Source organism: Nelumbo lutea, chromosome 2 (assembly GCF_056320005.1).
Source record: "Nelumbo lutea isolate HS-2025 chromosome 2, American lotus-T2T, whole genome shotgun sequence".
In the NCBI taxonomy this organism is placed as follows: domain Eukaryota; kingdom Viridiplantae; phylum Streptophyta; class Magnoliopsida; order Proteales; family Nelumbonaceae; genus Nelumbo; species Nelumbo lutea.
This window is the reverse complement of record NC_142685.1, coordinates 35,359,225-35,431,313: the sequence shown is the minus strand read 5'-3', so window position 1 is coordinate 35,431,313 and position 72,089 is coordinate 35,359,225. Positions and strand designations below refer to the sequence as shown.

Below are 72,089 nucleotides of genomic sequence, written 5' to 3'. Positions count from 1 at the left end.
AAATAAAATTGAAAAATGAAAAAGACCATTTTTCTCTAACTCACCATTCAGGGGTGATTTAGTCATAAAATTGTTATTTATACTAACATGAATACCTCTGTTAAGAAACATTTACGACGTACAAATAAAAGGTGGGTTTTAAAAAATAACTTACTAACACGATGAATTTTAGACGTTTTGAAAAATTGTGGCGAGTGTAAAAAAAATACTGAAAAACCATTTTATACAATTTTTCTTTTTAAAAACTATGCTTTATTCTTATGGATGGATCGTTGAACAAAATCAACGATTTCTTTGAATATAATGAGTTAGAGATTGATCCAAAGTGGAATCATAATTTAATCTCCGGTTCACCTGTTCAAGAGGCTGTCAATGATTGGTTGAAAACGCCGTACTCGTACTTCCACTTCCACCCTGGGGAAACGCAGCCCATGAATCTACATGTGGGTCGGTAGGGCGGAGAGAGCCCAAACCCAAGGAGGAGGTTTCCTTCAACTCCCAAAAGGGCGAAGCCCCACGAAAGAGCCCAGATCGATGCAAACGATCCAAATCCAAGCTTAATCGACCGGGTCGATGCTAACGACCGAAGCTTAATCAGCTTTGCTTGGGTTCCCCTTCAGTTCCCTCTCAGACAGTCAGACTAGGGTCTCGTCGGGGCGATCTCCGGAGGTTTTCGTCAGACAAGGTTAGTTGTTCGCTCAATTGGACTTCACCTCTCTGGATTTCATCTTATATTTTCGAATTTGTTCGTTTCTATTCTTCGTTTCTGAGAATTCAGATTCCTCAAATAGCTTTGTCTTGCTTCATTTTAGTTCCTCTTCTCAGTTTACATTCATAATTTCTTACACAAGCTTGATATTATCCGAATCGTTGAACGTTTGCAGACCACATTGTTTTCATGATTCTTATCTAAGGTCCGGTTCTTTTGATTTTCAGATCAAGATTGTGTTAGCTTCTACTTTTGAATTCATTCTTACTCCGAGCCCTTTTATCCAAGATTATCCAGGAATTCAAGTCCATGTGGAAGGGATTTTTTTTTTTACTATTTGTGTAGCTATTCTTTATTATATTTTTATATATATAGTTCTTTTTCTTTTTGGCTCCCATTAAGCGCTGTTATGCTCTTATTTCAAAATTTCAATTATTGTTGTTTTAGATAATATTTCCTTTAATTCATTCGTAGTATCTCTGATTAATCACAAGACATTTGTACAGATTTGTTGAAAGATGTTCATAGGAACCTTATATGATTTGTTAAATTAATCTGCTTTGTTCGTCAGCATACTACAAGCAATGACAGCTTAAAATTCTAAGTAAAGAATGGGCGAGCTAATTTTAATTTTTAAATAAGATTGATAATATTGATACTTAAGTAAGAGCTAGGTACTCACAAAAATTTTTCAGATTTGTGGCATTTCAGCAGTGGTTACTAATGGAATCCTCTGTAGTTTGTACCATACTTTACCTTTGCAAAATCCAATTTTCTCACCTCCTATGTGGTGGTTGTTTATCCGATTGATGATATGGGATTTGTAGAGTATCTGCTCAGCTGTATTATTTACGGCAAAGGGAATCATGCACCACCTACTCATGCCTTCTCCGTCTTCTTTGTATTGTTTCCCAGTATAGCTCAAATAACATTTTGGTTTTTATCAGCAACTCAGTATAGACATGGGGCGTCTAAAGCTGCAGTCAGGAATCAAGGCGATTGATGAAGAGCCTGAAGAATGTAACTCTTCATCTAGCAGAGGTGCCTTAGCATGTATGGTGAATTCAGAAGTAGGTGCTGTGTTATCTGTCATGAGGAGAAATGTAAGGTGGGGTGGTCGTTATATGTTGGGTGATGATCAGCTTGAGCACTCTCTTATCCAGTCTTTGAAGGCATTAAGAAAGAAAATATTTTCATGGCACCATGAGTGGAATACAATGAATCCAGCTGTGTACCTCCAGCCATTCTTGGATGTCATTCGGTCTGATGAAACTGGTGCACCAATCACTGGTGTTGCTTTGTCATCTGTATACAAGATTCTTACTCTTGATGTGCTTGATCTAAATACCACGAATGTTAAAGATGCAATGCATTTGGTAGTTGATGCTGTGACAAGTTGCCGATTTGAGGTGACTGATCCTTCCTCAGAAGAAGTGGTACTGATGAAAATACTTCAGGTTCTCCTGGCTTGCATGAAAAGTAAGGCTTCAGTTGTGTTGAGTAATCAGCATGTCTGCACCATAGTAAATACTTGTTTCCGCATAGTTCATCAAGCAGGAAGTAAAGGTGAGTTGTTGCAGCGGATTGCACGACATACAATGCATGAACTTGTTCGTTGTATTTTCTCGCACCTGCCAGATATTGAGAACATAGAACACCTACTATCTAGAGGCATTTCTTCTGTGAAACAAGAGGTATTGATACATTAGTGAAATATTTCCTGTCTATTTGGATATCTGACTCATCAATTATTAATCTAGATTTAGGCCACCTTAAATGGGTTCTTAGCCCAAAATTCATGCTAAGTAAGAAATTTTGAAGCTCTGGTTTGGAGAGAAATAACTCTTCCTCAGAAAAAAAAAAAACCGCCTTTACAGGTCTGGATATACAATCATTACAGTGGTCTAAACATTTGATGGGCACAGACCGTATGTCTTTGAGGTGGCATCTGTCATGTAAATGAAGAGTGTATTTAATGAATGTTACATGTTGTGGTTCTTCATACCACATTTTTCAGAAGAAAAGGTTTATGAAATTGGCTCTTTTTATTTTTGGTTTTCCTTTAACAAGGAAGGAAAAGCTTTCTGAATGAAACTTAAAGTTGCTTTAAACTCTTACCTAAAAAGAAGTTGTTGGGTTGGTGGTAAAGACAAGAGATTTCATGTTGCTGTGCATCTCTCAAATTCCCTTCCACCATCCCAGGGGCACATACAGAAAAAGTAAAAATTGAAGGGTTGTTTGGAGTGCAAATAATCGTTCTGATAAGTTACTTTTGAGAACAGGAAAATAAGAACTGTATTTTCTGGCAGAAAATGCCTTATGTTGGCATGAAATACCTAACCAACAAAGGCATTGTAACAAGTCCACATGCCTACTTAGTTTTGATTTACATCTTAACATATGAGTGTGCCATTTCTTGCACAGGTGGGTGGGGCAGACAAGGATTACAAGGATTACAATTTTGGGGGTAAACAATTAGATAATGGAAATGGAAGTTCTGAATATGACAGCCAACTTCCTTCTGTTGGTTTTTCTTCAAATGCTTCAACTGGTTTGATGGGAAGCTTGATGGATGAAAACACAATTGGGGCCAGTAATGGGAAGGATACTGCTTCAAATGATCTCATGACAGAACCTTATGGGGTCCCTTGCATGGTGGAGATATTTCACTTTTTGTGTTCCCTGTTAAATATTGCTGAGCACATTGGAATGGGTCCAAGATCAAATTCCATGGCCTTTGATGAAGATGTGCCTCTTTTTGCTTTGGGATTGATAAATTCAGCTGTTGAATTGGGTGGGCCCTCTATCCGAAAACACCCTAAGTTATTGGCTTTGATGCAGGATGAATTATGCCGTAATCTCATGCAGTTTGGCTTATCAATGAGTCCTTTGATTCTTTCAATGGTATGTAGCATTGTTCTCAATCTGTATCTCCATTTGCGTAGCGAGCTAAAACTACAACTTGAGGCTTTCTTTTCCTGTGTGATTTTGAGGCTAGCACAAAACAGGCATGGGGCTTCATACCAACAGCAGGAAGTTGCCATGGAGGCTCTTGTTGACTTCTGTAGGCAGAAAGCATTTATGGCAGAGATGTATGCCAACCTGGATTGTGACATTACCTGTAGTAATGTTTTTGAAGACCTTGCTAACCTATTATCAAAAAGTGCATTTCCTGTAAATTGCCCTTTGTCTGCAATGCACATCCTTGCTCTGGATGGTTTGATTGCAGTGATTCAAGGAATGGCGGAGAGGATAGGCAATGGATCATCTGTTAATGAACATGCTTCATCAGATCTGGAGGAATATACACCATTCTGGACAGTGAAGTGTGACAACTATGAGGATTCCAATCATTGGGTTCCTTTTGTCCGTCGGAGAAAGTACATAAAGAGAAGATTGATGATGGGTGCCGATCACTTTAACCGGGACCCTAAGAAGGGGCTAGAGTTTCTTCAAGGAACTCATCTTTTGCCTGATAAACTCAACCCCCAAAGTGTTGCTTGCTTCTTCAGGTACACAGCTGGTTTAGATAAGAATCTTGTTGGGGATTTCCTAGGAAATCATGATGAATTTTGTGTTCAGGTGCTTCATGAATTTGCTGGGACTTTTGATTTCCAAGACATGAATTTGGATACTGCCTTGCGACTGTTTTTAGAAACTTTCAGGTTGCCTGGAGAGTCACAGAAAATACAGAGGGTTCTTGAGGCATTTTCTGAGAGATATTATGAACAATCACCCCAGATTTTAGCCAACAAGGATGCTGCTCTCTTGCTATCCTATTCACTTATAATGTTGAACACTGATCAGCACAATGTACAGGTTAAGAAGAAGATGACTGAAGAGGATTTCATCCGTAACAACCGACATATTAATGGAGGGAATGATCTTCCTCGAGAATTTCTGTCAGAGCTGTACCATTCAATCTGCAAGAATGAGATCCGGACAACCCCAGAACAAGGTGCAGGTTTCCCTGAGATGACACCGAGCCGCTGGGTTGATCTAATGCGCAAGTCCAGAAAAACTGCTCCATTCATTGTGTGTGACTCCAGAGCCTTCCTTGATCATGATATGTTTGCCATCATGTCAGGTCCAACAATTGCTGCTATCTCAGTAGTGTTTGATCATGCAGAGCATGAAGAGGTCTTCCAAACATGTGTGGATGGATTCTTAGCTGTTGCAAAGATTTCAGCATGTCATCATTTGGAAGATGTATTGGATGATCTAGTTGTGTCTCTCTGTAAGTTTACAACCCTCCTGAATCCATCTTCTGGTGAGGAACCTGTTGTAGCCTTTGGTGATGACATGAAAGCTAGGATGGCAACTGTAACAGTTTTTACCATAACAAATAGATATGGTGATTATATTCGCACAGGCTGGAGAAACATCTTGGACTGCATCTTGAGGCTGCACAAGCTTGGTCTTCTCCCTGCTCGTGTGGCCAATGATGCAGTTGATGATTCAGAGTTCTGTGCCGATCCTGGTCAAGGGAAACCTGTCACCAGTTCCTTGTCTGCATCTCAGATACCTTCAATGGGTACTCCTCGAAGATCCTCTGGACTGATGGGCCGGTTCAGCCAGCTCTTATCTCTAGACACAGAAGAGCCAAGGTCGAAGCCAACTGAACAGCAACTAGAGGCTCATCAACGTACTCTTCAGACAATCCAAAAATGCCATATAGACAGCATATTTACAGAGAGCAAATTCCTGCAAGCTGAATCTCTGTTGGATCTTGCTCGAGCTCTCATCTGGGCTGCAGGGAGACCTCACAAGGGAAACAGCTCTCCCGAGGATGAAGACACTGCAGTGTTCTGCTTGGAGTTGCTCATAGCAATTACCTTGAACAATCGTGACCGAATCACTCTCCTCTGGAAGTTTGTGTATGATCATATATCCAACATTGTTCAGACAACTGTGATGCCTTGTGCTCTGGTGGAGAAGGCTGTGTCTGGACTCCTGCGGATATGTCAGCGGTTGCTCCCATATAAAGAGAATTTGGTTGATGATCTCCTTACGTCACTGCAACTTGTTTTGAAGCTTGATGCACGGGTTGCTGATGCATATTGTGAACAGATCACACAGGAAGTAATGCGCCTTGTGAAAGCAAATGCTACTCACATCAGATCCCAGATGGGATGGCGGACCATTACATCCCTTCTTTCCATCACAGCTCGCCATCCAGAAGCATCAGAAGCAGGATTTGAAGCACTTACATTTGTCATGTATGATGGAGCCCATCTCATACCAACAAATTATGTTCTTTGTGTTGATGCATCAAGGCAGTTTGCTGAGTCTCGGGTTGGACAGGTAGACCGATCTCTCCGTGCATTGGATCTGATGGCAGGATCTCTCACCTGTCTCTTGCAGTGGTCTCAAAAGACCAAGGAGGCTGTGGGAGAGGCAGCTACCAAATTGTCTCATGATATAGGGGAGATGTGGCAGAGGCTAGTTCAGGGACTGAGAAAGGGGTGTTTGGATCCCAGAGAAGAGGTTCGGAACCATGCCATCTTGTCATTGCAGAGGTGCTTGACAGGGGCGGAGGGGTTATGCCTTTCACGTAGTTTGTGGTTGCAATGTTTTGATGTGGTCATCTTTACTATGCTTGATGACTTGCTAGAGATAGCAGAGGGGCATTCACCAAAGGACTATAGGAACATGGAAGGCACACTTGCCCTTGCTATGAAACTCTTAGCGAAGGTATTCTTACAGTTACTTCATTTGCTCTCACAGGAAAATACATTTTGCAAATTGTGGTTAGGGGTTCTTAACCATATGGAGAAATATGCCAAGGCCAAAGTTAGGGGGAAGAAGAGTGAGAAGCTTCAGGAACTAGTCCCTGAGCTCCTTAAGAACACCTTGCTTGTGATGAAGACAAGGGAAATTCTTGTGCAGAGGAGTGCTCTAGGTGGAGACAGCTTGTGGGAATTGACATGGTTAAATGTGAACAAGATTGCCCCTTCTTTGCAATCTGAAATTTTTCCTGGCCAAGAGCTGGAGCAGGTGCATCATAAGCATAATGACACCGCAAGCAGTACACCATCTGATCCATCAAGTGAGGCATTGGAAGCTTCGGAAAGTGCTAGGACAGTAGGATAACAACAGGTTTTGATGCGTTGGGCAACTTGAATTGGCCTTATAAATGTTGCCTCACGGAATTCCCAAAACCAAAAGAAAACTAAATTCTAGTCATAGGTTGTATTCTATATTTTTTGTTTTGAAATTTACATGTGAGAATTTGTCGTTGAAATACGTAAAGTTTACAGATGAATGGTAGATATAAGCGGTGTTTTGGAAACGAAATTGTTAGTTTGTAACAAGCACAATGGATACTAGAGTTTGAGTCAAAGGCGTAATAAAGCTACATACCTGAATAAAGTGAGGCACAACTTTTGAAAAAAGAAAAGAACAGAAAAACTTGGCTTCTTTTGGATAAGCTTTTGCTTTTTACATTTGTGCTGTGGAAAGAAAACAAAATTGAGAAATGTTTTGAGCGTTTGTTAACACTCAACATTTGCTTTTAGAAACAGTAATCTAAAGCCGAAACACTTTTGGGCTTTAGAAGGCACAAAGCCTAAAGCTTATCCAAACCATGGTTTTCAAAACTGGATTGAACCGGAAAAACCGGGAACCAGGCAGGTGACCGGCTCTAGTTTTACCCAAAGCCGGATTTTCTCTAAAAACCGTTGATTTTGGTCAGCAAACTTTTGACCCATGTGGTTAACTGTTCAAACAGTTCGAATGGTCTTGACTGGTTTTCATTTTTTTTATTTGTCAGAATGGGTCGACCGTTCAGTTTGAATGGTCGGAATGTTTAACCTTGTTCGACCTGATAACCAGACCCCTGACCGATTCGGTCTCTGAGTTGGTTTTAAAAACCATGATCCAAACATAACGTTAATGGCAAGAATGTGGTAGCTTTGTATGCAAACCCAACATAAGTTACACTGTTTAGACACTAGAGGCACCCTACGATACAGTAAATAATGTAATCATCATCAACAAATTCAAGGTTAATTCATCATCATATATTTTGAGTGACAAAATGGTCTCTGTCAAACATGTAATATATTCATCTTCTTTTGCTTGTTTCTTGTTCAAAATTGATATTTGGCCTGCACGAAAGCATGCAGCAGTGTTGCTAACATTTTTCATCTATAATTGTTTATATCTTCAAACCTTGTCATTCAACAAATGGTCTAAATCAATTCACTCTAATTTACGGGATTTCTAAATCAAATTCACGGGGTTTTTTTTATCGCAGAATTCAAATTTACGTGTAGCCTTGTATAATGTATATAAATGTGTAATTAAATTCAACACCACCCCGTGTACACGTCACCTAAAATTTGATCAAAATGCCCCCTCTCATATTTAATACACGGTTGCTTTCTTGCTCGAGACTTCTTCCCAAAATCTCTGTTCAAGCTTCCAGTTGAGTTGTTGCTATAGAAACCAGTTCCGTCATCAACACGGTTGCTTCTTCGAGGCTTCTTCCCAAAATCTCTGTCCAAGCACCACCTCTGCTGCTTCCTTCAAGCTAAGTCTTTGCTACGGAAACCAGTTCCATCTTCAAGGTCACCGGTGGTTGTTCGTGCCTCCATATATAACCAGTGGTCATGACTGAAAAAACATGTCTTTGGTATTTACCTAAGTACCTTGCACCTTCAATGCCTTCTATTGGAAGATAACCCAGTAAGTGAATAACCGATAAATCATTTTGTATTTAACCCGAGCTACAACCATCATCACGAATTCCTCTTCCCAATTCAAAATTTTGATTCTAAACAACTATTCAAATCAAATGTATGTAATAGCCTTGCTCCAGATTTAGATTTTCTAGTTTTCAGTTAATTTATTAATAACCTTATCAATAACAAGGGATTTAGTTCTTCAAGTTAAGAGTGTTTGAAACAAGAAAATTTCCGTTCTAAGCCAAGAAAGCTATGTAAAAAGTTTATTTGAACATGGGAATATGACGTACCATTTGTCAATGAGACAAAGTTGGCGTACCATTTGTCAATGAGACAAAGTTGACCACTTGAAGTATGATTTATGATCATGCATAAGCAAGTATACGCAGTCACAAAATACAACCCATCATCAACGCTACAGTCATTCATAAATAAGTATGTGCAGTCATACATACAAATTGATATAAGGAAAAGAAAAATCAATAACTTGAGAATGTTCCTAGACTACTCGATATGGATAGGTCTGATGGAGCAAAATAGAGGTTTTGTAGAACCTCTTCGCTCCACTGGGCAAGACAATCGGGAGTTTATTTGGTCGAAAGGCCTAGAGATGTCTCCTAGGCGACTGCTAACCCTTCACCCAGTCAAAGTGCTAGGAGTGGAATTGGGGCATTTGGTCACGTGTGTGGCACTAGGCTCTTCGGACGTAAATCGGCCATGGAACCACCGTAAAGTCGTAGGATGATGTCCCTCAATGCTACAGTGCAAAATGAGGGCGGTGCAGATCTATGGATAGGTTCGACGGAGCAAAATAGAGATTTCCCAGAACCTCTGTTTTGCTCCATCGGGCAAGACCGTTGAGAGCTTATTGGGCCGAAGTGCATGGGGATGTCTTTTAGGCGTGTGCCAACGTTACTGTAGGAGAGTTTGGACATTTGGTCACATGTGTCACGTTGGGTTCTCTGTGCGTGGATCGTTCGTGGGACCACCACAAATTCATAGGGTGATGTTCCTTTATGCTAAGATGCCAAACCTCTGTTTTGCTTGGTTGGGAAAGGCCGTCGAGAGTTTATTGAGCCAGAGGGCTGGGGATGATGTCCTTTAGGTGTGTACCGATGCTACCATGGGGGTTTGGCGTCCATATCACCTCTTTGCCCGATCTAAGTAGTGGGATAGTGGAATTTGGACATTTGGTCATGTGTGTTGTAATGGGCTCTCCGGGCGTGGATAGACCATGGACCACTACAAAATTGTAGGGTGATGTTCCTCGATACTAGAGTGCAAAACGTGGGAGCTTCAGACCTACGGATAGGTCTGAGAGAGCAAAATGGAGGTTTTTTCGAATCTCTATTTTTCTCCGTCAGGCAACATCGTTAGAACTTTATTGGGCTGGAGGGCCTGCGGCTGTCTTTTGGGCGAGCGCCAACTCTCCTATGAGGGTTTGGCAGCCATATCACCCCTCTACCTGGTCTAAGTGCTATTGTGATGGAATTGGGACATTAAGTCACGTTGTCGCGCTGTTCTCTCTGGGCGTGGATCAGCCATGGGACCACCAAGAAGTCGTAGGAAGATATCCCTCCATGCCACGATGCGAAATGGGGCGGTTAAGACCTACTGATAGGCCCGATGGAGCAAAACGAAGGTTTTGTAGGACCTCAGTTTCTCTTCGTCGGGCAAAACCGTGGGGAGTTGATTGGGACGGAGGGCATGGGGATGTCATTTTGGCATGTGCCGATGCCACCATAGGGGTTTGGCAGCCATATCATCCCTCCGTCTGGTCTAAGTGCTAGGGTGGTGGAATTTGGACATTTGATCAAGTGTGTTGCACTAGGCCACCCGGGCATGGATCAGCCATGGGACCACCGCAAGATCGTAGGTTGATGTTCCTTGATGCTACAATGCGAAGCGGGGGCGGCTCAGACCTATAGATAGCTCCAACAGAGGAAAATGGTGGTTCTACAAAACCTCCATTTCGCCCCGTTGGGCAAGGCCGTTAGGAGTTTATCGGGCTGGAGGGCCTGCAGATGTCCTTTTGGTGTATGCAGACCCTATTGTGGGGGTTTGGGCGGCCATATCAACCCTCTTTTTGGTCTAAGAGCAAGGGTGGTAGAATTTAGACATTTGGTTACATTTGTCGCGCTAGGCTCTCTGAGCATGGATCAGCCATGGGACCACCGCAAAGTCGTACGGTGATGTCCCTCGATAACACTGAGTGAACTGGGGACGGTTCAGACCTATGGATATGCCCGACAGAGCAAAATGGAGGTTCCGCAAAGATGTTGGGTGTTTATTGGGTTGGAGGGCATGGGGATGTCCTTTAGGCGTGTGCCGACGCAGTTTGGCAGCCTTATAACCCCTCCGCCTATTCTAAGTGAAAGGGTGGTGGAATTTGGACATTTGATCACGTTCTCGTGCTAGACTCTCCGAGCACGGGCAGAGCCAGGGGGTGGTTGAGGGGAAAAACGGGTGGAGCCTTCAAAATTCCTACAATACCCATTTAAACTCCACTTATATTTTAACCCCCTTACTCATGTTTCTTAACTTTTGGCCCCCCTATCCATGTTTTCTAGGTTTTGGTCCCCTTTAAGAAAAAATTCTAGCTCCACCCCTGTCTCCGGGTGTGGATAGAGGTGTAAAACGGGTCATGCCGGACCCATGGCCCAAGCCCGTGCAGGCCCATTCCGTGTTGTGCCATGCCGCGGGCTTGGTCCGAGTGGGCTTCAGGCAATACTGTGGGCTTGGGCAGTGTAGGGCCTTGGGCATGGGCCAAACCAGATTGTTTTTTTACTTACTTTTTGATTTTTTGACTTTTTTTTTTTTATTTCTTTGCTAAGTAAAACTAAAATATTGAACTTTCCTTTGGGAACTATTTGAAAAAATAAGAAATGAGAAATCTAACGAATAAATGAAAAAAAAAATACTTAACCAAATAAGAATGGAATAACAAATTGTAAGAAAAATAAGAATTTTATTTCATTTAAATTTGAATGATACAAATTATAAAGCATACAATGGTTGGATACTTGGATGAATGAAATATGAAAATTGGAAAATAGAATAAATTAATAAAATATAAAAAAATATCAATATAATTACAAATTAAAAATATAAAATTACATTGTTAAAAAAATAGCAAATAAATTAAATATCTGGATATGGCCTGTTGCCTTAATGAGGTTCTGTAATGGTCTTATAATTTGCTAAATAAGAAGTAAACAGAATAAGGTAGAAGTATTACTATATAAAATGACAGTAAGGTAGAAGTATTCACCTTCAAAGTGCACCAAGGATAGAAAGGAAAAACAATTTGTACATTTTTAAATATCTACAGTCTAACCTGTCCTTCAGCCAAAGCAGGGAAATCTTTTGCATTTTCTACCAGTGTCTTCCTGGTTATTAGAAGATAACAAAATTTTAAGTCAATTTTATGATTAAAAAGAAGAAAACGCCTACAATAATTATGAAGTACCAGTCACGCAATCCCTATCTAAAAACCCTTGCTCCAAGAGGTAGCGAATGACTGCAGGTGTTCCTCCAATCTGTAAAGACAAGTTTTTATTGGCTCATTAAGTAAAAGCTAAGAAAGTAAGAAAATAAACAGAAAACAGGAAAAATTTACATTTAATCTTAACAAATAAAGAATTGATTGTTAAGAATGTTGTGGTTAAAATGACATATGCCACAAAATGGACCATCTCACTTGATTGCTTGCTAGTATCAAAAGTGGGGCCCCTTGTAGATCACCTTGCATAGTACTTTTAGAGGTATTAGTTTAACACAGTTTCTTCAAGAATGTTTTGATACTTATGAAATGTTCCATAAAATTAGATAAACAGAAGTCACTAACCCAATGCGGATTTTGAATCTTCAAAACATGAAGGGCAAGCAGCATCAATGAAGATGTGCCTCTTCATAATATTTCTCCCAAATCATTAGTAGGCCACTATGCAAATACATATTCATGTCTAACAGATAACAAAATTAAACAATCCCACATAGCAAGAAACTAGTTGCATGTGCTCTCAACCATCTTTAGGAAATATTCTGAAACTCAGATGCTTATTGCAACCAGATTAAATCTTGTTGAAAACCAATTATTTAACTGAACAATTGTACCAGTGTTATGCTGATGTTCAGAACTAGAATTTTTAAGTTCCAGAGTTAATTTTTTTTTTTTGATAAATATGCATAAGTTCCAGAGTTATCAATGCATTTCCAAATTAAACCTAAAATGGTTGAAGAAAGAGGAGATAGTTGCATTTCAATAACTTGAGAAGCTAGTTTTATCATGAAATTTCAAGGTTTATCATACTCTAACAGCTAGTTTTTTCTTTCCCATCTGGTAAAGATCAAATATCATACATGAAAATTTAGATGCTTTAAATAAATGGTAGTTCTACATGGACTAGAATTGGTTAGTAAAGAAAAAGGATCCAATGGTGAAGTGGACTCTCATACAACTGTGGTCTGGTTAAAATAAAATTTTTGCCGTCAAAAAAAGGTGGAAACATTAGCCAATATTTCAGTCTCAAAAGCTTTTAAAGTGCATTTTACAGAGAAATAAAATGAAGTCCAGAATTTCTGTTTACTTTCTATACTAATAATTGTTTCAGTATATCTTTACTTTCTACATTTTTCACTTGGAGCTTATTTTCCTCCACACATGCATAAACCTTTTCCACAAAATTAGATGCAATGGCCATAATATCCTCAGTATATGAGAGGAATTCTTACCTTCGCCTTTCTTGAGCTTCAATAAAATTAGAGTAAACATTCAGCATGGCCCAAGCAACAGCCCTCTGAATCACAAAAGAGGCAGGTTATTAGCAAATTCTTTTATGCTGATAAGAGTAGATGACTAGATGCAATGATAAAGAGAGAACCACCCCACCTTCCCCTAAAAGGGAAAAGGAAAAAAAACAAACAATCAATTTCATTGTTCACCCTGCCAAGATTGGAAGCAGCTCTAGGTGCAGTGGATGACCCAACTCCAAAATATCCTTGAGGGTGATCAGCTCCTGATTTGGTGTCTAAGTATAGGGAACAAGGGAATTGCTGGATATTTAGCTGAAGCAAATTTGACTAGTCACCTTTCTTCATTGACACTTAGGGAGACAATGTTGCTGCTACTATACAGCAAAGGAGAAGAGAGTGGTTCCTCTAGATGGAGGCAGGGAGGAACAACTTTCCCTGAAATGATCACTTGCTGCTGTTATGAAATCGGCTCAAGCAGTTGTTGGCTTTCATTCAAGCTGCATTCCATGCCAGATCATTCAAACAGAGGCAGTTAACTAAAAGTAATGAAAATTCTGAGATTCCAACCGACCAGGTTGCCCTTTCTTCCTAGAAAACCAAGCCCCAAAAGATCGGTCATTATAGTGATTATTTGCATATTGCGGCTGTAAAAATCCAGCAAAAATACCATGGTTGGAGGGGCGAAAAGAGTATTTAAAGATACACAACTGAATTGTAAAAGTTCAGGTGAGGAATTGTATTTAGTTCTTTGCTGTCCTTTTGTTAAACTATGTGCTTCATATTGGATTCAATGATAAATTTCTGAATATTTAGAATTTACAGGTTTCATAATTAATTTACCAAACTTCCAAAAGAGATTTAGTTCCATAATTTAGTTTTATGTGTTTGAGTACGTTATATTGTTAAATAAAAATAAGGCTGCTGCAGTGGCATCAGCTTTTGAACAAAGTGGTGAAGAAGAGGAAGGTGAAAAATGAAACCAGTCTTTTGTTCTCAAGGATGAAATTGAATAATCTTTGTTGGGCATGTGGTGTTATTGAAAGAAGAATTGAGACAATTTGATAAAGGTGAGGATATTCTTTAATGATACATTTGCTGCTTTATCAAACTAGTGGTAGTGGGGAAAATATTTGGATAATTTGTTGGTTATTATGATTAGTGTTGCCAATCTACAGTTCTACCTGTGTCTCATATCCTTTTTCAAGGGAGCTGATAAACGTATGTGCATGTGCTATTTTAGAAGCTACTTCAATTTGATCAATGGTTGCACATCGACCCTAAGCAATGTTATCATCTCTAATGCTCAAACTTAGCAAGGCAGGTTCTTAGGTAACCAGTTCTATTTGGCTTCTTAACAATTCCAGTTTCAGACTTTTAATATTCTCTCCATCCGGAAGGACTTCTGCTAAACAGAAGAAATGGCTCTTAGGAGAAAAAAAAAAAAAAAAAACAGTTGGAGTTCCAGAAAAAAAAAGAAAACTGAAGAATACTTGGACAAGACTTAACAAAGTTGTGTTCCATAAAAAATAACCACTTCATGCATTTTATCCTGCATCAATTCTTGTATAACTTCTATCCTTGAGGGTAAGTTTGACACATTCATCCAAGAAATATAAATTGAATAGCCAGAAATCTAAACACATTAAAACAAACCAAGAAGGAAAAATCTCATGTAACATTAGTCTCAGAAACTCCGAAAACTGAGAACAGGTATAGAAAGAAAAAATGACCTGTTCAGCAATACTTGCTCCCTAAGCATATGCATCTTGAATATTTTCGGCAAGCCTGTGGAGAAATATGTTAGATATTCCTCCTGCAGCAACAATGAATGTGCCAGTGGCTAAGGTGATGAGTGCAATCTGCCAACAATTTACCAATCCAATGACAAGACCACTGAAAAATGTAGCCATGTTATGATCATAATTCCCAACGCGTCACATAAGGCGTTAACCATCAGAAGTAACACTCAATAGACTAGTCAGCTGCATGAAGGTAGAAGATTCCTCTGTATTGAGTAGCGCATCACTCAATACTTGGCTTACAAGATCCCTCTGGTGCTAGATTTCCATATAATATCTGGATGTAGTCTGTTGCCTTGATGGGCTTCTCTAATGGTCTTACAATTTGCTAAATAAGAAGTAAAGAGAATAAGGTAGAAGTATTACTAAAGAAAATGACAGTAAGGTAGAAGTAACCTTCAAAGTGCACTAAGGATAAAGAATTTGTACATTTTTAAATATCTACTGTCTAACCTGTCCTTCAGCCAAAGCAGGGAAATCTTTTGCTTTTTCTGCCAACGTCTTCCCAGTCACTAAAAAATAACAAAATTTAAGTCAATTTTATGATTAAAAAGAAGAAGACACCTACAATAATTATGGAAGTACCAGTTATGCTAACCTTCTGAAAATCGTCAAGAGTCTATTGCAGGTCAACAAACCTGTCAAGGAGGACAAACCTTGAACAAACACTAAAAGCACTTCAAGATACAAATGGGAAAACCAAGGACTCAAGGTACTCCCCACACATAAGGTTATTAGTTTTTAGGTCATCTCTTATTACTTTCTCTTTAGCCTCCTTCCTACCTCTTTCCAAACCTTTAACTGCACCCAAGTGTTTTTTTTTTCCATATTCATGCAGTAGGTAAGTTTCTATGCACATGACCAACATCTTAATCTAATTTTCATACTTTTATCACCTCTTATACTACCCTAGGTTCTCAAGAATGTGCATGTTTCTAATTCCATCCCTTCTTACCTTTTCCTCATTTCAGTGAATAATAGTAAGGGTTTTGGGATGCATATGACAGGTAAAGATCACTTTAGGTTAAGAACTCAAATGAACTTGTGGCTATTTGCATATTCTTTGTATTGTTCTCTGCTTTTGGTGATTTGGGCTACCTTGTCTTCAGGACCCGATTTATGGGTTCTAACATCAATGAAACTATTTGATGGGATTTCAGTTGTTGTTCGTGGCTCAGGTGGCTTTTGTCTGGATTGGTGCCTTCCAGAGGTGATGGGCTATTGGTTTTATTTTAGTCTAGGTTCTAGATTGGTATCTTTGGTTTCTCTAGTTGCAGGCGTGCATGGCTTCTTTTGTTTTGTCTAAATAAGCAAGCCAATGCCTACTTTATTTTAATTTTATTGCTGTTTGTGATAAGTCAATGCCTACTTTTGTTTTGTCCAAGGATGCAGTTATTCATTTACCAAAATTATTATGCACAGGCCTCAAATCCAACACCTTATTCATCAATCATGAGAGATGGGTTAGGTGGTAGGTTTTGGCACCTCATGCTGCAAACTGGGTCAAAAATCTAAAGGAGAAACAAAGAATAGAAAAAAAAAAAAAATCAATGAACCTAGCTTGAAGTCTGGCTTCATTTCAAGTAATGATCCTATGCAGGTATCATTTATTGGGTTATATATCTCAATCCTTTTGCTATCATAATTGAGTTATAGATAATTTAAGCGTTCATAGTTTAACAATGGATGGATATGGCACTAAACAGAATTGAATTGCAAAAAAGTATTCATGTAGCTGATCTTATATAGTTGGGATAAGGCTTAGATGATGTTGATGATTTGTATTTACAGTTCTAGTAATAATTGGATTATATTTTTCATGACCAATAGTGAAACCTGTCACTTGAAATTTGATAGGTTCAGTTCTTATTAGCATTGGTATCCCACCTTTCAAATGTGTTCCCTTCACATTTTCTCGCGTCATTGTTCTTGGCTTATTTTCTTTGTGGGCATGATTGGCTTACACCCAGTCTAGGTATATGAAAGATAAATATTTGTCATATGAAGTGATTGTTTTATGTATTAGTTTGTTTATCAGTAGTAGATTATTTCATTGAGAGGAAGCCAAAATGCTTAAAAAAACAAGCAGAAGGCCAGAACTGGTACAATATAAAACATCAGAACACCTAACCAGGTTCTTACAACCAAGAACAGAGATGCAGAAAACAACTTTACAAAGAACACTTACAAATTACAGATTGTCACCTCGCCCCAGGAATCCCCATTCAAAACCTTCCCTACCCACCCTTCCCCTTGCCAAAGATCAGGGTATGCAATTCATATGTGGGTCCTTAGCTCAACTGGTAGAGCACTTGGGAAATGGAGCTTTTTTTTTAATTCATATTAGCTGAGTGCTTTAGCTGTTCAGCGGGCTATGGAACCAATGATGAGGTTCCACGCCATAAATAAATTAATGGGGCCCACTGTAAAAGATGCGGGCCCCATGTATTTAAATACTGGTGTGGAACCTTATTATTGCTTCCACAGCCCGCTGAACAGCTAAAGCATTCAGGTAAACCTTGCTCCTTTTCTCCAGTACATCTCAAGAGGGTGGTGGTTCAAATACACCAAGATGCTTAGTTTTTTATTTGTTTTGTTTCTTCTTGGCATTTCATGTTTGAATTGTTTTGGACCTCATTAAATCCCAATTAACAAATATTCAATTTGTGTTACTGTTAGGACACTATTGACAGTTTTGATTATATCTTACTTGCCTAGAAGGTCCAATATCTCAAAGTGAACTGAGGATCATGACATTTTGATTTAGAGTTGTTTTTATGAGGCACACAAATTTGGATAATCCTTTCTTCCAATGAATATCTGAAATAAGTCTGAAAACAGTATTCGCATTTTTATTTTAAAATTAAAAATACCATTTTAATGGTCTCTGTATAGTTGGTTTCTAAAACATACAGGAGGAAAGCTTCTGATTTTGAATGTAATCATGAAGTGGTCACTTTCTTCAAATTGGAAAGTAGGAGATGATACATGTTAATTTCTTTTATTCGGGTTGGAAAATTGAATATTATGAATCCTTGAAATCCATTTTCTTTCAGAATATTTGCATTATTGAAATTATTCCCATCTTCAGAATAATTGCAAGGCAGATATTTATCAAAATAATAATAATAACAAGGCAGATCACTGACGCTATCGTGCTTTGCATCTAAGGCTGCATTTGATAAGAGGGAAAATGATGAACTGAAGTAAATTTGCACTCCTGATCAGTTTTACAAGCATTTAGTATGACTACGATTTTGTATTGAAAATGAAAGTAAATTTGATTATAAGGATGTATAAGTGACCTTCCTAAATTTCTCTTAAACATGCTCTGACTTTCCAATATCTCAAGAGATTTCCCTATTAGACATTTTCTAAAACTTTTAACAAGATTACAATGACAATCTCTATTCATCTCCATCCTTTAAGCCAAAATTCCAAAAATAAGTTCATCCATTCACTGAAATTGAACTAGTCAGTTAATGGAACCATTATTGGGTTGTGAGATGAGTGAACATGAAATAGGCAATGAAACAGGGGAAAGAAATAAACCAATGGTATTTTGTCATATAAAAATTAGTCAATAGGGTAGACTGGATTATCAAGGTTAGAAGTGTTGAACAGGGAGCTCTCTAAAAGTATTTGGACACATTTGGGCACATCTCTAATGTCATATATTCATCATATTAAACAAAAGCAAGTGTTACAACTAAGAATTATTTTTATACACATTAGAAATAAAAAATTGTAGAAAATTTGGAAACATATTATTACTATAATCATCATTATCATCATCATCATCATCATCTAGATTAGTTGCATGCAAAGCATATTAACATTTGCTAGTTCCTATAGAATTCCAAATATGTTTGTCTTCCAAACTTTCAAAAGGGCAAAGGGCATATCTGTCTGTCTACAATCTACTAAATATTTTTATATATTATAATTGTAATCAGATCATAACAGATTGAATGGGGGGTATATTCAAATATAATTTTTAATGCTTATTGGATATTTGAATTTGATATAAACGGATCAGATTCAAATTGGATTGATCAATGTGCTCATTTACAAACTCATACACTGTTGTTTGAGAACTGATGCTAAATCATTATAAATTTATACTTAATTACAAATCTATACTTAACTATTACAAACCATACTCAACCGTTTATATCTGATATTCAATTGATACCAACTGTTACAAATCCATAATCATTACAAGGCATACTTGATTGTTACAAGTCCATACTCAAACATTACAAACTGATAACACAATTCGTACAAACTATTTCACAGCCATACTGTATCATTACAACCATTACTCAACATACACAAACTGTCAGAAACCTGTACTTCATGCATTATAAATCATATTCAACTGTTACAATCCCATTCTTAACCTTCACAAACTGTTACAAACCCATACTCAACCATTTACAAATATTTCAAATTTGAAATGTCCTATTAATTAATGCTGCTAAAAACTACCCAAATAAGAGAGAGATTCTTCTAAAAGCTATTTTTAATAATTATAGACTTTTCATAAACTATTTTGGTAGTTCATACTTTACATAAAACTAATAAAATATATGTTTCATATGTGAAGGCACATTATTTACAGTCAAGACCTAGATTTAGTTCTATTGATTTACCTCTGGGATTTATTTGAGTTTCCTTGGCACATCCATGTATATCTTAATGTTTCCATTACATACACTTCTGATCCCTATACCACCACTCCTTTACTATTAACGAAAAAGAATTTCCAAACAAAAAAAATGATTTATGGTCTATTCCTATAAACTCTTTGTGAACTACTACCCAAAAGTGTAATTTTCCTAAAATCTATGAACAGATTGACTCAGCAGAGACCCTCTTCCCTATAACTCTGTTGTTTCGTTCTTGCCAGATCGTCAACAAAGTTGCTGTTGGGACAGTGTTCCATATTATTCTCTCTTTTGCTTAATCCTTCCAATCTCCATCCCTTCAGAAGATCCTCAACTGAAGCAGGATAACATGCCTTGACGGCAAATAATTTCATCACTTTGGACCAAATTTTGTTGGCAAAACTGCAATGAATGAATATGTGGTTAGCCGATTCATCATAGTCTTTACACAACTAACAAGTTCCTCTGTCCATCACCATTCCTCTCTTCAACATATGTACCCTGTTAAAATCTTATTCATATAAGCAGTCCAAACAAACAAAGACACCTTTGAGGGCACACATGATCCACACAGCATGAGATGGGAAGCCATTATCCTCTTGTGATACTAAATGGTTATAAAAGGAATTCACTGAAAATTGACCAGAATTCTCCCAGGTCCCCACTCTCCTTTCTTCTCTGCCATGTCCATCTGGACATTGTACAACAAATGCATTAGGCCCATCAGAGAATCAACTTCCCAATCATTAATTGCTTCCTAAACTGTGGTGTCCATGCCCTGACTCCATTGTTTTCTGATAAGTGCCCAGCTACCTATGCATCTATATTTGTTGCTAGATCATACAAGGATGGGAAGTCATATTTCAAAGATCAGTTTCCACACCAACAGTCCTTAAAGCCTTACTCTTTATCAATTCCCTATTGCATATCTTACCCCTCTATTGAACTCTCTGTGGCTGTTCTCAATCCCCTTCCAAACAGAACATCCAAAAGTGTGATTAGCTTCACCCGGCTCTCATCCTGATATCCTCATACTGTATTTGGCTTGAATTACTTTCTTCCACAGCTCCCCATTCTGCTCGCTAAATCTCCCAGACCACTTTTGTCTTTCCCATTAATGCTGCATTCACTTCCTTCAACTTTCTCACACACAAGCTTTCAGATTTCTTTATCCAATACAACTTTTCATGCACAAAAATGGAATTTCAAAACTGTAACAGTGTTGTCTAGACAATTAACATAAGGGGTATGCTTGTAAAGGTAGGTTTTTGTGGAGGTCAGAATACAGGGGAGGTTTGTGTATTTTTGTTATAAAACACGAGTACTTTTTAAATAATTTTCCCTATAGTAGTGGACTTCAGTAAGCTATAAAGCCAAATTTGGCTTGCAGATATCTGTGCAGAATGTCCAACTTCATTTGATGCATGTTTCTTGTATTTTTTTTTTCTTTCTATTCATCTCCCTCTTCATTGAATGGATCTGGTTGGCTGGTAAGTTATACTACTTCAAGTTGGGCAAAAGTACTTTTGAAAAGATCTATATGGTTGTCAATGGGTTGGGTTAAATGGTAAACCGGCCTTAACCCTATTGGATCTGGGGTTCAGTCAACCTCAGTCAGGAGTAAGGTTGTGTCAGGTCAAGCTGACTTGATCTGCACCATGTTCAGCAAACCTGACCATTGGCTTCACCAAGTCTGCTCTGTTTCTTCTTAAAATCTGCATGCAAAATATGGTTGAATAACTAACTGGATTATCCATATGGAAAGCATACCTTCTAAAGTTTTGCTTCCTTCAAGATGTAAAATAGTTACAACAGCAAGGGAAAAACCAGTCAGATTCAAGCTGTTTGCATCTCGAATCTAATTTCTATATCCATCCTTCAACAGGTAGCTGATAAAGATGAAAAATGATTTTTCTTCATCTATACCTGTATCTGTTGAGTGTAGACACTATATATGAGATTAAATAAAGGGAACGCAATGCATGATACTAGTCCTAGAGGTTGGGACCACTGGATACTCCTCATAAACAAGAAAGAACTCAGTGGCTGTAGCTTTAAAAGTTCACATGGATTATAGAGCTCCAACTTTTCTAATGGACATATATACTAACAGAAATGTGATTTTCTATTCTTTTTGTAGATATTATCTAAAATCAGTGTTTTGTAATGACCACTTTTCTTCTTTGGTTGAGGGCTTTAGAATGGCAGGTTTGTTATTACTTATTAGTGGAACTGCTGTACATTGGTAAGATAGCATGTGTTAGGCTGAATGGCCACCTAAAATGAGTACCACTTTGTTTCTTTTGTAATGCACCACTTTTCTCATGGGATTGCCTCAATTTGATTGCTTTGTAAGAGGACATGGGGCGAATTACTTGGCTCCCTCTGTGCTGCAAATAGTATCTCTCCAAGGATACAATTGATAATTTTCTTTTGTAAAACTAGTGATTTTAAGATTAAAATATTTCTACTTACCTGCCTACCTATTTTACTTGTGATAGTGAGCTGACATTTCTCATTCTTCTCCCATGTCCATCTGGGTATTGTACAAGGAATGCATTAGGCACATCAAAGATTCAACTTCCGAATCATCCATGAACCAAATATGACAATGCGTCTTGAACAAAGCAAAAAAGGCCATTACCCAATTTTGGTCCTAGCTATTTGGGTTCTTGGGGGGATCCAGTACTTATTGGAATCTTTGCATAAGGCTGTCTCTCTCAGACTCAAACACATAAAGAAAACAAGAATAAAGAAACAAGAACAAGCAATATTTACGTGGTTCGGCATATTGTGCCTACATCCACGGAGGAACCATGCATATTTTTATTATTTCTGAAACAACTGTTGCAACATATGCAAATCCTTCTTTATACAATGACTTTCTCACCACCTTGCCCGGCAGATGGTATTCTTTCCACAGGCAACTCTCGGATGTGTATTCTTTTTAAACACAGTCTGCTTGGGAAGATTGTGCAGCTCCAAAACCTGTATGCAATGCCTCTTGGCATTCTCAGCTGTACGGTAACCTTCAATAAGCTTCCTCTTACTGGCATTGATTTTCTCACTGAGAGCATCACCCACTAGCATGAGTTCCACTGTCTTGGCCGTCTTAATACCATTTTTAGTTTCCTTCGCCTTTACAACATCTTTTGATGTATGTCTGTTTCCATCCTTCGAAGTGGAATCAACCTTCTTCTCTTTACTGTCTGCGTCTGCTATCACTTTAATCTCCGTTTTGTCACGCTCCACAGACTTTGAGCCACCGCTCTTGTTTTCCACTTCCAATGACAAGATTGACTCCATGAGTCTCTCCCTTTTCATACCGAACTCCTCTCTGGACGATCCAAAGCCGCAAGCTTGATCTCTCTCGATCATGGTGAATATGTCAAAGTCTGCACCACGAAAAAATCCCCGCCAGTATTCCAGTAAGTCGGATTCCGAGGCCGCCATGACCGTCTAACCCGCAAGAACACAACTAGCAAAATCACAGAAACAAAAACAACCCAAACAATGAATGACTAAGCCGCAAACAATTGGACAGAAACAAAACAACCCCAAGCAAAATGACAGAAATGAACCAAAATTTTCCTCCGATCGATCCAAGCTATTTATAAATCTTAGAGTTAGAATCAGTTTCCAATCAGTGATTAGAATATAAAAACTTCTAAATTTGTTACCAACAGTGATTAGAATATAAAAACTTCTAAATTTGTTAACATAGTATGGAAGGTACAACACCGAGTGGAAGTCTTCATAACTGAAAACTACCAAAGTGGACACTATATGTTCCTTCGAGACCAGATCTGCTCTTCACACCTGGTGGATATGCATGTGAGGCGCCGATTTGTGAGGAGCAGATCCCGTCTTGTCCCTTCTTACTTTTCAGTTCTCACATTAAGTCCGAAGTTGACACGATTTTCTTCCCATTCTGCCCAGGCTATCAGCTATTTGGGTCGGTTCTACAGACCCAAATAACCTCTGGGTTATGGGTCACCCATAATGGGTGGTCTCTCTTAGCCTGGCTTGGTCCAACATTTTATAAGGCTTAGATTTTCGGTCTTCAAATTGGGCGACCCTTCTGGGTTTTTTATGTTTTAGGTCGGGTCTGGGCCTAATTATTAAGTAGTCCAAATCTAACCCAAATCCGATCCAATTATACACATTCATATGTACATGTATATATATAAATTTTGCATATATATATATATATAATAACACAAATGTATATGCATATAAATGTATATACATATTTGTATGTATCGTATGTATATAAATTTGTATACATATTTACAAACATTATTTTAGTTGACTACCGAAGGTTTTTATTATGCCACATCAAAATCAGCTGTGAAACTCTGAAGCTTATATTGTCAATCAGTAAGAACACGCACCTTTCAAGGTCCTAATAGAAACCTCTATGAGATATAGTCATATATCTCTTGTTTCCTTGTGTTATTCACCTTTAGTTCTTTTGTTCTCTTGATTAAAATTGTATCGAATTTTCATTGTCAATTTATGACAGTTAAAATCAAATTGATATGAACATGTCATATGTTATTAGTCTGGATTCATGGGATGCACAAGGTTTATTAAATAAAATTGAAGAAACAATTTTGTGGAGATTTAGGATATTCAATTCATTCTGACTTCTAACCCTAATAGGACTTGTTTATCAAAACCCTACAGGGTTTGGGATAGATTTGGATATTAAACTTAGGGTGCTTGGTGTCTAAACCCAATTATACTTACCGTGGATACCCATTCTCAATACCTGATTTTATATATATATATATATATATATATATTGTTGAGAGAGGATGCAAAACCATGCCCTTGTAGCCCATTATAGGCATGTCTAGCACTAGTTTCGAAGTACTGAAAATGATAAAGAATATTAAAAATGCAATTAAAATAAATGTATTTTGATTTTGGATATGCATGAATGCAATGGAAAAATTAAGATACATATTGATACACTATGAAAATTCAAATATATTAAAAATATATAAATTTTAGATAATTTATAACTCTAATAACTCTATATGTTTTAATAGTTTGACTTTCCATGAATTATAAAAGTATAGGGAAGAACGACCCATAGTAAAATGGAGGTAGCCAACTAAGCATCTGTATGGCATTGATGCCATTGCTCCGGAAAATGGCAACACATCAGCACTATGTTAAAAAAAGAATGGTGCTCTAAGAAATGTTTGTCTGTTTGGAATTGTTTTTTTCATAAAAAATAATGCTCCAACAGGGATATAAAATGATAGTGACAAAGATACAATGTGGCATTCAATGGATAAAACATTAAAATACCATTTTCTCACAAAACGGTACTTACAATCACACATCAATACTGCAGCATCAATCCCAAACATATATTAAGTGATTACTTGGTTGGCACGTTTAGGTGGTCCCTATCGAGGTGCGGCATTTAGCCTATTTTTTAATCTCACTAGAGAAGAGTTATTGAGGTTATTAGAAAAAGATAAAAGTAATGTAATATGACAAGAAAAAATTTACGGCCCCCATAGGGCTAAAGCGACTAATTTAATACCAAAAAAAAAAAAAGTAAAAGGGAGGTATATGTAAATTATAATTTACCTTGAAGACGGGTTTGGGATCAACTATGCTCGGACGGGTTTGAGAAGGGGAAGTGTGAGTGAAGGGATTGATATTCGCCGCCTCTCCTTGAGTCCTTGACAATCAAAAGATGACAATATTGGCTGAGCTACCTGCTTGTAGTTGTGACTCTGCTCATTGACCTGTGCACAAAAGGACATCAACTCACCCACTACCAGTCTTGAGTCTCCCACTACTCGGAAAGCTGAAAAGCTTGACCCCTTTGTAGTTTGGATGATTACTTGAAGTAAACATTTGCTGACTTGCAGTAGACTGTTATCTCTTTCTCTGAATATGGCCGCGGTGCTGGACTCTCTGAAAGAGTTTATAAAGTTTCCACCCATTCAATCTTATTCGTATAGAAGAACCCATTTTCATTTGGTGTGCTGCCACAAAAAATATGGGTTGGTCATCTTCCTTAGGCTTAGAGAAACCTCTCTGCATGCTTTCTTTAGTACCAATCTTTTTAGTTATCATGTCAGCTTTTTGTTCCATCAACTCCTATGCCATGGCCTCAAGCAACAATACTACACCTCTCGATCAAACCGAGGCCCTACTCAAATGGAAAGCTAGCCTCTCCGGTAAAACCCAATTGGTTCTCTCTTCGTGGAAACGTGTTACTGGTGATTCTGCCATGAATTCTTCTTCCCTGTTTCACCCATGCAATTGGGTTAGAATTTCTTGTAACCAGGATGGAAGGGTCACTGAAATTACTCTACCAAGCATGGGTTTGCAAGGTACGCTCCATAACTTGAGCTTCTCATCACTTCCAGATCTCACTGGTCTTTATCTTACTAATAATACACTTTGGCAACATTGCACCACAAATCAGTACCCTTTCCAATCTCACCTACCTTGACTTATCTGTCAACCAACTATTTGGAGAAATTCCACAGGAAATTGGTTTACTAACAAGTCTCCAAGTTTTGTATCTTCACCAAAATTATCTCAGTGGTTCAATACCTTCAACCATAGGAGATCTAAGATATCTTACCGATCTCGGTTTGCTATCCAACAATCTCAGTGGATCAATTCCAGCGTCCTTGGGTAAGTTGAGACACCTCAGCCTTCTATACCTCTCTAAGAATCAACTTTGTGGTTCAATTCCTCCAGAGATAGGAAATTTAGTTTTTCTTACAGTATTGTCATTGCGAATAAATAATCTTACCGGCTCCATTCCTTCATCTTTGGGTAATTTGAGAAACCTAACTTTTCTTTACCTATACCAGAACCATTTGTCAGGTCCTATTCCTCCAGAATTAGGAAACTTGATAAATCTAATTCAGTTAGACATGCCTGTTAATCATCTAACAGGCTCCATTCCTTCCAGTTTGGGAAGCTTGACTAAACTCACATCCTTGCAGCCTTTTGAAAACCAGTTATCTGGTTCCATTCCATCATAACTAGGATCACTTGAGTCACTTATTGGGCTCATATTATACAAGAACAACCTCACTGGTTTGATCCCAACATCCATAGGTAATCTGAGAAGTCTCATTAAGCTAGACATGTCCTCAAATCAGCTTACAAGACCAATCCCTCCCACTTTTGGCAGCATGGCTAACCTCACCTATCTGAACCTTGATGGGAATCAATTATCCAATTCCATCCCTCCATCATTAGGAAACCTAGAATCTCTTAACCTTCTGAGCTTGAACACAAATAACCTTGTGGGTATGATCCCAACTTCTTTAGGTGATTTGAGCAACCTTGTCTTACTTGATCTTAGTAAGAATGCACTCTCAGGCATCATTCCACCTCGTATTGGTAATCTTACCAAACTAAAATACCTTGATATTTCTGTCAATCAATTCTCTGGTAATATTTGGCCTACTTACAAGTCTTCAAATCTTGTTCCTGGACCAGAATCATCTCAACGGTTCAATACCTTCAAGCATAGGAAAATTAACATACCTAACTAACCTAACATTGTTTTCCAATAACTTCACTGGTTTGATTCCTACATCCTTGGGTAATATGAGCAACTTAGCCAGTCTATATTTATATGACAATGAACTTTCTGGTTATATTCCTCAAGAACTTGGAAAGTTGACAAACCTCATTGAGTTAGACTTGTCCACTAACCATTTAACAGGTCACATCCCTTCTACATTGGGAAACTTGACCAAGCTCACAGTCTTGCAGCTACTTCAGAATCAATTGTTTGGCCGCATTCTCCAGAGATAGGAAAGCTCAAATCTCTTAAAAAGCTATTTATCTTTGAGAATGAACTTTCTGGTTCAATTCCTCAAGAAATAGGAAATATGACACATTTAGTTAGTCTCCAGGTGCATAACAACAATTTCTCTGGTTATTTACCACAACATCTATGTATGGGGGGGTCTCTAGAAAACTTTACTGCTGCTAATAATCATTTCACAGGTCCCATTCCAAAAGGCTTGAAAAACTGTACAAGCCTATTCAGAGTTCGACTTGAAAACAACCAACTGACTTCAAATGTATCAGAAGATTTTGGTGTATATCCATGGTTGAATTATATGGACTTAAGTTATAACAAATTATATGGAGATCTTTCACCGAAGTGGGAAGAATGCCAGCATTTAACAAGTCTACTACTGTCCAACAATGAGATCACTGGTAGAATACCACCTGAATTTGGGAAGTTGACTGAACTATATGTACTTGACCTTTCCTCAAATTATTTTTTCGGAGAACTTCCCAAAGAATTTGGAAAGATGAGTTCTTTACTGTACTTGAACTTGAGTCAAAACAGGTTTTCTGGTGCTTTGCCATCAGAAGTAGGATTATTGCCCAACCTTGAAATTTTAGACATGTCAACCAACTATTTGAGTGGTCCAATACCCAATGAATTGGGGGGGGGGGGTGCTCTAAACTGTCATACTTGAAGTTGAGTAGAAACAGATTCAGTGGAATCATTCCATTCCAAATTGGTAATATAATTTCCCTGCAGTGTCTATTGGATCTTAGTCATAACAGACTCAGTGGAGTGATACCATCTCAATTTGGAAAGCTTCACAACTTGGAAAATCTAAATCTCTCTCACAATGATCTCTATGGTTCTATTCCTTCCTCATTTGATGGAATGCTTAGTTTGACAGCTATTGATCTATCTTACAATCAGTTGGAGGGTCCCCTTCCCAGCAACAGAGCCTTTCAAAATGCCCCACCAGATGCTTTCAAGAATAATAAAGCATTATGTGGCAACAGAAAAGGTTTTCGGCCTTGCAATTCTCCTACTGGAAAGAAAGTGAATGACAAGAAAAAGCACAAAGTCATAATTTTCATCATACTTCCTCTTTTAGGGGTATTATTTCTTCTGTTCACATTTGTTGGTATTGCTTCTGTTTTTCATCGAAAGATGAGAAAAACATAAATAGAGCAAAGAGAAACAGCAGTCAATGGTAATCTAATTTCAGTATGGAATTTTGATGGCAAAATATTGTACCAAGACATAGTTGAAGCTACAGATGATTTTGATGCCAAGCATTGCATTGGAGTGGGAGGATATGGAAGTGTTTATAAGGCAGAGCTCTCAACAGGTCAAGTTGTAGCTGTTAAGAAACTTCATCACCCAATACATGAAGATGGTGAAAGAATTGATCTACAAACATTTGAAATGAGATTCATGCATTAACAAAAATAAAACACCGTAACATTGTGAAGCTTTATGGTTTTTGTTCACACATACGCCATACGTTTCTAGTCTATGAATATTTGGAGAAGGGAAGTTTGGCTAAGATCCTAGGTGATGACAGACAAGCAAATATATTAGACTGGGATAAGAGGGTCAATGCAATTAAAGTGTGGTGTATATTGCTTTGGAGTGCTAACAATAGAAGTGTTAATGGGAAGGCATCCAGCCGAATTCCTCTCTCTGTTATCATCTTCATCAATGCCAAAAGCTGTTAAAGCAACGAAATTGAATAAGTGTTGGATCAACGCCTTCCCCCTCCCATCCTTCATGTCACCCAAGAAGTAGAGACTATCATTAAGCTTGGAATTGCATGCTTGCATCTTGTTCCGCAGTCTCGACCCACCATGCAACACGTATCTCAGCAGCTGCTAGCCTGCTAATGTCAAATTGTCTTCACATTCAAATCAAGGGCAAGTACTGAATTGTTAGAACTAATTGTATGGGTGCAGTAGAAAAAGTTGGATTTGATAGTTTCATTTGGTTTTATTGACATTGAAATAATAATTCTCTTTTTTCAGTAATCATTGCCATACCAAAACAACATATCCGAAGACTGTCATTGATTTTCATACCATTTAGATTCTTTTTCTCTTTCATTAATGTTTGTAAATGCTAAACGAAATTAGTCAACCATGTAGATGCAAACCTCAAAATCCTTGCTACTGTATGGAAAACCATTACTTGACAAATCCAAAGAACCCAATCCAGTGGAGGGACTTTCTGTATTAGACACGAGTGCTATGGTATTGGCATCCACTTTGCCAACATTTTCCATTGTTAAGTGGCCTCTTTTACTATGAAAGAAAGGTTCAACATTGGAGAGAGAGAGAGAGACCAATTACTAGGGTTTGCGTCCCACTTCATGTGTATGGGAGACATGGGATTAATTGGCTAATAGGTCAAATCAGCAAATCATATTGTTTTTTCTTATGTGGCAAATGTTTTTGTTTTGAAATTCAATTATACACATTGGTGAACATCTCCTTAGTGAGATCGGATTCGGTTCTCACAAGACCGTGCTCACACTGTCCTCGCAGCCACTTGCAGCTGTGCATTGGGAATATTTCCATACTTATATGTTTTTATTCATGGGAGATATTCCCAATACACAGTTACAAGTGGCTATGAGGACGGTATGAGAACGGTCTTGTGAGCACTGAATATGAGTTCTTCCTTAATTACCTATATTGGTAGCTTCAGAACGATATGGGATCTACTGCTAACACTAGCATGTGAACCATGCTATGTAACCAATCATTAATGAACACGCCAGTGTTCCGTAAACCATGTGTACCATGTTTACACAGCTGTGTTAAGCCATGTCTATGGAGAAAATTTGTTGGGAGGCATTTGGTTTGATTATGCATTATAAGTAACGGAAAAAAATCCATTAGTGTAGCTGGTAGTTTTTATGATTTGTTTGGAAGCCGTTGTTTCTTTAACAAATCTCTGGTGGTTGCATTTCATTTAGGCCAAAAAATTGACTAAATTTTCAGTTCATTAAAGCATTTTTTTTTGGTAACAAATCACCTAGATCAACAAGAATAGTCTATCAGTTAAGTGGTTGAGATAGATCTGGGATTTTGCCTGCCTTTTTTGGCCAAATCTATGCCTGCGGTTTTTGGTGTCTAAACCGTTGGTATTGACTTAAGCTGTTAATGCCGAAGGTGGAAACCACCAGTATAGATCAACAATTTTATGATTTTTAACTTATGCCAATTTCATGATATGCCGACAGCCTATGCTTATCTGTACCGGCGGTTTGGAACGCCGATATTTATTTTGTTCTACTTTTCCCGGTGGTTTATAACCGCTGGTATAATAAAACATATACCGTTAATTCTGACAAACCGCCAGGAATGGTTAATTTAATGGATGAATTTGATGACACCTATGCTGGCAGTTTTATAGGGCTTTCCTGCTAGTCTTGATTTTTCCCGATAGTGGCTATATTAGGAAAGAAAGACCACCAGTAGACCGCTAGTAAAGGTAAATACCTAAAATTCAAACCATCAACCATCCTTCACAGTACATAAGCTTTCAATCATCCTTTAGATAAAATCCGAAGTATTATTAAATTCAACACCTACTAATAACGTTTATATGCCTTCCAACAATATGCAGGGAGGATCAAGTTTAGCCTAAACCATATCCGTACAGGTTGTAGAACCCCAAAATCCATTCCCACCCCAAAATTCGTCCTTTGAGGAAAAAATCCTACCCCATTGGGGCGGGCTCCCACCGGGTAGGGTAGAAATTTCCATCCCTAAAGGGGGGTAGGGTAGAAATTGCCATTCCTAAAGGGTAGGGGTGTAAATGGGTCGAATTTGAATTGGATCAGACAATATCCAAATTTGAATCCGATTAGAAAATTCGATATCCGAATTCGATTCAATATCCAATGGATATTGAAAATTAATATTCGAATTCAAATCTAATTAAATATTTGAATATTCAATTCAATTCGAATTCGACTAATTAATTATTTTATATAATTAATAAATATATAATTAATTATTATATATATAAACATTTAAATTATATAAACATCTAAAAATTTTATATATTATATATAAAATTAAAAATCAGTCGAATTCAGATATTTATCGAATCAAATCAGGTCATATCCGAATTTGAATCCGATTAGCTATGTGGTATGAATAGGATATCCAAATTCGACCGATTAGATATTCGAATTATCTGGATTCAATTCGATTATACTGAATCTTGATTTTGAAATTGGATTTTTGAATACCGTTGACACCCCTACTAAAGGGGGCAAAGCTGAACTCCAAAAGTTCAAAGGGGGTTTTTGTCACAAAACAAAGTTTGGGGCACTAAGTGTCACCACCTCCTAAGTAAAGGGTAGAAGTTTGTAATTTATCCATATTTTTATTATACTAGCAAATATGCACATCCCATGCACGTGGCAATTTTAGATGGGGATGATGATAATAATGATATTAGTAATATGTATCCAAATTATTTCATATTTTTTTTTTATATTTCTATGTGTATAAAGAATATCTTACTTATTAAACTTATTTCTATTTAATATGGTAAATATATAATATTAGAGATGTGTTCAAAATTTTCCACAATATTTATGCATTTTTTCATATTTTTTTGTATATATGTATATATTTAATATTTATTATTTAATTATGACATGAATGGTTGACATATTTGAGCCAAAAACTTCAACTATTGATGACTTCCCACCAATCAAAAAACAATTCCATTTTTTAGGTCAGATTGAAATTTGTATTTCATTTCTGTCATTAACAAAAGCAACCTTTGTTTATCTCACTTATTTTTAGTATGATTAATATAAAATATTGGAGATGTGCCCAAATATTTTTTATAACATTTTGTATTTTTTTTTATATTTTTGTATTTAACTTCTTTTACTTTTTATTATTTAATTATGACATCAATTGTTGACTTGTAACCAAAAGGTGGAATTGTTGACTTGGGAACCAAACAAGCAAAAAAAATTATTTTTTGGCTAGTTTTAAATTTTATATTTAATTTTCATCATCAATCTACACAATTCATATTAATCACACTTGTTTTTCTTTAATATGATTAATAGAAAATATTAGAGATGTGTCTAAATTATTTCTACAACTTTTTTATTTTTATAATTTTAAATTTATTTCTATTTTTTGTTTTTTTAACTATGAAATCATGGGTTGGTCCACTTGGCAGAAAATTTTGAATTTCTGACTCACCATTTAGATGGAAGAACAATTTTTCTCCAAAGTCAGTTTTAAAAAATGAGTTTTAATTATATCGTTAAAAATATTAGATTTAGATCTTATTAATAGAAATTATTGTAAGAAAAAAAAGACCTGGAATATATGATTTAATGACTAAGAATGGGAGTCAATGCCTTAAGCATAACACTTAATGAGTGGGAATCAAATGAGGTAAAAAACTAGTAGTTCAAATGTCCTCAAAATTAGAGAGACCATATTCAAAGAAAAGGGTGTCTTAATCAAGGAAAATTTTTCACATCATTCATATATAGATATAGATACAAATAGCTGATTTATTTGTGATGTCATAAGAAGGATGGTTGAACTGTTGACCCACCACATGCAAAACGGTTAAATTGGTAACATGGGGCAAATTCTCTTTTATATGGTATATAAATTAATTTGATGCTAATTATTTCTTTAAATTAATTATTTGTGTATATAATATTAGAATTCTAAAAACAAGGACTAGTTCAGTAATTTATTATTTTTATAGGCATATCCACAAATCATTTTGATAGATTAATATAAAATTAAATTTAAAGAGATCTAATAATAAAATAAGGTATTTTGGTTAGGAAGTATCCAACCAAAATAATTTATTTATTTATTATTAATATTATGAGACTTCTAATCTTATGTTATTATGTTTAATTAGTTATTTATATTAGGGAAAATTATAGTCAGAACCAGCTATACATTTAAAAATTACGCTATAGGTTGGTCCAAAATCCAGCAAAACTGTCAACTCTACATTTCAATGTATAGCTGGTTCTGACTCTTAATCCATGTTGGACACAACAAAAATCTTATATAGAAATTGCCCTCAATGCCAGGTGATTTGAAAATAAAAGAAGGTTTTTGGTCTCTCTCTCTCTCGATCTCCCTCCCACTCTCTCATTCTCACAGTTGCCTCTCTTTGCTCAATGGCTGTGTGATTTGAAAACAAACAAAAATGGTTTCTAATTTCTATATTTATGTTCTCTCTATTAAAAACTTTCATTCTCTCTCTCTCTGTCAATCTATTGTTCTCCATCAATCTCTCTCATTCTCTTTCTTGGTCAATTTCTCCTCCTTCATTCTCTTCTTGGTTGATCTCTTTTTCTCCCTCAGTCTTTCTCCCGCTCTCTCTTGTTCTTTTTTTTTTTTTTTTTTCTTATACACTTATATGATATTAACCAGACTATACAAAAGAACATGAGACCAACTTGGTATGGTTCTAAAATCATTACACCAATTTGTTAAAAATTCACAAGAAACTCTTGCTTATGTAATTTACACCAACTTGATAAAAATTTATAACTTGATTGTACAAGTGGTTGGTCCCTTAACTAACTTAATAACTTATACAGTATTAATTAGACCGTATAGAAAGCATAAAACCAACTTGATAAAATTCACAAATCATTATACAAATTTGACAAAAAATGCAAAATATTTAGAAAGATTTATGAGAGTGGAGAGGCGTTGTTAAGTTGGCCAATTGCATTATGTGTGTTTGTAGGGCATGAATAGAAATGCTGACAAATGTGATGTAAAAGCTCACCTACACATCATCATCTGAGCTTCATCTCCCAACTAGATTTGGTTGGCTACCTGAATGGTATTTGTCTATCGCAGAAGACTCCAGATGCATCCATTAATTAGCTTTTGCCCATCCTACTTGCATTATATGGGCAACATCCTCCTCTATCTCTCCCTTATTCTGAATTACCGAACCAAGTAGCAGACAATGCTACATTGAGTTATCTCTTGGTCTCTAATCCTAGGTGTTCTTGATTTGCACTACTATTATTATAATCATCACCACCATTGCCAATAATAAACTTAGGTAGCATATATTATATTTGTTTCCTATTTATTTTAGAACCTCATGCTTCTAAAGGCATTTATCCATAAATTCAAATTCTCACTTAATTAGTTCCATCAATTAATACAATGTCATCAACAAACAATGAGCTCCATGGGACTTCCTCTTGAACATTATTTTGTCAATTCATCTATGATTAGTGCAAGTAAATAAGGACCAAGTGCTGAGCCTTGGTGAAGGACCTAATGTAATTGTAAAATCTGATGTCTCCAACAAGATTTCTAACATTGGTTGTTTCATCTCGTACATGCCCTTGATTAGGTCCACATACCTGATCAAGCCTAGCAAATATGTGCTTATATAAATATGGTACAAGCTCAGCTATATTACAAAGAAACTGGATCTTACATATGGTCAGACACATGGATCTGTACAAATTGGTGCATAATTGTACCATTTTCTTCCCTATAACATCCTGGAAAATTTCAAGTAGGCATCACCTACATGGATAAAGGAGATTTAGAAAGGAAAGACATTTGACAAATTCTAGATTCCAACTCATTGTCTTCTAAGAATAACCAAGGGTTGAGCATATATGGGCTGAAGATTTTGATCACACCTGAAACATATAGACGTTAGGATCTAGATTATGAACCATTGGCTTATGACATACTTTGAGGAGGAGTTCAAGAAACCAACCTGAGCAATTTTCGCTTTCAATTTCTGGAGCTCATCTTGGGCACATATGAGCCTGAAGAAAGGGAAACTGATGTTTCAGACTTATTCACATTTCTTAATACTTGTAATATTTATTATTATTATTATCTATTTTTATCACTACCTCCACTGCAACTCTGTCAATTCTTGCAATAGTTCTTTTTCTCTCTCATGGGCAGCCTCCAACTGCAAACAGGAATTAAGGTATGATGTTAATGCAAGGCCAGATATATGAAAATAGCAAATATTTACTTACACAAAGGAACAGTAATATTTGCCTAAAGTTCCTCTATAGATAGATACCGCTTATATATTCCTCAGTTGGTAAAAATAGAGAAGATAACACTTTTCTAGTAACTAACCAGTTAAACAAGACTGTGAGTTGCAAGGAAGATGGAAATCAATCTAGAAGCTTTAAGATTCAAATGGAAAGAGGTGTTTTGTTTCTTTTTCTTTCCTTTATATTTCATTTGGCGGAAGGAGGAACCATAAGTGTCCCAATCACCTCAACTTTCAGTTCATTAGAAAGATTGACATGAATAAGAAAATTAAACCAAAACATAAAAAACATAGACACTACAAAGATTTGGAAGAAATTGTTCCAGTTCTTCAGACATCCTCAGTTGTAGGTTATCAATGATTCAATATCACTTATATTCTGTATTCTTTACCTTTAGTGGTTTTGTTAATGTCTGGTAACTTTTCCCATAGTTGAAGAGAAACTTCATTGTCCTTGATTTAAATTAAAGTTTAGAGCTACTCCTTTATTATGTTTCTTCAATCTTGGAGTTGCTTGCAATTGGGTATAAATTATAATTGTGAAAGGAGATGCCAATTTGGTAAGACATTATCCTTGGTGCCTTGGTGCCTTAGTCTAAAAGGTAAAGTTACAACACCTTTATGGTTGTTTAATGTGATGCAGCATTATTATGGGAAAGTCAAATGTTCCTGACCCTTAAAGTAGGTAAGCAATGTTCCCAATATTTTAGCACAAAATCTACCCCTATTTTGTGAAATTTGATCATCATATTGTCACTTATCCATTCTTGTCATCATTTTCTGTTCAAAACTCAAATGAACCATCAATCCTGACCTCTCTCTCTCTCTCTCATGCAATGCATGGGGTTGAATAGAAAGTTGAGGACTATGGAAGATTTAAAGAAAAAAGTCATAAAATTATATTTTTGGTAGTAAACAAAAAAGAAAATTTATTAAAATAAAGAAACAGTACATCAAGTGTTACATTAGGGGTGATGAGAAATCACCAAAAAGAAGAAGAAAAAGCAAATAGCTCCAACTTTTACATCACTACAAGATGCTAACCAAAATTCCCTTCCAATTCAACAGTTTCCTAAAACTTTGCTTCAAAATAATCTCTTGAGATATCTCTGAATCCTGGTAGAATTAGTACCAGATCCATTAGCTTTGAGCCAATCCTTGAACACATCTGAATCCCTTTTGCAGGCTCTTCCTATAAAGATCCTTCTACTCCTTTCCCAATAGACAGTTAAAGGAATATAGCTCTAGAAGCTTTTAGCTTTCTTGTTTTCTTATAATGTAGTCCAGCAAGAGAAAATTTCTCTTGGTCACCTTGGAACCCAGAAGGCTTCATTGATCACATCTTTTTCATACTGACTAACAGGACAACCAGTGTGAACTTCATTTTATTTTTCCAGTACCAAAATTAACCAATCCATCACAACACAACCATCAACTTGACAACGTCAACACTTCTTCCAGACTACTACCCATTAAAAGAAATCTATCTAACCTGAGAAAAGGTGCATCCTGCCCATTCAACCAAGTAAAAATTGACTGCAATCTCTTGCAATCATTCAACCCATTCTTCTAATAAACTCCCTAAAGCTTCTCATTGCTCCCATAACTTTCTTTTCCTTGCTCCCTTCCTTTCATTCATCTTCAAACACACATTGAAATCCTCCGCCCACAATGGAGTCACCTCCTCACCATTAGCACCTTCAAGCAATTCTCATTGTTTTGTGTAGAGATATTTTTGTCCAAAAAGATTAGGAGGATGCTAAAATAATGAATGAAGTTAAGAATTGAATATTGTTGTTGTAGTTGAGATAAAATCACCTTGTGGCATGCAACCGTTTTTATTTTTATTTTTATTTTTAGAAGAGCAGTTCTTCTAAAATACGTACCAATGACTTTTCTGTTACACTTGTGGGTGGTTGAATATACACTCCATCGATTGCATGACTAGCTGAAACAATGGAAACCAGATCTAATGATCTCAAAAAAGAAAAAAGTAGTAAGTGAAGAAATTTGGAGATAATTGAGTACTAGAACCTGTAATATCACCAGTGGAGACTTGCTTCATTGCACTTAGAACAAAATCCTATTTAATGATAAAGTGAAAAATGATAAGGATAGCCAACAAATAATTAGACAATGAGAAGACCAAATATTTATACAGAAGTCTCATACCCTTTGAAGAATATTTGTCTGTAAAATGCTATGTAAATGCAGGAAATATGAATTGACAAGCGGGTTTGATGGTGTAGCATCAGATGATGGTGATAAAGCAACTCCAGGGAGTTGGGTAAACACCTACATAGCCAATAACTTTCATATAAGACATTCAATTCAATTCATATGTTTCCCTTTAGCTAGTTGTATGCATATGGAGTCATGAACATGAACTACTGTTATCACTTTAACATTGAAGAACAATGCAGAGACAAACTACCTTTTATAAATGGATATTTATAATAGGAAGGAAAGAGGCAATTTCATTAACATGAATTTTATGGCACAACTTAATGTTGGAACTTGTGTGTGGTGAATCAAAACCAATCCATGGGCCACCAATATAGGTGTAAATATAACAGGTCTAGATATTCCATTGTTTTACTCATTTGTGTTGGATGAACTTGATCAGATAGATTAAGAATACTTGGTAGAGTAAGAAATTAATAACACTTTCTATTGGGATAAAAAATCTCACAAAAATGTTAGAAATGAAACATCCACTTGGCATAATAAAAGTCAAGAACTTTTTAGATGTCTTTGGGGGGGAAAAGCTATACATGACTGCATTTTATCTTGTAACCACAAAATCAAGCAATAAAATACCAGTTGGCTTAGGGAGAAGTTGCAAATTAATTATATTTCATAATGGGATAGAAAAATTGGGGAGAGTGTGGCAATTGACTAAGAAGGGGACAGGCAAGGGAAGAGGGGAGTGAAGTGTTTCCTCTCAAAACTTTTGAAAACCCTTTATATAGTTGCAAAGGTAATAAGAGTGGGGCCCTAAAATCTTTTGTTTATTACTGTAGAGAAGATGGAGGGTAGTTTATGTAATTTTACTTTTCTTTCTTGTAATCTAGTAGGCATGTACATTAGTGTACATCTCTTTTCTTTTATTTTATTTTGTAAGGGCAATCTTGTCCATTATCATTATTAATATAAATTCTTTCTCTTTGGGTTGGTTCAATTAGATTGATCAACCCTAACAGATCTAGACTATTGGCTTTCTTCTTGTCTCTTCTCTTTCTTACTGATCAACATGGTATTAGAGAGGGCTGTTCCTTTATCCATTACCCCATCTTTCAAACTATTTGAGGGATCTTCATCTTAATCGATTGGTTTTGGACTGTTATGATCATTCCAGGGACCAGTTTTATGTGTTTTGCACAATTAGCAAGAGAGATTTCATTGGATCTCTCTAGAAAGACATCTGTTTGTAGTCAAAATTGAAAAGAAGTGTCGCTTGTCCTTTTCATCATCCTCTGAAAGTTTCATTGAGATCATAAAAGAATTGAGAGAGATCTATACATCTCTTCTCGGTGGAAGTAGTCAATCTTTCCTTTTTGGACTATGTTCTTAGGTTTCCACTATTTTTGTACCTTGAACACTCTCTTTTGACTATAAGAGGTTTCTTCTCTTATATTTTTTACCCTATTGGATTAATTCTCTGCTTATATTGCATGCTTCGACTAGTTTTGCTTTGTGTTTTTACTTGACATGGGTCTTGAAAAGAGTGAATTTATCTCTGTCAAGTTTGGTGGAAACAAATATGCTCTCTAGGAGTTTCACTTCCAGTATTTTATTGAAGGGAAGGGTATGTAGGGTTATATTGATGGGTCCATACACATACCCGATGCTGGTGATGTCAAAGGACTAAAATAGTGGAAAACTTAGAATGCACAAGTTGTTTTATGGATTCTTGGTTCTGTCATGATGGATGCCAGTATTCCAATGAGGGGATTCAAATATGCCCATGAAATGTTTGAATACAATGAAAAGTTATATCAACAATCAAACATGTCTAGGCAATATCAGATTGAAGTTGATATCTTTTCTTATATTCAAGGAGAGAAATAGATTTAAGAATATTATATTGGGTTTGTGAACCTCTGGATTGAATATGAACTAACTCACTTTGGGACTTCTCTATGGACTGTTGTGTGAAAACTATGAAGAAACATATCAATACGAGAAAGATTATGCATTTCTTGATGCATCTTAGACCTAATTATGAAACTTTGCGCTCTAGTATATCAGCAGAGAGCCTGTACCTAATCTTGACATAATACTTGGAGAGTTATTAAGGGAGGAAACTCGTCTTCTCACTCAGTTTGCACTTTGATTAGAAGAAGGAACATGGTATAGATATTGTCTTCTTGGCTACCAAACAGAAGGGAAAGAAGAACTTTGGACACATGGTATCCCACTGCAAGAAGAAAAGTTTTTGCACCTACTACAAACAACAGGGACACATTATAGTGGAATGCCCAACAAGCCCCCCAAGACAGGACAACATAAAGCTTATCATGCCTTAGTTGAATCGACTCCAATTGATATTGCCTCCTCATTAGCTCACAAAGCTTATTCATAGGGAAATTTGATTGAAGATAAGATTGTGAGCTCATGTCCTCGGCTATTTCCTCAACTTTTTCTACTATTGGATTGGCTTATACTTTTGCTTTTTTGTGTTCTTCTCCCTTCACATATGTGGATTATTGACTTTGGGGCCTTAAACCACATGACCGGGGCTTCTTTTGGTTAGTATTCTAAATCCTACACTTCTGTCAATGACATTATTACTGCTAATGGTGATTCTCTCCCTATATGTGGGTGTAATTATTTATTTCTATCCACTTCTGAGCCTACACCCTTACATCTTTCCAAAACCTTCTTTTTGCCTAAGTTGACTATTAGTCTTATTTCTGCTAGACAACTTGTTAATGATGGTAATAATGATTTGTTTACTCATGATGATTGTTTTATTCAGGGCCAACACACTGTGAAGCTGAAGTAGAAGGAGCATAGGCTTGGAAGATTGCTTGCCCTGGAATTTGAGAATAATATAGTTTCACCAGACTCTTGTTTGCTATCTACTACTTCTAGTTTTTCTTCTACCTCTTGTGATAATGTGTGACACTTATGGCATAGACATTTGGGCCACACTCATGCTAAAAACTTGGATTATTTATTTTTTTTCTAGTTATTTGTCTATGACTGTTGCTTCATTTAAGAATGTTGATAAATTCTGTTTAACTTGTTACTATAGTAAATATCATATTTTTCCTTTTCCATCTTCTACTAAACATGCTTTTACACATTTTTACCTTATTCACAATGATGTGTAATCATCTCTAGTTATTTTACACTTGGGTTATAAATATTTTTTGTTGTTTATTGATGATTATACTCGATATATATGGGTTTATTTTCTTTGAAAGAAATCAAAAGTCTTTTCCACTTTTAAGAACTTTCATGCTATGGTTATGGCCTAATTTAAAAGTACTATAAGAATTTTGAGGTCAGATTCAGGGGGAGAGTACTTTGATGGTGAGTTTCAAACCTATCTCAAACATTATGGGATCCAGTCCTAGAGATCTTAACTAGGTACACCTCAATAGAATGGGATATTTGAGTTCAAGAATTGTCACATTGCTAGTATGGTGGGATCCTTGTTACAAGACTTCCATGTTCCCATTACCTTTTGGGTAGATGTGACCCACACTTATGTTCACCCCATCAACATTATTCCTACTTCTATCATTGAAATTCTTCTCTCCATCAATCCTTATTTCATTGTTCACCAAATCTATCCATGTTTCATATCTTTGGTTGTGCTTGTTTTGTTCATCTTCCTCCCCGTGAACACACTAAGCTAATAGCTCAATCATCTATTTTTGCATTTATGGGATATAATATGTAACACAAGGGATTTCTCTATTATGATCCCAAAGTCTGTAGACTGCGCATTTCTTGTAATGTTATATTTCTTGAAAACCTTTCATTCTTCGAACATATTAGTAAATTGTTTGCACCATCCTTTTCTATTCTACATCATTTTGGCTCTGTAGGTGATCCTCCTCCTGTATCTCAGCCACTTCAAGTTTATTCCAAGAAGCATCCAGCTCGTTCATTGCCTATGCCTCCTCCACCTTCAGCACTAGTGACTGTAGGTGATCCTCCTCCTGTATCTCAGCCACTTCAAGTTTATTCCAAGAAGCATCCATCTCGTTCCTTTATTTGTGTCGATCATCTCGTATTTCTCGCCCACCTGACTGCTATGGCTTATTTTCTAGTCATAGCTCCTTCTCTGTTGTTTTTTCATCCACAGACATTCCTAAGTCTTACAACTAGGTTGTGACAATCAAGCATTAGAAAGATGCTATTGATTCAAAGGTTTATGCCTTATTGGAGAATGATACCTGGGAGCTTGTTTTTCCTCCCCTAGATGCCTCCATCATTGACAGCCGATGTGTTTACTCAATGAAACTCAAATCAGATGGTACTCTAGACATATATAAGGTATGTTTGGTTGTTCAAGGCCACAAGCAAGAATATGGGACTGTCTATGATGAAACTTTTGCTCCAATGGCTAAAATGACAAAATTCGTTTACTCTTGGATGTCAAAAATACCTTTCTCCATGGACATTTACAAGAAATGGTTTATATGAAACCACCTCCCGTCTACTATGATAATCCTCTCTTGGTGTGCAAACTGAAGAAATCTTTATATGGTCTTAAACAATCTCCACGATCTTGGTTTGATCGCTTCTATAAAATGGTGTTGGAGGCTGGTTTTCAACAGAGTGCTTCAAATTACTCTCTTTTTACTCTCAAGCGAGCACAAGGGTTGACTCTTCTTTTGGTTTATGTTGATGATATCCTTATCACCAGAATGATGTGGATGGCATTAACAACTTGAAACTCCTGCTTAACAACTCCTTCAAAATGAAAGTTCTGGGGCCGATGACTTATTTTCTTGGACTTGAAATTCAGCGATGTTCTCAAGGTTATGTTGTTAACCAATAGAAATATTCTTTGATCTGGTGATACTTGCTCACTTGACTGACTTTAAACAAGTGGATACACCTTTGGAGTTTAATCATAAGCTAAGTAAGGATGAGGATGAGCTCCTTCCTGATGCTACTTTATATCGGTAGCTTGTAGGTAGTCTTATCTACCTAACTATGACTCAACTAGGCATTTCCTATGCAGTCCAAGTTGTAAGTCAATTTGTATATGCTCCTCCATGTCAACCCCACTTTACTATAGCTCTCCAGATGATCCATTATGCCAAGGGAACACTATCTCATGGCTTATTTTTCTCATCTTCCTCCTCTACTTAGCTTCGAGCTTATGTAGATACAGATTGGGTAGGTTGCCCTGACACTTGTCATTCTACTACTGGCTGGTGTGCATTTTTTGGTAATTCTTTGATTTCTTATAAATGTAAGAAACAACAAACAGTTTCCAAGTCATCAACTGAAGTAGAGTATAGAGAAAATTCCTTAGTATGTAGTGAAATAGTTTGTCTTAAGGCTCTACTTCATGACATGCACATTGATCACACATCTGCCATCCCCCTATTTTCTGACAATATACGTGTGATCAAGATTGCATCCAACCCGGTATTTCATGAGTGCACTAAACATATTAAGGTGGACTGTCAATTCATTCGTGACCTTCTCCTTGTGGGCCACATCTCTCTCCCATATGTTTCTTCGGGCCTACAACTTGTAGATCTCTTCACCATAGCTATGACCAAAGTCCGACATAATATTTTTATGGACAAACTGATGCTTGTTCTCCAACATCAGTTTGATGGGAAGTGTAGAGAAGATAGAGAGTAGTTATGTAATTTTACTTTTCTTTCTTGTAATCTAGTAGGTGTGTACATTAGTGTACATATCTTTTCTTTTATTTCTTTTGTAAGGACAATCTAGTCCATTCACATTATTAATATAAATTCTTTTTCCTTGAATTGGTTCGATTAGATTGATCAACCCTAACGGATCTGGACTATTGGCTTTCTTCTTGTCTCTTCTCTTTCTCATGGATTAACAATTACAAACTTGCAATCAATTTCAAATTTCTTGATTCTATCTCTGCTAAGAAGGCATCTAGTTGTTTTGTTCCATCATTCTTGAACCCATGGAAGATTATACATAAATTCATACACTTCATAATATGACATTTGCTACATATAGGGAATTGCGTATGCTTTCACACTCAGATATGTTCATATTTGACCAGTGCTATCATCATTGATATTATGCATCATGCAGTCACACAAAAGGACAAAACATACATGGGCTTGTTGAGCACACGTTTTGTCCTTTAGTGATTTAAGGGCTCCATGATGACTAGCCTCTTTTGCTAGCATTTTCTGTTCAAATTTATGTACAATAGTGTACATGTTAGAGAGAAGACTCGATATTCATTGGGTGGTTGTTTTTAAAGAAATAGAATAGAAGAGATCACAAGTAATAAAAATATGAGTCAGAAAACATACCTAAGCATAAGAGATAATGTAACCAGTGGATTGAACTACTAACCTGTACACTGTGGCTCTTCTGTAATATAGGGGATGGAAGCACCTGAGAAATGAATGACAACGCTAATTCAAATTGCTGAAGACATCTGGGTCCAAAACCATGAATAATAATAGGAAACTTACCTTTTCTAGCTCAATATTCTCAGATGTCACCTTGAAACGTCCTTTTTGCTGGACAACTGGCCGCTTGGCTTTTTCATCAACATCTTCACCATTTGTTGCTGAAATAAACCAGTTCAGTTAAGTAAGAAGGTATGCAGTAAAGAAAATTTCAATTGTATTAGTCTGGTTGAGAGTAATTGAAGAAAAAGGAAAGGAATATATGCAAGCATGCCTGCCAATTTAGATGCTTTAGAAAATGTTCCAGAAGGTACATCATCTACCGTTGGTGGAGTCATTATGCCATTATTGCAGAACACAGAGTTCTCAGGATTGTTTTGCTCCTTATCACTGAACAATTCATAATATCATGAAAAAGGCAATGAAATAAATACTTGTATTCCCCATATTACAAAGTGAAAATGGAATCAACTAGAAAATACATCATGAGACTAAAAGTGCATGTGCAAAATTTTTACTAACAACTACAACAAACAATCCAATCTTCTGCTTACTATTTGACATTCATTCATTGAGGCTCTTTATTAAGTTATGGTATTTCTAAGTATCAACTTTTAAGTTATGGTATTTCTAAGTATCAACTTAAGGTATTTTTAACAATTGATTTGGTGGGACAATGCATAACAAGCTCCTTTTACTATAACTGTTTCTTATATCTCTTTGGTGGATTTCTTAGAGCGGCAAACTTTTCTATTTGAGTTCTCTCTTGCATCTCTCTCCTCAACCCCATTGTGTGAGATTTTTCTAGAATCAAGTTGGTATTAGAGCTTCATTTGATCCTTTGGATTTTAACACTCTTAGTTTACTCCAATGGTTCATGGACATGGTTGTGGTGACATGCTGATCCTCCAAAAAAACAAGACCTCAATGATGTCAAAATATATGAATTGAGGAGGCAAGTACAACAACTACAAGAACATCTAGAGCACTTTGAAGATTTGACTCGTGATGAGTCACATTATGATTCAAAGGATGAATTATCTCATAAGGATGGAGAAGAGATTGACTTCTTCTATCATGAAATGGTGATTGGAGAGTCTTTTCCCTATCATCACGCTTGAAAGAACAATGGCTTCCAATAAGATTTTAACATCAAATTGGCATTTCCAAAGTTTGAAGGTAAAACCAAACCAGATGAGTTTGTTGATTGGCTTCATACTATTTTTTGGTAATAAGTAAAAATAAAATTTATTGATAGAAAAAGAAAGTACATTTGATGGTGATGAGAGATCACTAGATATACAATGCAAAACAAAAATAGGCACTCAAAGGAGAAAGATAAAATAAAGAAAGCAAGAGTATATACAAATTTTAAGCCAACTCAAGATTGTTCCAAAATCCTGCACCAAGATCTTCTTTTGTAACCCCTTCAAACTCTAGGAAAATGAGATCACAATCCATGATCCTTTTACCACAGAGTAAAGTGATATGGTCCATTTATCTAGCTTCCTCTTCAAAGGTTCTCCTATTCCTTTATTTCCAAACTTCCCAACAAACAACAAAAGGAATGCAGCTCCAAGCAATCTTTGCCTTGACATTTCCCCTCACACTTGGCCACCTAGAAAAAAAATCCTCATCCGAACAAGGATCCATCTAGAAAGTCTTTCAGAAATGAAAGAAGTCCCAGGTGAACTTAGAGTAAGGGCATTCAATAAACAAATGTTTGACATTCCCCTCTGCATTCTCGCATAAATAGCTCTGCTAGCCAAGTGAAAACCTCTATTTTGAAGATGATTTAATGTCAAGATGCTATCTAACACTACTAGCCATTCAAAAGCTTCATCCCTTGGAGGAAAAGGGTTCCCATAAGTCCTTGATATAACCTTATAGAAAATTTGACTAAGAACGGGCCATTTCAAGATACTTTCCACCACCTTGAATCCTTCATTTCCACCTGTATTTCAGCTAATTGGAGTTTTGCAAGTAGATCCATACACTCTTGAATTTACCAATCTAAATTCTCTACAACATAACTATTATTCATACCCAACCTATGCAACCATAGGCAAATTTTGAAAGACACTAAATTGACGAAAGCCAATTGGAAACACAATTTTCCAATACCTAACTATTCATCTTCCCAAAATTTGATTATTAAACCATCTCCAAATTTGAAAGACACTAAGTTGAGGAAAGCCAATTGGAATACACAATTTCCTTACAAACACTCACTCCATAAGAGGTCTTCACTTCTATGGAATTCCACCCAAACCCAATCAGCCCATATTTGCACGGCACCAATGATGAGGCCAAAAAAAAAAAAGAAGGAAAAGAGTAAAAAAAGAAAAAAAAGAAGAAAAATATGAATGTACTCTGTATTTGTATTTTTTTTTGTAGTAGGATCCCAATTTGCTGTTTTTTAGTAGCCTTATTGGAAGTTTGCATTCAGGGGTATTTTGTCATTTTATAATTCAGATTATGGTCAAGGTCAGATGGGTGTTGGGTTTTGGTCTCTTGGGTCTTTTTGTAACAAAAGATATCTTTTGGGGTTCATTTGAAGTTGGTTTTGTTCTTAAGGAGTTGCTTGTGAGAGTTAAACATTATAGGGGCTTATGTGTAAATATTTTAATTGGATTCTCCAACAAGCAATTGGGTCTTGTAAAAGAGTTAAACATTAAGGGGTCTTTTTTGTTTCTTTCTCTCTTGTTTGAGCTGTAACTCAGCTCCATCTAGGGTTTTAAAGTATTGGAAGCTTGGATTTTGAGGATTTGACCCATTTTGGCACCTTCCAATCCCTCTGTCACTGCATGCCCGTGTGGGAGGCCAGGTTGATGTCATGGTTATTATGGCAAAACTGTTCCAGGAAGAGTTTTACTTCAAGTTTAGGTCTGAAATCCCTAAAAATATAACTTGTTTTGTTGTTTTCATTTTGGTATTTCTTGTGCTTATTTCTATACACTTCAAGTGATGCATGTAATTTATTTTTTTCTGTCCACATCAGCCACCCTCCTCATAAGAGCCTCCCTCTCCAATCCAAATCTCTACAGCCATTTTCCTAGAAGAGCTTTACTGAAATGCTTCAATTTTTTTGATTCCCAAATCTCCGTCTTTATTTTACTTGTAGACCATATCCCAATTTACTAAGTGAAATTTCTTTTCAAACCATTTGATTCACCATAAGAACTCCTTTTGTATTTTTTCAATTGAGTTTATTACATAAGACTACAATGATAGTCTTGTGTGGCCATTTTCATCAACAATATTTGTTGAGGAAGAATATGTTAGTTGGGATAGTCCTCCCATCTTTGATGAAGAAGATATTGAAGAAGAGACCAAGGAAGATCTAAGGAGTTGGAAAAAGAAAAATAAGTTATCTATGCTGATCTAAGGAGTTGGTTTCAACAGAATATCTTCCACACAAGATGCACTTCTGATGGAAAGTTGTATGATCTTTTATTGAAAGTTGTACAAATATAGTGGCTACATCTATGATTGAGAAGTTGAATCCAAAGAAAGATAAGCACCTACAGCTTTACAAGCTCTCAGGGCTTCATAAAGGAAATGAGGTTTATAAGCATCCTTATTGGCAAGAATTTTCACTAGGGTCTAGGATGGCTATTTAAAGAACAATAGGATTATTTCAAAAGAAATATGTTTTGACAATTAGGAGACATAATGAAGAAATCCCAATGCATATTGGAGGTTTATCAAAAGGATAGTAACAAAGAAGCATAGTGGAAGCATGGTGGTAAGTAAGGGTGTTTGACACCAGAATGTCCACATGCACAAAAAAGGACTTATGTAGGCTTAAATTTCTATACAAGGTTTTTCTGAAAAATGTGTAGCGATAGATGTAGGGGCTATTTTGTGGTCATTTTGCAGCTCAACCTTGGTGGGAAAGCTATATGTCTCTAGAACACTCTGAATCTACTTTTTCCTTTTTATGAATAGCACTCTGAATCCACTTTACAACACAACAAATGGAGCAGGATTTGGAGTTTTCTATGCAAGTTTATGGGCATTTTTCTTGAGGGGTGTAGTGCTGACTGCAGGATTCCAAAAATACATTATTTCCAAGTCTTTTGAGTTTCTTCATGTCTTTTCTACTTTCTAAATCCCACTTCTCTAGAATAGTTCGTGAATCTTGTTATTTGTGATTCATTGTATTTTTTTTTTTGCAATTACTCAGCTCGAGGGTTTGTTCCAAGCAAGTCTATATAAACTTGTTAGAAGTTAAAAAAGTGGGCATCAATTAAGGTTTTACTTTTCATTACAAGGAAAATAAAAGTGGGTGACAGATGATATTAACAGTACATTCGATCTCTTTTGCTCATTAGCCCTATTTCTTTTGACTCTCTTGTCTCTACTTCTTCATTCTTTTCAAATCTAATTTAATTTAGAACTACTTGTCTCTTGTTTTTCTTCCTTTTTCTCTCTATTTAAGGCAGCTGATCACATGGTATCAGAGCACCAGTGATCACTTGGGCATATTTTTGGGTTCTCTCTAAATTCAACGTGAACCAGTTTCTCCTTCTACTTTGAGTAGTCCCAAAAAGGAGGAAAGTAGGACTGTTTGCCCTTGAAAAAGGAGGATTTCATGCCTCAGTTGGTGTTGGGTATTTTCTGTTTTTGTGGTATGCTATTATCCCTCTACTCAACAGTTCGAAGAGGACTGTATGGAGGCTAGTTTATAGTAAGTTTATTCTGTCCATCAATGGTATTCTAAGGTTGCATTCTTAGGTGGAGTCCTTATGGTATATAGACATTGGTTTTATGGAGTTTTTGTGGTTGGATATTCTGTTCCACCTTCTTCTCCCTCTAACAAAATATTAATATTAAGAAGTGTTCTTATCACCCCCTTTTAACAACAAAGCCCTTTATATCTGCCTCCAAGTTCTTAATGAATTAACTTCTCTAACTCCATCCTTAAAACCTCCCTCACTGTTCTCCCCTCCTTTATAAGATTATTTTCCTCTTCCAACCTCTCCAATCTTGTCATCTTTGTCAATACTTGTAATAGTTGTTTAGAGCAAAAGTACTATTTTGCCTTTTTTTTAGTTAGTAACAATGTTTTTAATGCAACCTTTAATATAGTAAATGTGGATGTATGGAGACCACACCCTATTTCATCTTGTTTGGGCTCTAGAAACTTTTTGTTGTTCATTGATGTTATGCTTTACATCAACATAATTTTTGCATAATAAATTTGAAGCCTCTTCTTACTTTAAAATTTTTGGTAATTAATAACAAAAAAAAATTATTTATTTATAAAAAAGTACATCCATAGGGTGGCGAGAAATCACAAACACAAAAGATGAGAAAATATTACATCAAAGAAACATCAAATGCAACAAAATCAGCCCAATGAATCCATCTCTAAGGATGACTAATAACCATTTCCAAGAGAATCCTTTGACACCCCCTCAAAATTTAGCAATATTAGAATCAATTCCACAATTTTTTTTCCCATTGGATGATACAATCTAATCCTTGCATTTTGACTTGTCTTCAAAAATTCTTCTGTTTTTTTTTTCCGATATTTTCGAACATGTAGCAAAAGAAACACAACTGTAAACAATCATTTTTTTTTTCCTTTCAAAGTAGGCAAACAAGCAAAACTTTCTTCTGGAGATTTTAGCTCCCACATATCTAAACTAAAAACTAAAGAAATATCCCCATATGTACTTTGAGAAGAAACACTCAAAACATAGATGCATCACATTCTCCTCCTTGCCCAAACATAAGTAATACCTCCCGGTCCTCCCTGCTAATTGAATTACCCTGCTTTTTATATGATGGTGAGTAAGAATACCATCTAAAGAAACTAGTCGAGCAAAAGCCTCCACCCTGAGGTGAACAGGATTCCCCTAAGCACTCCTCACATCCGACTTCTCCTCCTAATTCCTCGCAAATGCTTTATAAAAGGACTTCACAGAGAATACATCATTCCTACTTGAATTAACACATAACAATCATAAATAGATATATTCTTCCTTTTCAAGAAAAAAAACATCAATAGATATATTCTTCCTGCTCAATCTTATTGTCTTGGACACAAATCACAAAAACTGCCAATGCTCCACCAATCATCTTCCCAAAACCTTATACTTGCTCCATCTCCTACCATGAAAGAGACGTAGTTCAAAAATGTTGACAAAAATTATTTATTTCCATATGCATACCCCACATGATGATTTCACCTCCTTTGAACCTCACCCTAAATCTTGCACACCTTACCCAGAATTTTCTATTGAATGGCACATGTTTTTGTATCAACAAGCAACACAAAAAAAAAAAGGAAGAAAGGAATTATGTACCACTTCTTTTTGATACTGATGGAAATTCCATTGCTATGTCAGAAGAAAGATAGCTATCTGATTCAGTATATTCTAAAGACACCTTCGATACACTATTGATGATCTAGCAAAAATGATATAAATGAGTTTCCATTTATTGATCCCATCTTCCACAGATTCAATCCCCCTTTCATTGTACAAGAATATGTGGAGTTCACCATGTTTGGAAGCATGGGGAAACATTCTTCTGTTGATATTACTACCACTGTTCCAGAATGGGTCATTCATAGTATTGGCGGTAATAATGTACTCAGTTCCAGATCTAACTTGGATTCCAGTTCCATATCTAGATTGGATAAGGTTACTAAGAGATAGCTACCTCTTGTAGTTTCAGATTAACATGATCTCTAGGCTGTACTCTATCTATAAATACAAGGAACTTCGGTGAACCAAATCACTGAAGTCTATTGTTCTCTCTCATTCATCTTGTTGTATTTTTTGATAGTATTACTGCTCAAACTTGGTAACAGAGCCAATGGAGTTCGATGGGTCTCTCATTCATCTTGTTCTATGTTCAGATGACTGGATATTACAACTGATGCTAACATTTTAAACAATGATCCTGGAATCATATGTTCTTACAAGAATATAAAGCTTTGTTACTGAAAAACTTAAAGATTATAAATTTTCACACAAGGTTTTCATCTTGAGATTAGAAAAGAATAAATAGTAACTTCAAAAACATTTACCAAAAAAAAAACCAGAAACATTGTAGAGGGAAAAACAATTGGGATAAAATAAAAGATCAAGCAAGGAAGATAGAAGCAATTTGCACCACTAGCTATATTATATCATCGTTATGAATATGTCTCTTAACTAGAACAAAGCAAGTGTATCACACTTAATCATTCCTGAAATGATTATATGGATAAAATATCAAACCTATCTCCTTTCGTTGGGGAAATGGCAGCATCTGGTAAGTTGGTACTGCAAGAACCTCCCTTTTTGTTACATGGATGGTTAACTAAAACCTCTGAATACCTTCCACTATTCTCCAAGTCACACTTTTCAGTCAAAAATGTTTCAACACGATCGTCATGATATTGAAAACCATTATCTGAAATATTTTGTTCACAACTTGATCCACCAGTACTTAAGTCATCCTCAGATTTATCACATCCAACTCTAGACAAATGTAAATCAATAATAGTGTGGTCAGTAAGAATACTAATAACATATATAGGTGCATATAGATAGATAGATATAATTATAATATAATATGGCTATCCAGCCATAGACAACAATAGCTGGAAGTAAGATGCATGTAACTAAAACTACACGAGTAAATAAGAGGTTAACCATCAAAATCAATGTTTCAAAAGTCAAAGGTATGAAACAATGAGCTAGGACATTCAAAGGGAATCACAAGCATCAAGCATTAAGGCTTAAGCCTTAAACTATATGTAATCTCATCCTTTCATGAAAAAGAATGAGTAAAATCATTATAAGATTATGAATATTCACATAAAAAACCTTGCATTTCTTTAAGAAAAATTTAGAAAGAAAATACAAATGAACCAAACATCATTCAAGTAAGAGAAAAACATTAGGAGCAGAAATTTTTCATCAACTTTCTACTTCATGTCTATCCATGTACTCTTAGAAAATTCTCTTCCCTAGGTCCACTGATGTTGTTGCTAGCGATCAAACAAAAGCATCACTCTCAAGTTTAGTAACAAGTTAACAAGAAATTATACTTTTATTTTATTGAAGAGATTTTCCATTTAAAGGAAGCTTGTAAAGAAGCTATTCAGTCACAATAGTCATCAACGTTGGGCTAACCTTTAAACTCAAATTTTGCAACATTAATCTGGATATCTTTTTCACACCCTCCAAGAGCTCTGAAGCTGCATTTGGCATTCCTTACTTTAAAGACTTATCTCCTTTTTTCTGTTAAAATGCCCTTATGAAAACTGAGTTTTTAACTGCAAAAAGGAGATAAGTCCTTAAAATAAGGAGTGCCAAATGCAACCAAAGTCTATAACCACTAGAAATAGAAAAGTGTACAAAAGAAAGAAAATACAAGAAAGGAGAAGAATAAGTTTTTGAATGAATAGCTGAGTTGATTACATGACCAACTCATCTTATTATTTATATAAGTTACAACTATATAAAGATATAATTGTTAGATAGTGTATGCCCTTAGCTCCAATAAGCTTGATGTGCATAAACATTTATTTGTAAATGAATAAAACACATTGTTGTTTCATGTTAATATTGGTATGTTTCTATGCACTACCCCTTAAATTGGACATTTAAAAGACTCGTATTAGTTTAGAATATTCTCAGTCATTGGATAGACTTGGAGAGTTTATCTTGACAAGGCTGACGCTAGTGCGCTGCTAAGGAATTGGAGTAGCTTGTCTCAACTATTAGGGTTAGACCCCAAGAACAACCAGTGGGTGTTTATTAGAAGCACTGAACCCGAACCAATTTAATGTTATGACTTGGACCTTGGAGATAGATGGGAAAAACTGGAAAGTTACACATAACCCTGGACTTAATTATGGTACTACACTAGGTGTTGGATTGGGTTGTCTTTGATATGCCAACCAATATGATCCATTAAGGGTCAAATACCTTGGTATGTTGGGGCTGTCTAAGAATTCACCTGAGTGGGTGATCATAGTGATAGGATTGGCCCATTGTGCAGACTATTAATTTAACTAATTGAACTTCCTCTCCCATTAATGGTAATGATAATGTTTTGCTTGGTTCTGATATTAATCTTAACTCTATTTTTTACATTTCTAAGTTTCCCTTTAATCTCTTGTTTGTAAGTAAACTCACTAAGGCATTAAATTGTTCAGTCACCTTCTTTCCCTCATACTATGCTTTTCAAGATCTTACAACGGGGAAGATGATTTGTGGAGGTCATGAAGATAGAGGATTGTACCACCTACATGCCGATGGTCCACGAGAGCATTTCACTCTTCTCTTACTCCTCACCAATGGTATTGCTGTTTGTGTCATCATTCGCTTTGGATCTTGAAGAAATTAGTCCCTAATTTTTTGTTAGTGTCTTAGTTGGACTATGAAACATATCAACTTAGCAAGCATCATAAAGTTACTTTTGTTCCTAGGAAAGATAATAGAGTCTAAAGTCCTTTTGATCTTGTTAATTCAAATGTTTAGGGTCTCAGTTGTGTGTTGTCATCTTACAATGGATTTTGTAACTTTCATTGATGATCATTCAAGAATGACATTGATATATTTAATGAAAGAATGCTCAAAATAGTTCTTTATTTTCCTCTCATTCAATGCTTAAATTTGAAAAATCAGTTTGGTGTTTGTATTAAAGTCTTTCATTCTAATAATGAAAATGAGTATTTTTCATAATCCCTTTCAATCTTATTTTGAAACCCATGGAATTATACATCAATCTTCTTGTTCCCACACTCCTTAGTAAAATGGTGTGGCAAAATAGAAGAATCAACAGATTATTGAGATATCTCATGCCTTATTACTCCAAATGTTGTTCCTAAAACCTATTGGAGCGACACTATTCTCATTTCATGTTTCTTGATCAATTGACACATTATTGAGATAGCTTGTGTCTTATTATTCCAAATTCCCCATTTTTTCTTCCTCCACATGATTTTGGTTCCAGTTGTTTTGTCCATCATTTGCACCCTAGACATGATAAACTTGAAACCCAAGCAGTTCGGTGTATCTTCTAGCGCTACTCTTGCACACAAAAAAGGGTACAAATGTTATGATCCTATCCTCCATAGGTCATTTTTTGTTCCTGATATCACCTCCTTTGAGAGTCTTCCTTATTTTTATGGATGAGACTCCCTCTAATCCTCTCCCATATGCTTTAGGTGGTGTGCTATCCCTCTTCCCACCATTTAGGAGCTTGTTTGACCATCAATTCATAGTGTACATTAAATGTGCTCGAGAGCTTGCACCAATCTCTATATTGGATCAAACTCTATCTTTTGCTTTTCCACCAGGATCAGAACCATTAATGGATTCTCCATTAGATATTAATCTTCCAATTGTTATACATAAGGGAAAATATTCTTGTACTAACTATCACATCTCTCGTTATTGTTCTCTTATTCGTTTATCTACTGCTCATTAGAAATTTATGTCTCTTTTACCTAATGTCACTAGTCCTAGGTCTATTCAGGAAGCTCTTGCCTCACCTAATTGGAGAAAAGCAATGGAGGATGAATTTCAAGCTCTCTAGTCTAAACACACATGGAATCTTACCCTCTTGCCCCCAAGGAAACAAGCAGTTGGTTGTAAGTAGGTGTATAGAACCCAACACAAACAAGATGGTAGCATTGAGAGGCTCAAAGCCCGACTGGTGACAAAAAGGATAAGCACAGACTTGTGGTGTTGATTATTCTTACACCTCTTCGATTGTTATGTTGTCATCTATATGGGTTATAATTTCTCTTGCTACCTAGTTTAATTGGCCCGTGGTATACATGGAGCAAACTCCTAGGTATGTTGCTTAGCGGGATGCTGGGTTTGTTTGTAAATTGCACAAGACAATCTATGGACTCAAGCAGTCAACATGGGCATGGTTTATTAGGTTTAGTAGTGTTGCATGAGTTTCATCTCAAGCAATGTGGAGTTGATCATTCAGTCTTCAGCAAAGATACCACATTTGCGAAAATCATTTTGACAATGCATGTTGATGGCATAGTCATTACTGGTAGTGATGTTAGAGGTATAGATGATTTGAAACAGTTTTTGTAACAACACTTTCAAACCAAGGATTTAGGATCCTTGAAGTATTTTCTGGGTATTGAAGTAACCCACTCAAAGTGGAGAATCTCCTTGTCACAACACAAGTATGTCTTGGATTTGTTGAATGAGACCAGTGTACTAGGGGCTAAACCAATTGAAAACCCTATGGATCCTAATGTGAAGATGACCGATGGTCAGGGGAGACATTCAATGATCCTAAAAGTTATAGGAGATTAGTTGGAAATTTGATTTATCTCAGCATCACTCATTCTAATATCTCCAATGTAGGGGTTATGAGTCAATTCATGTAGAATCACACAATCATTCACTAGGAAGGTGTTCTAAGAGTATTAAGATACTTAAAAAGTGCCCAAAGATGAGGATTACTATACAAGAAAGGGAGGGAACTATCCTTAGAGGGATGTTCCAATGCAAATTGGGTGGATTCCTCAATGGACAAAAGGTCTACTACAGGGTACTGTACATTTTTGTATGGCAATCTCATTAGTTGGAAAAGAGCAAAGTGTAGTTGTTAGTGGTGTTAAAGTTGAATAGAGAATTGGCCCACACCACCTATAAGTTGATATGACTAAAACATCTCCTTCAAGAGAAAAAAAAAAAACATTCTTATAAGGAAGCCTATCAAGTTGTTTTGTGATAATCAAGTTGCTACATATATTGCTTCCAACCCAGTTTTTCAGGAAAGGACCAAACTTCTAGAAGTTGATTGTCATTTTGTAAAAGAAAAGGTAACAAATGATGATATTGTGACTCCTTCTATCAAGTTAGAAGAATAGCTAGCCGACTTGTTTACAAAGAGTTTTCGTACGTACTAGGACGGATTATATTTGTAACAAGCTAGAACTCTATGATATATATGCTCCATCTTGAGGGGAGTGTTGAAATGTTTGCCTACATGGGCACTTTAGTAATTTTCTCATGTTTAATGAATAAAACCATAGTGCAGGTCGAGAGGAAGGTGTACACAGTTTGTATTCCATCCTTGAAACCCACTTTTCTTCTTCCTTCTACATTCTTCTCGCTTTCTACTATGTAAGACAGATTTCCCAACCTTTTTATTCCTCTTTCCTCCTCTTTTTCTTCTTCATTCATAGGCTTTAATAGAAACAACACAAGAAACAAGGCTCTTAACAGATGTCCTAGCCTAACATGCCAAAGATAATTTTGGCAATCAACTCCTTATGATTAAAATACTATCACTTGATGCCTAAAGAGCTGAATTGATGTCATCATTGAGGTAGTAAAAGCCTCCAACTGCATGACCACTACCAATCATTTGCCTTATTAACCTACAGTAGAAACATAATGAGTAGAGAAAAAGGTTCATTATAGTATTACAATTCAATTTTTTTAATCATAGAGACAGATAACAAATTAATGGTAAAATTAGGAACATGTCGAACATTTTTAAGAAAGAAATCCCTATTTAGGCATATATCTCCCTTCCCAAAGATGGTGGAGATCGGTGTTTTAAAAGTCATGGGAGGCATAAGCCCTGCCTCATGCGCTTTTTCATGAGGCGTATGCCTCATGCGCTTTTTTCATGAGGCGTGCTAGAGGCGTATGCCTCATGCATGCCTCATGCACGCCTCATGTAAAAAGATAGAAGAAAAGAAAAAGAAAGAAAGAAAGAAAGTGGGCCAAGGGCTAAATGTAGTACCACAATTTGAGGTTAAAACACTAGTTCCCAAATAGATTTTTAACCATCAGGTCATAAACACCTATCTGGTGCAAACGTAGTAGTATCTAAAGCAATGTTTTAAAACACTGAGGTGTGATGTGAGGTGTTCCACTACCTAGAGGTGCAAGGCATAGTTCAGCTCGTAAGAGGCCTCAATAAGAGGAGGGGGGATAAGGAGGTGTAAGCCTCCTCAAGAGGCATAACCCTGGCCCACTTTCTTTCCCCTTATCTTCCCTTCCCTTCCTTTTTCCTTTTCTTTTCTTTATTTTTCTCTTTTTCTTCTTGTTCTTTCTTTTTCTTCCCCTTGCATTTTGTTTCCTTTCCTTTTTTTTCTTTTTTTCTTTCTTTTTCTTTTTTTTTTTTTCCTTTTACATTAGGTGTGCATGAGGCGCATGATGTGTACACCTCTAGAAAACCTCAAGAAAAAAACGTATGAGGTGTATGCCTCTTGCACTAGAGGCGTATGCCTCAGAGGTGTCAGTGCCTCTGGCATACGCCTCAAGGCATTTTGGGGGCACCTCACCTAAAAGTGCACTTCTAGGCATACACCTGCCATGCCTTTTAAAATATTGATCTGAATAGTGATGAGAATACAACACCACAATCCCAAACATCTCCTAGGTTAGCTTGCCAAGAAAGTATCTAATAAAGCCAATAGGAATACAAAGTGTAGGTATATATTGTCCGCTCAGACCCTCAAAGAACATTAAACACTAAATTAACACCACGGGGTTGCATGCGAACAACCCACAGTCAACTTTCCCACTGCATTGAACTTGCAACGCATCAGAGGTTCAACGATGAACTCACAGAGCGCATCGTAGAACTGCAATAAACCCGTGGTTTGTTGCACGCCTACGAGCCCATTCGCGACTCAAGCCAATAGAAACCTGGGCTGAGCCCTTTGCAAGAGACACACATGTGCCTAAATCTGCAATAAACCCATAGCCCATCAAAAGACATGGTGGAGCGCTATGTAGGGTTAACGGGATGCAACCCGCTAGGCAATGACATCACTAAATGCCACACCAATTAAATAAAGTGCATGAGAGGTAGTATCACATGTGAATAATGAGGGATATTGAGGGGAAGAAAGTTGATCCTCAAGAAAATCCTCATGAGACACATGGCAAAACCCCAGTGGCACACTTAATGATTAACAACAAATCCAATATTCCCTTTCCCGATAGGAGACAAGCACCTTTATCTCCTACCTTTTAGGATCTCGAGATCTCCCCCATAAATAGAGATCCTCCTTGTATTGAAATTCATTCGGTACTCAACATTCAGCATCCAACACTTGAGCATTCCTTCACTCCGATCCCTTATCCTAGCATCCTTGCCTTGAAAGCCGATCTTCCCGCTTCTTGGCCTTTCTCTGTCTTTCAAAGAGACCATTCCCCATCTAAGCCTTACCCTACCTACACAAAGCATAGTCAAATGAAATTATATCATGTGTCAATCTAGTTCAATAGGCGCATAATTTTGCATTACCTTGAGGCTTAATCATTGCATGCCACTCAAGGAGTTGGTCTTAACATAAACAGCAAACAAGAAAAACAACTAAACTATATAACAAATAGTAAAGTAGTCACATACTATTGCATCTTTAGTCATCTATAGAAAATCATTTAAGTGGACCTATACAATGGATAATGGATTCTAATTAAATCGCATGATATCATAATAGCATTAGAGGAAAGAACTATAAAATCATGCATCTTAGAAATCATACTTGATATCGTTGATAGTTAGGTCAGATAATGGAAGTGAAATTAATTGTTTCTCCATTGCTTCATTTTCTTCCTGCAAATTCCCATGTCATTACAAAACCTCAGAATCTAAATAATATCAGCCAAAAAGACTAACAAGGATTGACACTTACCATATATCCAAAATCATTCAAAAATTGGCTCATAATAGAGGACTGGCTTTGGGATTGCATTTCCTGCATATCAGGCCCAAAAGGGGAACTCGAGCTCCCCCGTTCCTTTTCAGCAATGGTATCCTCACTATCTTGAATCTGTTAAAATATAAAATAAGAATCTATCTATCAAGACAAAAAGTTATAAAATAATACAAATTTCAATAGGCTTAGTAGAAGAAAAAAAGGATTCTGCTTATACCAGTGAAGCTTGTGCCTTCATGTCTTCAATATTGAAGTTCCAACTACTAATCCCTCGTTTGTATTCTATCTGAACATAGTTTCAACCAAAGCATGAAAAACTAGATGTTGCTATAAAACACACACTTGGATAGTACAAAGATAAAAACCAAGCATATGAATGAATGAAAAACTTTCATAAAAGAGGGCTTCTCCCTTGTCCAAAGTTCAAATTTTCCAATGTGCTTTCAATACATAGTAAGAGAGATGGGGTGAAAATGTATGCCTAATCAAACTTAAATTAAGGAAAAAAATAGAACAAGTATGATGGCTAGGGCGGTGTATATTCAATCTTGAATCTGATTTACATACACTTGACTGAATTCAATTAATAGTCTACTATACCCAGACTACAACCTATATATGTCAGAACTCAATTTTTAAAATAATCTGTTAAGAATTTGACTATTCATATTCAATTGGACTAGCTAATTTACCTAAGGATTGCATTCTGATTTCTATCATAATATAATGACTACAAAAATATGAAACTAAGGAAGTTTACCTAAATCACTACTAATAAACAAGAAAAAATGACAAAAAGGAAAAAACACTTAGACATTTATTTATAACTTGTAAATAAAAATATCAGACAAGTGTAGAAAAAACAAAGAATAAGATAGAAAAAACAATATTTATATCAAAGAACTTAAAATAGATCAACTAAGAATTTTAAAAAATGTCTAGTAAGAAAAAAGAGAGAGGGCCTCTCACTACTCCATCACTCTCCATTCTCTCAATCATGTAGAGAAAGAAGATCTTCACAAAACAAAGTACCATAGAATTTTATATTCTATTGTACCAAATATGAATTTAATTTCTTTATATTTGCCTTTTTTTCTCTTGTTTTTCTATTCAATCCCTTACAAGGACTTCTCCTAACTTTCAACAAAAGGACAAAACTATCTGCTTTTCTTCCATGGCAGTGATGGCACACCATCTCTTGATCAATTACAAGACAAACCTTCTCAAGACCTCCTAACTTTCCCCCAACCAACCCAGAAAAGCCTTAACATTTTCTCACACATTTTCTATTATAAACCTTAAAACTTTTGCAAGTACCATGACCCCAAGGCCCAGAGAAAATTCTCGTGATAGGAACCATATGATTAGTTTTATGACAACTCCTGAATTTCTTCACTACATTCAACTCCTTTTTATAGTGTTTAAACCATCATACTCTAAAGACAATCTACTAATGACTTAGGCATCCCTATTGCACAAAGGAAGGGAGTTAGGTCTTGTACCATTAAGCCTCATATCTCTTATTTTGTCTCCCATGACAACATCTCATCCTCCTTTTGTTCTTTCCTTTCTTCCATTGACAAGGTACCTATCCCTAAAAATGTGGCAAAGTCGCTATCAATACCTAAAAGGACAATTTCAATGAAAGAAGATATCAACACCTTACAAAAAAATGGTACATGGGAGTTAGTGGATCTCCCTAAAGGTAAGGAACCTGTAGGGCGTAAGTGGGTCTTCACAATGAAGCACAGGGATGATGGCACAATAGAAAGGTACAAGGCTCGGTTGGTGGCAAAAGGGTTTACTCAGGTGTATGGAGTAGATTATGCAAACATTTGCTACATTTTCTAAGATGAATTCCATCAGAGTTCTTTTCTCACTTGCTACTAATCTTAATTTGGATATTCATCAATTAGATATTAAAACTTCCTTCTTGAATGATCTCGAAGAGGTGTACATGTTACAACCCCCCTAGCTTTTGTGCCCAAGGCAAAGAACAAAAAAAATGTAAAGGTTAAAGAAGTCCTTGAATGGAATAAAGCAATCACCAAGAGCTTGGTTCAATAAGTTTCATCTAGTTGGTACAGCAGATTGGCTACAAATGGTGCTAGATTGATTATACATTATTTGTGAAAAGAGAAAGAAAGATTGCAACCCTAATAATGTATGTTGATGAAATATTGATCACAAGTGATTGGGAAATTGAAATTTAGAAGCTAAAGGTGTTCCTAGCCACTCAATTTGAGGTGAAGGATATAGGTCTCTTGAGGTATTTGCTTGGAATTAAAGTGGCCCGTTTATGAAAGAGGATCTTTTCTCAAAGAGAATAGACCCAAGATTTGTTATAAGATACAGGAAAACTAGGGATTAAGCTAGTTGATTCTCCCATTGATCCAAACAACAAACTAGGTGATTGTTGTGGTGAACCTATCAAGGATGTAAAGCAATTTCAGAGACTTATGGGAAGGCTCTTATATTTTTCCATGATCTGGACAAACATTGCTTATGCTATGGGTGTTCTTAGTCAATTAATGCATGCCCCTAAGACCACACACTTAGAAATAGCCGAGAGAATCCTTAAGTATCTAAAGAAGTTTTCAAGAGCTGGTTTACTATTGCAGAAGAGCAGTCATTTGAAGGTTGAAGTGTATATAGATGTTGATTGGACTAGATCAATTGATGACAAAAAGTCCACTAGTGGGTATTGTACCTTTGTGGGAGGAAAACTAATCACAGAGCAAGAAACAAATGTTGTGGCTAGGTCTAGTGCTTAAGCTGAGTATAGAGAAATGTCCCAATAGAGTGGCTGAAGTTATATGGATAGAGAATCTACTGAGTGAGCTGGGTTTTCCAATTGACATCCCCATGTCTTTGTATTGTGATAATAAGGCTGCCATCAACATTGCATACAGTCTAGTTCTTCATGATAGAATTAAACATATTAAGGTCGACAAACACTTTATTAGGGGGAAAATTGTTAATGGGGAAGTGTGTACTCCATATGTTAGTTCCAAGGAACAACTTGAAGACATTTTTACAAAGGGCTTACATTATTGTGGCAATGAATTATGTGGCAAGTTGGGCAAGATTAACATTTATGTCCCAACTTGCAGAAAGCCCACTAGTGGGTATTGTACCTTTGTGGGAGGAAACCTAGTCACACGATAGAACTAAACATATTGAGGTCAACAAACACTTTATCATGGAGAAAATTGTTAATGGGGAATGTACCCCATATGTTAGTTCCAAGGAGCAACTTGTAGACATTTTTACAAAGGGCTTACATTATTTGTAGCAATGACTTCTGTGGCAAGTTGGGCATGATTAACATCTATGTCCCAACTTCAAAGGGATTAAACCTATTAGTTTTCTCTATTCTTTAGGGGACATTCTTTTTCTGGATTTTGAGAGGGGGGAATGTTGGTCAATGGGATCTTGATTCCCATTGACCAAAAATCCCATCTTCTTTTTTTAGATTTATGTGGGGACTAGGGAAAGTTTATTTTCCTGGGTATCACTTACCTCCTAGGTGGGTAAATAACTTTTCCACCTTGGGAGAAAATTGCCAACACTTGAGTGGGACAAAAATGCCCCTTGTAATAATAGTTTTTTATGGCTAAAATGGTCATTGTCTTGCTTGCATGGGAAATAAAAGAACATGGGTAAGTAACTTACCAAAAAGCGAATGGGGCCTTAGTGTTGTAGAGGCACATCTGTATTTTTGTTTCTTTTTATTATTGTTTTGGGTTACTCTAATATAAATACAAAAGTTGGTGCCACCAGCCTAAGTTTTTCTAAATCCAAAATTCTTTCTCCTCTCTTCTCTCTTCTCTCTTCTCTCTCCTCTCCTCTCTCTTCTCTGATTTTCTGATGTATTTTCACCAAGAAAACACCATCTTTATTTGGTGTCAAAAGGGCTGGAACAACACAATGACTAAGACTTTCTCGAATGAAACCTTTAGACAACAACTCTTCAACTTACCTTTTAAGTTCAGCATGTTCTATTGGGTTCATGCAATATGTAGGCAAGTTGGGAAGTTGGGAGCCTGAAAAAAAAAATCAATAGCATGCTATTGCACATTGGTGACAATTCATTAGGAAGTTCTTTTGATTTCATATCTGAAAAATATAACAACAACTTGTGTACTTCTAGAGGTGCATCTACTAGTGGTATAGGTGTTGTTTTCTGCACTTCTTTGGCTACTACATCATAGATGATCTCTATCTCTTTGCTCTCTACCTCAAACTCCTTGACTTGATCTTCCAATGCATCAACCCTTTCCAGGATCATGTAAATGAAATCACCCCATTCCCAATCATGCCACATCTGAAAACCCTTTCCGGGATCATGCCACATCAGAAAAATCTTCCAATGCATCAACCTTGTTTCCAAACATAACCCCCCATGCAAAGTTACAAAAGTACCCTTACTATCCAAAATGTAAGAAAACCAAATAAGTCATGTCCAACAGCAAACTCAACCACACAAAGAGCATCTTAAGGTGGATTGAAGACTCTAGGATCTTCGCAAGTTGATCTATAGCTAACCCAGCTCCCATGTAGGCCCCATGTCTTCGCAATGATGCCAAATGAGCATAGGAGCATGAGCAGCTTTGGATACCTTTTGATATGCCTTAAGTTGATCCTCATCACTCCCAATCACCTTGCAAGATTTTAGGTCCTAAAATATACAATAATGAAAGAAGGTTATAAAGAAATTCAAGGATTTGGTCAAGCTACTAACTAAAAGATAAAAAAAAAAAAGATTAGTGTTAAGCTTGGGAACATGAAAGACAAAGGATAGGGTAAGGGAGTTAGAAGTTTTGATGTCTTTGTTGTTAAAGATTGGAACAAAGGTGCTATTAGCAAGGATTATCTTATAATGAACAAAAAAGTAATTAGAAAGTAATAAAGAGATTAGAAATTTTGGTCATACGATCAGTGATCCAAGGGATCCTACAAGTACCTGAAACAAACATGGTTGGTAGAGGAATGAATACTTGAGTGTACAAAAGTAGCAGACGATGCATTGCCCAAAGAGTTATGGATGCCACAACTATGTTCTCTAGATGATTTATATGTCTTCCATACTCCTCAAAATTTTCCTTCACTGTTACAAGTTTCTCTACAATAGACTTATCATCACTGGACCCCTTATCACATCACCTTTTGGAATTGTAACAACATTGGTGACCCCACTCTTCCCATTCCTATCTTCTTGTTACTAGTATTCCTAAACCATGGATGTGGGTACAACTTTCACTAGGTGTCCATTGTGTGCTTAGGCTTACTACAATACTCGCAAACAATATCCTTCTCTTTGGTAGCCTTAGGTTTAACCCCAACCTGTGCAAAATGTTTTATTGGTGCTCCTTGGACCTTCACTTTCCTCCTACTCAGTGTTTTAAAAGCGCAAGGTGCAAAAAAGGCACAAGGGCCAATTTGTGCCTAAAGCGCAAGGCAAGGCATGCGCCTTCTTGAAGCAAGGTGCAAAATTACGAAAAAATAAACTAAAAAATAAACATAATGTTAATAAAAAATATAAACTTGAGTTTTAAAAAACCCATTATCTAAAATTAAAACACATAAGCATAACATGTAAAGCGTATTTAAATGAAAATTTAAAAATAAAAAGCAAACATATAAAGCATTTTAAAGCATAGAAAACCCACAATCTCTTTTTTTCCTTAATTGCATTATGTGAAGTAGCTAATGTGATGTAAAATATATTGTGTTCTTGATTTTATGGGTCGCGTTTGTACCATGCCCCTCGATGCAAGCCTGAACAAGTCCATGTAAGGGTCATAAATTCTTATTTCTTAGGTAAAAAAAAAGAATGATTTTATAACTTTAATTGCCTTTTAAAAAGATATTTTATTGGAATGAATGAATGAACACTATTAGAAAATAGGGGGTGGGTGGGCTTGCCTCAAGGGGCATGGGCAGGGGTCCGAGGGCAGAGCCCCCAACCTAGTCGTTAGGCCTAAAAAAAGCAAAAAGCATAGAACTTTAAAAAGGCGCACACCAGGTCAGAGGTGCAAGGCACACGCCTAGGCGCACCAGGCATGCGCTTTTTGAAAGGGGTGCACCTAGGACCTAGGCGAGGCACATACCATAAAATGTGCCTCACTTATGTATCTAGGCGTGCCTTTTAAATCACTACTCCTACTCTCCTCACAACTAACTATAACATATGCCTGAGATAAACTATCATAATTTGCCAAAATATTCTACCTAGTGATGTCATATTCAGGGTTGACCCCAAATATTCACTCAAATACCCTATTTCTTTCCACCAATTTTCTATAGGCCTTAGCATCCTTAGTGCTTTCCCACACATTTGCTTCCATAAAGTCAATTTCTTGTTAAAGAGACTTCAACATAGAGCAATACATGGCAAGAGGCTTCTCACCCTGTCTTAGGTTGTTCACATCATTCTTTAATTGGCACGCCCTAGCCACATTCAATTTCTAAGTGTATGTCTTTGCTACACTATACCATATCTCCTTTGTTGAATCCATCCACAAGTAATGTTGGACTGATGTGAGGTTGCATAGAATTCACTATGGGTGCAATTGGGCTGACCCAACTCAAGCCCAAACAAACCCAACCTACAATTATACACAGATTGGACTTGGATTCTAGTCCTCAAGTTGGCTTTGGTCCCAAAATCTCAAGTTTTTTAATTCTTCGGGATGGGCTTGGGCCTAGCCCAATCTTATGTAGAGACAATGAAGGATAGAGGGGTACTTTTTCTTTTAACACTTTGTACATTAGAATCCTTTTTCTTATACTTCTATACACTATATACACTATTTGTACTTTGAGGACAAAATGGTCCGTTCATCATATAATATAAATACTTTTCTTTGGGTGTCAACTGTCACTTTTGACACACCCAATACTTGCTATTTTCTTTTTATCTGTCTCTAGATCTAACTTTGACACCTTATCCCAACTCGAGCCCAACCCAACTATATGCATTTATATATGCATATACAAACACATATATGCATGCATATATGCATAATTTTTTTAATAAATCGTACATATATGAGTACATGCATGCATATACATATACATGTATATCAACTTTTAGTGTAGCATGATTGACTAACTCAAGCCCAGCTCAGGCCTAGGCCCAACTTGAGTGCATCAAATTTTAGTGCGGGCTAGGCTGGGGTTGGGTAATTCGGGCTTGACCTCAAGCTTGGGCTGGGCTTGGGCTTTAGGCCCAATTTTAGAGTTGAGCCTGCATTGAGCTAAAACCCAGCCCCACCTTCCCAACTTGTAAACCTAGAATTCACCAACCAACCTATTACTTTGTAATTTTTTTACATCTATTGTTCACAAGTGGGCTCAATCTCCTTTGGCTTCTTCTTACCACTAACATATACCCCACTTTCCTCTACTGCAAACATGGATTCTCACTTATTGTGACTAAGATAAATAATTGGTCCCACAATATTTACAATGGTCACAACATTCAATAAAGAGCCTACAAACCAATGCAATTTCAAAGGTTTGAAAATAAGAAAATTAATGCCAAAACTACCAAAATGATCTTTTAATTCAAAATACTACCACCATTTACATTTTAGGTATGAAAACTCAAACCTGGGAAATTTCTTCCTTTTCCCCATCTGGCATTTTCTTTTGTGCAAGCATATCTGCTTCCTTCAACTATTTCACCATGACACCAGTTGTGAGTGCAAATCATAGAAAATGTAGAAAGAGTGCATGCCTACAAAATCATGCACCAAAATAATAATACCCTAACCTTCAATGCTTTAAGGCGATCACCAAGTGTAGGCAACCCATCTAAAATTGTTCGTGCAATGTAATCATTGGACCTAGCTTGCTTGAAAAATGGATGCTTTAACAACTTCTTTGCAGGAGGTCGTTTAGAAGGATCTTTTACCAAGCAACTAGCAATCATTTGCTTAAAAGACTAACAACATTGAATAGGGAAAAAAGAACTTATTGAAAAGACATAATTACTTTTAACGAGTAAATAAACTACTTCCAAGTTTTCTATGTTGATAATACCCTTGAGAACTTCTTGTCCCTCTCATAATCCAAACCTGGTGGTGCATTTTGCAAGGTCATAAGCAAAACCTACCAAATAGAATTCTTTAGATTACAAAAAAATGCAAATGTGTTCAATATTTGATATTGGTAATAGAATAGAAGAAGGTATTTGATCCATGTACCTTCATTGGAGGATATTTCGAAAATGGAGCATGACCATGGGCAAGCTCCAAGGCAGTTATACCAAAAGACCAAATATCTGCCCTGCAATCAATTATTCAATAAACATTGGTACCATGTTATCTTTTTTATACTCAAAATAAGAACATTGAGAAAATGAAATAGACGAACTTGAAGTCATAACCGTGTAATTGCTCCATAACTTCAGGCGCCATCCTACAGAAAGAATATAAAGCCTTTCTTATTGAAGAATGCAAAAAATGAAAATACTTAACTAATAATTACACGTAAAACACGCAAGAATCCAAAGTTGAAAAGAATACCAGCACGGAGTTCCCACAAAAGTATTTCTTGTGCGTTGCCTATCACCTGAATCAAAAAGGCATGCAGAAACACCAAAATCTCCAAGCTTGATGGCACCACGTGCATCAACTAGAATGTTTCCCGCCTTCAGGAATAAAGAAATATGCAACTTAGATTTGCATTAAAATGTAAAGAAGAAAAGGATGAATTGTCAATGAGAATAAATATACTAATCCAATTTTAGTGTTTTATAACAAGGGCTGAAAAATGAGATGGATTGAGGAGGTAAGGGAAGACCTGAAGATGGGGTGCCTCACCACATTTGGTCTTATTTTGGAGGTCCTAACTAGTTCAATTGATAAACTTTGGGGGAATTTAATTCTAAGCCTAGGATTGAATCCTGCCACCATCACTACCAACTACAAACCAATAAATCACCTAGCTATCCTATCCAAGAAAATGCAACACATAAAAAAAAATCACGTGCTTAAATATGGTCCTAGATAAAGTGAAAAAACATAATTGGACTTGTGAAATCAAGCCTTGGGGCTGGAATAAGCTTGGTTGTCAATTATATTGTTGTTGGACTTTTGCTATATTTCTATGTATGCATTTGTGTATGCACATATCTATGCATATACTTCTGCAAATATATACATATATGTTTGTGCATTGAGTAGTACGTAAGAAAAAGAAGGATTGAGAAAGGCTATGGTTGTTGCTTCAACAATCATTTAGAAGAAAATGTTAAATTTAAGGACAACCAAAATGTTTCTTAATCACAAAAAAAAAAAAAAAGAAAAACTAAATTTCAGGCTAGTACTCAAAAGTTGCTCTTGATTTTGATTGGATCACCTGTTGGATTCAAAGTGTTACTTCAAAAAAAAATAGGAAATAGTTCCATGACAAACTACACCTCTTATGTTTTTGACTCAGGTTCTTTCTTTCCCAAAAATTAACTAAAGTATACAATTATGTATTGAAATGTGCTTAACATGATAGGACATACAAACCTAAACAAAAGAACAAAAGGATCACATATTTCCACCACCTGAAAAATCATAATAACATAGAGTTGTTAAAGAAATATCCTTTTCATCCCATGACCAATCAACCTAAGACATCAGTAATTAATTCATCTCTTATGGAAGCCATCTACTTTGAATCAGGGTAAAAGTTAGGACTTCCTTCATCACTAATAATATAGTGATATCCAAGAACCTCATCCTAGTAACATTTTGAAGCAAATCCTTAAAGGTTTCACCTAAACCATTCTAGTATCTAATGATCACAATGTCGTGAAGATAATCATTGAGAAAGGTACTTAGAAGAAAGCTTCATTTTTAGCATGCACAAAAACCTTTTAGAATTATTTGGATTCACAACCTTGAATTTCTTTTTGTGAGTTATTTGATAAGCTTTATGAGATCCCTAGGAGCTTGATATAAATATCAGTTGGTATAGTCATAAAAAGTTGAAAAAAAAAAAGATATTAAATGGATTGTGTACCAATGAGTTCCTTAACATATGTAAGGTAGAAAGTCACCTTTACATCTCTATGAATGTGACCATACTGATGAAGATACTCCAAACCCTTTAATACTTCACGCAAAATTGTTGCTATAACAACCTCTTGAAACCCATCCGGATAAGCAGCCTTCAGTATATGAAGAAAAGACCCACCAGCCATAAATGGCATGATGACCCACAAATTATGACCATCAACAAAGGAGCAGTGTGCGTTAAGAACATTAGGATGGTCAACCAAGGTCATAATTTGTGCCTCACGAGAAATGTTCATCTGCAAGTAAGACAAATTCATTGTCAAATGATAATATCTAAATGCAGAGATCAAGAATAATGAATGTACAAAGATTGCAAAACACGAATGCTCTTAATAAAGTAAATAACTTTGAAATAAAACAAGTTGTATATCATTGGTAAGCAAGCAAATAATATTGAAATAAAATAAGCTGTATATCATTGGCAAGCAAGGAGGTTACTACAATAAATTCATTAAACTAAAAAAAAGTCTTTGATGAAATGGTTTATAAAGGAATATATTCCTAAAGCTCCTCAAGTAACTTTATTTCACATTTTTAAAAGTAAAGCTATTTTGTCCAGAGTTCAAAGATTAGACAAAATTCCCTTTGTAATAGAGTAAATATAAATCCATGTTCCTATTCACTTTACATGTTCTGTAAGTAGGAAATAGCTCTAAGACACACTTAGATATCACTACATCATATTTAAGATCAATTACTATCACAAAGACAACCATACTTAATTTGTATGCTACACAGAGCCTGATAATTTACACCACCTAAACGTAACCAAGCAACGAATAACTTTAGTTTTACATAAGTTTTCCTCTTCCAACTAAAGAGCATTAGAAAGTAAACCACCTAAATTTAAAAGTACCATTAACGGAAGCAACAAAAGCAGAGTATATAACAGAAATCAAATTAGCATAATCCAAAGAAACGTTTTTATATCGATCATTGAATTAAAATCCAAACAGTTTACAGTTAAGAAAAAACTTTCTTATGTCAATCAAGAAACGAAACACAAGTGGATAATATAGTAAATAAATTGTTGACTTACCAGATCGCAATTACCTTTCTCGAAATCAAGTATTTTAATAGCAATGACCTCATTGAAAGGGATGCATATAGCACGATAAACAGCTGCACTTACACCTTTTCCTATGTCTTCATACAGCTCATAATACTCAGATCCGATTGGATACTTCTTCTTCTCCATAACTATACCACCTTCTTCTCTTCTTCCACCTCACAGAATCTCAATAATGAATCTTAGCTTCAGGAACCAGATGCAGTTTCCAGAAGCTCCGAAAACTGATCTTCTAATCAGCATTCCATTAGAATCCCTCTAACAACAATGCACCCCAATCATAACCAACACACCATAATTGACCAAATCAATAAACAAATCAATTTTTCTAGGAAAAAAAAAAGAAAAATCTACTAGTATCAATCCAAAAAATATAAAAAAAAATCACAGAGAAACAAACCAATCGATCAGAGGAGTGAATCAGAAACAAAAGGAACGAGAAAAGAAAAGAAAGCAGAGTAGATAGGAAGAATAAAATCTAATAATGCGACTTGATGATGGTGAGAACAATCCTTAGGCCTTGTTGTCTTCCGCTTTCTCATGAGGGAGAGAGACAAAGCGAAATTTGCGGATTAGCAATCCAAAGAAGAGCATTTGATGTGAGAGTCAGTTGAACAAAGCCTTTTTCGGCTATTCATTTTCCTCCTAACCAACTGACATGCGACTTTGACTTCTCTTTTGGTTGAATTGAATAAATAATTAGTAAATACTAATAATAGTGCTATTATTATTGTAAAATTATTTATATTATTGCAATTATATTATAATATTACTAAGTTGGTATATATATATATGCATGATATTATAATATCATGTATTAACTATTATCACTATTATTATTAATAATAATCACGTGTATTAATAATAATGTTATAAATAGTTACAATACTATTATTACATAATCTATTATTACTATTAATAATATTACTAGTAAATACTAATAATATCATTGTAAATAATAGCACATGAATTATTAATTAATAATAATGTGCTATCATAACAACAATACTACTACAAATAATAATAATTATTATTATTATTATGATAATATTACTATTGTTAATAGTAATTATTATTATTAATATTACTATTATAATAATAATACACCATTGTTAACAATAACAATATTATTAATATTAGCATGTTAATAATATTATTATTATAATAACGTGCTATTATTGTTAATAATTAGCAATATACATGTGCTAATATTAATAACAATATATTAACATGATAATAATAATATTGGATTGTTAATATTGTTTAATATAATAATAACATTATAATATTGCTAACAATAGTGTATTATCGTAAAGTTAATACATAATACACATAATTAAAGTAATATTAATGTTAACAATATTAATAACAATTGGTGTTAATAATATTATCACACTAATAATTAATAACAATAATCACATTAGTGATATATTGTTGTATTAACGTTAAGAATATTATTATTGTTATTATTAATGTGTTAATATCATATAATAACACTAATAATATTAGCGCATTAATAATAACGTGATTATTATCATGATTGTATGATATTATCACATTAATAATAACAATAATATTATTTTTATATTATTAATAATATATAATATTAATATAATTCATAATATATATTCTTAATAATATATATGATATTATTATTGTTAACAATATAATTAATATTGTTAACATTAATAACAATAATATATAATAATATAATGTTAATATAATATGCTAATAATAACAATGTTATTAACAATAATATGTTATTAATATTATTGTTAATTAGTACTTATTATAATAGTAAATATTTACTATTACTGGCACCATTGTTGAAGCTTTTTCTTATACCTTAATAAGGTTTATAAATAACCATCGACACGAGCTAACTAGGACTAGGTCATTGTTCAGGAGTATAAGAAGATAATAACAATTACTATTAAGTAGGTTTAATATATCGATTACTCTTAAATGTACTATTTTCCACACAACCTTTCAATTATTATTTTCCTTTTTTAATTTTAACATTTTTCTTATTTGGGTTTGCAGTGGTTATTGTTCATTATCTTGCTTCCAATCACGGATGAATACATCGTAGCTCAGGCTACCATGATCAATTTCATGGGAAATGCATGCATTATTCTCCATGTATTACTTAGTCCAATTTATCTATGCATC

At 35.9% G+C, this 72,089-nt stretch overlaps 2 protein-coding genes and 1 pseudogene across 7 annotated transcripts; 2 read left to right on the top strand and 1 right to left on the bottom strand.

The window, feature by feature from the left end:
• Positions 1–348: 348 nt before the first annotated feature.
• LOC148869829 (ARF guanine-nucleotide exchange factor GNOM-like) lies at positions 349–7,006 on the top strand. Of its 2 annotated transcripts, none has more exons than XM_088969466.1 (3): positions 349–685; positions 1,625–2,403; positions 3,134–7,006. In XM_088969466.1, the coding sequence occupies exons 2-3, from the start codon at positions 1,672–1,674 to the stop codon at positions 6,800–6,802; spliced, it is 4,401 nt and encodes a 1,466-aa protein (XP_088825592.1). In that variant the 5' UTR covers positions 349–685; positions 1,625–1,671; the 3' UTR covers positions 6,803–7,006. The 2 variants fall into 2 exon arrangements, with proteins under 2 accessions (XP_088825592.1, XP_088825591.1); XM_088969465.1 differs by having other exon boundaries at positions 350–685; positions 1,657–2,403.
• Positions 7,007–25,254: 18,248 nt separating this feature from the next.
• Positions 25,255–29,440, top strand: LOC148869828 (uncharacterized; annotated as a pseudogene).
• A 5,134-nt stretch (positions 29,441–34,574) lies between these two features.
• Positions 34,575–70,526, bottom strand: LOC148869827 (Protein kinase superfamily protein). 5 transcript variants are annotated; one of them, XM_088969468.1, is made up of 21 exons: positions 69,888–70,526; positions 68,830–69,084; positions 67,304–67,428; positions 67,152–67,196; positions 66,983–67,064; positions 66,819–66,887; positions 66,550–66,720; positions 66,387–66,452; positions 58,987–59,055; positions 58,746–58,883; positions 58,596–58,666; positions 51,337–51,579; positions 44,373–44,488; positions 44,162–44,259; positions 44,040–44,081; positions 37,665–37,787; positions 37,527–37,575; positions 37,379–37,440; positions 35,338–35,399; positions 35,196–35,247; positions 34,575–35,115 (listed from the first exon to the last, which is right to left on the bottom strand). In XM_088969468.1, exons 1-21 carry the CDS (start codon positions 70,044–70,046, stop codon positions 35,110–35,112), a joined length of 2,103 nt encoding a protein of 700 aa, XP_088825594.1. In that variant the 5' UTR covers positions 70,047–70,526; the 3' UTR covers positions 34,575–35,109. The 5 variants fall into 5 exon arrangements, with proteins under 5 accessions (XP_088825594.1, XP_088825593.1, XP_088825597.1 ...); XM_088969467.1 differs by having other exon boundaries at positions 34,575–34,996; positions 69,888–70,525; XM_088969471.1 differs by lacking the exons at positions 66,387–66,452; positions 66,550–66,720 and having other exon boundaries at positions 69,888–70,525.
• Between the last annotated feature and the right edge of the window lie 1,563 nt (positions 70,527–72,089).

Coding starts and splice junctions, on each gene's coding strand:
- LOC148869829 (XM_088969466.1), top strand. CDS start 1,672: ATGGGGCGTCTAAAGCTGCAGTCAGGAATCAAGGCGATTGATGAAGAG. Junction 2,404..3,133: donor TTTCTTCTGTGAAACAAGAG/GTATTGATACAT, acceptor TTTCTTGCACAG/GTGGGTGGGGCAGACAAGGA.
- LOC148869827 (XM_088969467.1), bottom strand. CDS start 70,046: ATGGAGAAGAAGAAGTATCCAATCGGATCTGAGTATTATGAGCTGTAT. Junction 67,197..67,303: donor TTTGTGGGAACTCCGTGCTG/GTATTCTTTTCA, acceptor TTCTTTCTGTAG/GATGGCGCCTGAAGTTATGG. Junction 59,056..66,386: donor AAAAGGAAGAAATTTCCCAG/GTTTGAGTTTTC, acceptor AACTATGTTCAG/ATAGAATACAAACGAGGGAT.